This window comes from Nicotiana tabacum, chromosome 15 (assembly GCF_000715075.1).
Source record: "Nicotiana tabacum cultivar K326 chromosome 15, ASM71507v2, whole genome shotgun sequence".
In the NCBI taxonomy this organism is placed as follows: Eukaryota; Viridiplantae; Streptophyta; class Magnoliopsida; order Solanales; family Solanaceae; genus Nicotiana; species Nicotiana tabacum.
In genome coordinates this window covers 100252067-100324155 of record NC_134094.1, presented here as the reverse complement: position 1 = coordinate 100324155, position 72089 = coordinate 100252067, and the positions used below count along the sequence as shown (strand labels likewise).

Sequence of the window (72089 nt, the reverse complement as noted above, 5' to 3'; positions counted from 1 at the left end):
TGAGAAGTAGCACGTTGTATTTAAATGTCAGAGCTAAGTAGGTTGACAAATGATTGCCGCCCTTCGTTTAATAAACTGTAATCCACTAGACTATTAATACACCGACCTATTTGCCAAGAAAATTGCAGTTTATGCTGGCAACTGAATGGTCCAATACGATGCCGCCTATGTAAAGAGTATACCCTTGCCAGCCTAATTTGTTTGATCATTTTTCTCCGAGGAACAGTCAAAATAGAATTAACTTGAATTCGGGAATTCGAACTGCTATGCGAACTCTTGAATTTCTTACCGTCATGTCTAATTTTCGTGAACAAATATAATTGAAGTGGTGGATTCTTCAAACAAGGGACTGATGGTGTGGAGTATTTTCCATCTCTTCTCGATAAAGAAGTGGGCTATAATTGTGCTCGATTTTATATGCCCTAATTCCGGCATCTCTTCATTAGTAGGGGCAAGAATCCACCCGAATTGGATTTTTTAAGAACGTTTCAAAGGAAATTGAATTTGGTTAGATAATGAGCCTGTTTGGTCAAACTTTTAGGAGGCTAAAAGTATTTTTTTTTTGTCAAAAAAATATTTTTTTGAAAATTAAAGATGTTTGGCCAAAACAAAGAAGTGATTTCGAGCACCAGCGGTTTTTTTTACTTTTTAGAAGAAGTTACAAATTATAGTTTCTTTCAAGAATCAGAAGCAGAAAACTAACTTTCAAGATAAAAGTATCCTTGCCAAAAAATTATATTTCTCAAATTATCCTTCATTAATTTAATTTTTTTTTCTTTTTTTAATTTCTACCATGCATTTCTTTATTTTTCTTATTTTTTATCATTTTTTATTCTTCTTTGAAATAATCTATCTACTATTAATAGATCTCTTTTTTATGTAGGATTTAAAGAGTAGATTTTTAGTTTATACTAAACGAAGTATATCAATATATTAGAATCTCCATGTAAAGAATAAGTAATATCATATACCAATATTATTTATTTGGATAACTATATTTTATATTGACTAAAATCTTTAATATATATTTTTACTTTATGTTTTATAAACTCAATTCTCTTTTATAAATAATACTAATAGTAAATTGAATATTTACTGTCCTTTTTCGTAATTTGATACTCAAAAGTACTTTTTAGAAAGATTGGCCAAACACAATTTGCTTATCAAATACTACAAAAAACACTTCTAAAATATTATTCTCCAAATATTCTTTCGAAAAGTATTTTTGAACAAAAATACTTTTCAAAATAAACATTATCTTTTGGCCAAACTGGCTCTATATGTGGTTGGGAAACAAGGATGAACTAACTTCATTTACTTTAGCATTTAATTGGTCACATAACTCCTTGTGGAGAACGAGATTAATTTGAAACAAGCATGAAGCATCTCATCCTTGTCCAAATGGAGAAACAAAAGCACGAGCAAATTTCTAAATTCTCGCAACTAGAATTCTCTTATGCATGCATGTGTATACCACCTGACAAGAAACATAGTCACCAATTTCATATCACAGATAATATGATCGACGCCAACCCCCCAGCACATCTCAAAGTGAATACATCAGCATTACTTTAGGTACAGAAGCTAGAATTTTTAAGGGGTCAAAATATAAAAACTAAACACATAAAAAAATCTAGAGAATTCAACCTATATATAGTATGCCTAACAATATTTGCGTAGCTATTGAAGACCATCTATAAAGCTATTGAAGACCAAGGAGGCTCCGCCACTGCAACTACCACTATAAAGCTATTGAAGACCATCTATAGTAACCAACCGATCGAGGTAAGCTTGCAACTAGTAAATATATAAAAAGACTGAACATATTCACAACAAGTTTCATGTGTACTCTCTATTCTAAAATTTTAGTTAGTCGAATGATTTATGTTGCCAACTGTTTACCCGAAAAACGGATAGAGTTGAATTTATGCGTAGTCCTAAGGATACGTGATATGAATTGATACAAATCGGGAAAGATAAATAAATGTAAGTTGAAATTAGTTACTAAAAGAAATGAATGTAAACCATATGAACTAATTAGCCTAAGCCTTCAAGTTTAATCACCTCCAAATCGGGTGAAGAACGATTGATAGAGGAAACAATTTGACTAAAATACCAAAAGCCACCCAAAAAATAGTATTAGCTCTGTTTACTGTATATCTTAGAATGAATGTGTGTGTCAATCAATATGCTCTTACAAATGATAATCACTCTTAATATAGTGAGAGAATCTCATTTTGGGTATAATTAAAAATACATAGTGGGGATCCCATGATGAACTAATTAATTAACTTTTCCTTAATTTTCGCCGAGATTCTCTCCCCAAATACGGCTATAACGGCTCTTTTGTCCCTTGGCTCGATTTCGATCTCGGCCGGTCTCGGTATGGGTCGGTCTCTGGGTCTCGAGCTCGATATTGACTCGGGCTCGATATTGATCGATTTCTGGGTCTCGAACTCGATATTGACTCGAGCTCGATATTGATCGGTCTCTGGGTCTCGAGCTCGATATTATGGTAACGAACCTCGGTCCATTATGCTCCAATCTTGATTAATCACATGAGGGGCAAACTCGGCTTTGACCGTATACAGATAGTCCCTTCGTTTCTCGAAAAGAAGATGGCGAGAAACGATATGATTTTTCAACCTCCGACTACATGAATGCTGACGTCTGCGACGAGCTCGATTGTGATATATGTGACAAACGTCCCATCGGTCCAGTTACCAAGGCATTAAATGCTTGTCAGTCGATGGTCGGCCACTGGCAATTTTGAACCGTCATTGTGAAATCTATAAATAGCCCTTTTCTTCACTATTTCAAAATTTTACCTTTAAACCTTCTTCATTCCAATCTTTACAGTCCATCGCCTTCTCCAAAGTTTCCTATTTTCAGGTTTTGAAATTTCTTTGCTTGTTCTTCTCAAAACACCAAATACTTCAATCTCCCTTCTTCCTTGTTCACAAATATTTAGATGGCCAAAACATCTAAAATCGTTCCGCAAAAAGAGGTCGCTTCTTCATCACGGTCTGCTGGCGGTAAGGATGCGGCGGAGCCTCGCCCTGAGAAATTCATTCTGGTAGGGTGTTCAACTATCATTGATTTTAAGGTTGAAAAACCTTCATCGGTACCAGGCCGATGTAAGACGATGTCGAGGTACCAGTGTACAATCACCGATAAAATTCTCGAGAAAGTCAAACAAGAATGCAATTGGGGCGATAAGTACGTGGTAGTACCATCACCTGATGAATCAATTACTACCCACGTGGAAGGGTTCCTAAGTATTTATACTTATTCTTTCACGTTGGGTCCTTTAGACCCTGTCATCGTCGCCTTTTGCAAGAGATACGACGCGACCCTTGACCAGATCCATCCTTCTTTTTGGAGAATAGTAATTCTTCTCCAAATTTCTCGAGCAAAATCGAGGGGTGTCTTTTCACCCTCGACCACCCTATGCGCCTTTATAGCCCTCGACTTTATCGAGGAGGGTTAATCAAGCTTGCTCGCCGAGCCACCAAAGCGTCGTTCTCGAGCATAGACGAGACTCGTGATCGAGGTTGGATGGGACGATTTGTTTGAGTCAAAATCTCGGACCTGATCCCTGTCGATGACCTGCCATTTCCTGAGAAATGGAATATGAACCGTGAGCACTTATTTCCATTCATTTGTTTTAATTTTGTAATTGCCTTTCCTTTTCTTGATCCATTTTTTCTTGCTTGTCACAGTTGTGGCTCGGATGCCTGAGCCAATTTCAGATCTTAAACAATGGGTTGAAGGTTTGGTGCTGTTGAGACTATACTCTGAGCGCGCTTGGGTGGAATTATCAAAGGGTCGATGGGAGGCCCATAGTCATGGTAAGTCTCTTTCTTAATTTGTTTGCCATTTGCTCTTCTTTACTTGCTTAACCCTCTTTTCCAGTTTTGTAGGACTTGGGAAGGACATTAGGTGATGAGGAGGTTTCTATCCCTAAGCAGGTTAAAGAAAAGAAGAGAAAAGATGCACCGAGTTCCCCTGTCTCGGAAAAGAAAACACCGGCGAATAAATATCGCAAGCTAAAGGAGGGCCTTGGTGTTATGCTTCCGGAATCGATCTGCCGATTAAGGGAAGAACCCGAAGAAGGAGAAGAGGAATTAGCCGGTGTACGGGCTAATGTTGTGATACAACAATCTTCCGAATCGGCAAAAAAGAATAAGGGAACACTGGCCATAATTTTGGAACAAGAAAAAGCAAAGACTATTCGGTCTCGAGCTTGGATGGTTGAAAGGGAGACCGAGGGTAGGACTTCTCGAGCAGTAGAAGATATCTCGAGGGATGAGCTCGGGATAGTTGATATCAGTGGATCCACTCAGATTTCTGATGCTATGATCCGTAAGGCCAGCATGATGGAAGGTCGATCCTACCAGGGCATTTAGGAGCCGACTGATATCCACAGTTTTCTGGATGGGTTCGAGTCAGCTTCTTCGGAGGAGGTTATCGGGTTCGGTGGATTACCGATACCAAAGAAAACATCATGGTCGGGCTCTACCAGGTCTTCATCAGTTTCAAAACTGGTGGACCGATTCCTGGCTCCGAGTATTGATCCTGATCGTAGGCGGAAGGTGGTGCTCTCTGTCATGGAAGATACCCGAATGTTTTCTCCCCCGTGGGGATTGCTAGTTACCTTCGGTCCCTAGTGACCAAAGAGGATCAAACAGTGATGAATGCAGTAGGACCCGCCTGCCTTTTCAATGAGGCCCAGCATGCTCTGAATCGGGTAACTTCGATAGCATTTATGCTGTTTCTTTTATACTTGTTGTAGATAATTCTAAAATGTTTTCCATGTTTATAGGCTTTGGTGTTGCATCACGAGGCTTTCCTCCGAATCCGAGAGGAGCATGAGACCGAGATTCGGGACCTCACTGAGAAGAGTGACTCCTATAAACTCCTTAGAGAGAAACTTCGAGCAGATTTGGCAATGGATCGGGATGAGCACGAGGAGATGGCCGAGCAGGTATTCCGAATTCTTCACGATAATGAAGCCGAATTGGAGATAAACACTGACAATCTAATTCTGCAGGTTCGGGAGAGGCTTGAACAGATCGGACGGCTCAATTCGCAGGTAGATGAGCTAATGGCCAAAGGGGGAAAATTCAAAGAAAATATGGATATCCTCGCCTCCAAAAAGGAGACCGTTCAAGCGCAATTGGAGTCGGATGAGGCCTAGCTTCGGGCTGCAAAAGAAAATACCCCGGTGCAGATCGAGAGGGTTAAATAGATTCATAGTCGGTTAGATTTGGCCACTTCCGATAAGGAAAGCTTGGCTAATAAACTTGAAGTGGTCAGATCTGAGGTGACCGAGGCTAATAAAAGAGCTGATGCTAAAGTGGCCCAGTTCAGGATCGATGTTGAGGTTAATCAGGCCAAGGCCAAGAGCATGGTCGAACATGCTAAATGGTAGGCTCGGAGAGAAGCTCTCGAGGAGGTCAGTGCTCAGGGCTTAGATTTTGAGGCCGAAATTGAAAATGCTAAGGCGGAGGAAAACAGGGCTCGAAGGCTGGCCTTTCCTGAGGAAGACTCCAATAGCTCGAACGAATCTGAAGGTGAGGAAGATCCCGAGGACGTGGTCTGCGATGAAGACCAAGCCATTTAGGATCTTAACTAGTTTTTGTTATTTCTATCGAGGCTACTTCGGCCTTTGTAAATAACTTCTTTCGGGCTGTGTTGCCTTTGTAAAAGATTTTGATGTATATATATAACTTTTTCCCTTCCATGGCTTCTGAATCTGTTGTCTTTTGTTGATTTATACAAAGGTCAAAGCGCCTTAGCATAAAACTATGAAGTTGTATTCAAAGGTCCAAGGTTGAGATGGTAAGGATTGATAGTAAGTACTGCCCTCGACCGCTTTTGGTCGGTAAGCCTTGAGTGAATGTTCGAAGTCGAATTAAGGTAGCCCTTAGGCTTGATACGTAGTCCCAGATTCAGGGTAATAATTCGATCTTGAATCGAGGTGGCCCTTGGGCTTGATAGATAGTCTCTGAGTGGGAATGGTTGCTCGAACTCGAGTTAGGGTAGCCCTTAGGATTTATGGTAGAGTGATGCTCGAACTCGAAATAAGGTAGCCCTTGGGATTTAGCAGTCGAGTGAGGATTTACTCGAACTCGAAGTATTGCAGCCCGTAGGCTTTGTAGTCGAGTGAGAAAGATTTCTCGAAATCGAAGTAATGGCAGCCCTTGGGCTTGATAGATAGTCCCCGAGTTGCTCGAACTCGAGTTAGGGTGGCCCTTGAGCTTTATACTAGAGTGAGGATTTGTTCGAACTAGAAATAAGAGTATCCCTTAGGTTTAGTGGTCGAGTGAGGACCTGCTCAAACTCTAAATAAGGTATCCCTTAGGCTTTAAGGTCGAGTGAGGACTTGCTCGAACTCGAGATAAAGGTAGCCCTTAGGCTTTGTAGTCGAGTGAGAATGGTTGCTCGAACTCGAAGTAATAGTAGCCCTTGGGCTCGATAGATAGTCCCCGAGTGAGAATGGTTGCTCGAACTCGAGTTAGGGTAGCCCTTAGGCTTTGTGGGCGAGTGAGGATTTGTTCGAACTCGAAATAAGAGTATCAGGCTTAGTGGCTGAGTGAGGACTTGCTCGAACTCGAAATAAGGTAGCCCTTAGGCTTTAAGGTCGAGTGAGGACTTGCTCGAACTCGAGATAAAGGTAGCCCTTGGGCTTTGTAGTCGAGTGAGAATGGTTGCTCGAACTCGAAGTAATGGTAGCCCTTGGGCTTGATAGATAGTCCCTGAGTGAGAATGGTCGCTCGTACTCGAGTTAGGGTAGCCCTTAGGCTCTATGGTCGAGTGAGGATTTGCTCGAACTCGAAATAAGGTAACCCTTAGGCTTTAAGGTCGAGTGAGGACTTGCTCGAACTCGAGATAAAGGTAGCCCTTGGGATTTGTATCATTTTATCTCGTTGTTTTTTCGGATGGCAGTCCCCGATTTATGGGGTAATCATTTTGAACTTCGGTCATGGTCGGCTCTTAAGCCTATTTGCATAACATATCGAGAATATGAAGTAGGAGAACCTTTCTGAGGTTTGAGATATTGGTAAAGATGAAATTTCTCTTTTATTGGTCATTATACATGCGTACATGTTTTGTGCCAGAGCTCGAGCAAACTATGTGGGCATGGTTCGTTTGACCATTTGGCCCTTACAAATTTTCCGTATCGAGACCTTGTTGCCATGAAGTAACGATCTTGCCCGAACTTGATAAACTTGATATTCGAGGGCAATGCCCCTCAGTATTTGAGGTTGATTGTAAATAGGTCTCGGATACTGTTGAATTGTTCTAAGTTAGCACGATCAATGGTTGCCTTATTAAAAACCTTGTCGGAAAACCTATTTGGGACAAAACCGGTCTAAGGGAAAAAGAGTGCAATGCGCGCTTTCAGACCTAAAGGCTCCATGTTGAAGAATACATCCCTGTTTCTGCTCGAACACCTGCAAGGGTTAGTTTCGAAATACAAATGAACATGGGAGGGTTGTACATTTAGTAGTAGTATAGTTTTAGGTGCGATACGTTCCAATTGCTCGGTAGTTATTTGCCGTTTATCATACCGAGCTTATAGGATCCTTTTCTGACGATTTCAAGAACCTGATACGGTCCTTCCCAGTTCGGACCCAGTTTCCCTTCATTTGGATTTCGGGTATTGAGGGTGACTTTTCTTAGCACCAAGTCCCCGATGTTAAAATATCGAAGATTGGTTCTTCGATTGTAGTACCTTTCGGTTTGCTATTTTTGGGCGGCCAATCGGACGAGAGTGGCTTCTCGTCTTTCGTTCAACAATTCTAGGCTCGTATTCATGATCTCGTTATTTGACTCCTCTGTTGCATATCGAAACCTGATGCTAGGCTCTCCGACCTCGACCGGTATAAGAGTTTCTTCACCATAAACTAACGAGAATGGTGTTGCCCCGGTACTGGATTTCGATGTTGTGTGGTATGCCCATAGGACCTCGGGTAGTATTTCTCTCCATTTTCCTTTGGCGTTGGTCAATCTCTTCTTAAGATTTTGGATGATGGTTTTGTGGGTTGATTCAGCTTATCCGTTCTCGCTGGGATGATAAGGTGTTGATAGAATCCTTTTGATCTTGTGATCCTCGAGAAATTTAGTTACTTTGCTACCGATGAATTATTTTCCATTATCACATACAATCTTGGATGGCATCCCGAATCGACATATGATGTGGTCCCAAATGAAGTATATTACTTCCTTTTCCCTGACTTTCTTGAAAGCCTGTGCTTCAACCTATTTAGAGAAATAATCAGTCATAAACAAAATAAACTAAGCTTTACCTGGGGCCGATGGGAGGGGGCCGACGATGTCCATTTCCCATTTCATGAAAGGCAATGGAGATAGGACCGAGTGGAGTAGTTCCCCGGGTTGTTGAATCATGGGCGCATGCCCTTGGCATTTGTCGCATTTTCGAACAAACTCCCTTGCATCCTTGTCCATATCGGTCCAATAATTTCCTGCTCTGATTACTTTGTGGACCAGCAAATTGGCACCGGAATGATTTCCACAGGTGCCCTCGTGAATTTCACGTAGGATGTAATCGGTATCTCCCAGTCCCAAACATATTGCCAACGGTCCATCGAACATCCTCCTAAATAGCGTTCCGTCTTCGGACAAGGTGAACCATGCTGCCTTTGTGCACAGAGCTCTCGATTCCTTTGGATCTGATGGAAGTTTCCCGTTCTTGAAGTACTATATGTATTTATTTCTCCAATCCCAGGTTAAACTTGCGAAGTTTATCTCGGCGTGACTTTCTTCGATTATCGATCTCATGAGTTATACCACAGTCCCCGAGTTGAGTTCATCATCTTCGACCGATGAACCTAAGTTTGCAACGGCGTCGGCCTCGTTGTTTTGTTCTCAGGGTACATGTTGCAAGGTCCATTCCTTAAATCGATAGAGTCACCTGTAGTTTATCTAAGTACATCTGCATTCGATCTTCTCGGACTTCAAAAGTCCCGTTAACTTGGTTTACCACGAGGAGGGAATCACACTTAGCCTCTACGACTTCCGCTCCCAAGCTTCTAGCTAATTCGAGACCTTCAATTATGGACTCGTACTCAGCCTCATTGTTAGTCAATTTTGCAGTTTCGATAGATTGTCTAACTACGTTACCTGTGGGTGATTTTAGTACTATGCCTAGTCCGGACCCCTTCCCGTTCGAGGCATCGTCCGTAAAGAGGGTCTAGACTCCCGAATAGGTACCCGATTTTATAAGTAGTTCTTTTTCAATATCGGGTACGAAGTCCGACGTAAAGTTATCCATGAAGTCAGCCAATATTTGAGATTTGATGGTGGTTCGGGGTCGATACTCAATATCGTACCCATTGATTTTAATGGCACATTTGGCCAATCGACCCGAAAGCTCGGGTTTGCGCAAAATATTTTGAAGAGGATAAGTGTTTACCACACATATTGGATGACACTGAAAATATGGTTTTAGTTTCCTAGAGGCGCTTATTAAAGCAAGCGCTAATTTTTCTAAGTGTGGGTATCTAGTTTCGGTCTCGCCTAAGGTTCGACTAACATAATAAATAGGGAATTGCGTACCTTGTTCTTCTCGAACCAGGACTCCACTTACCGCTCTCTCCGAGACTGCCAAGTACAGGTAAAGATGTTCGTCCACTTTCGGGGTATGAAGCAGCGGCGGGCTCGATAAATACCGCTTTAGTTCCTCCAAAGCCTGCGAATCGTCCTAGGGCGGCTATCCATCCCGTTAGCCTCTGCACGGCCTTTACATTATCCACTACGGTGATATCCTCGATAGCTTTGACTTTTTTGGGATTGATCTCGATTCCCCGATTGAATACCATGAAACTAAGAAACTTGCCCGATCAAACTCCGAATGCACATTTTTCGGGGTTGAGCTTCATATTGTACTCCCTCAGTATATCGAAAGTTTCATGAAAATTTTTTAAATGGTCCTCTGCTCGCAAGGACTTAACTAACATGTCATCAATATAAACTTCCATTGATTTTCCTATTTGTTTTTCAAACATTCGGTTTACTAGGCGTTGATAAGTTGCACCAGCATTTTTCAGTCCGAATGGCATTATGTTATAACAGTAGGTACCGTACTTAGTAATAAACGAGGTCTTTTCTTGGTCCTCCGGGTTTATCTGTATCTGGTTGTACCTGGAGTAGGCATCGAGAAAACTGAGAGTCTCGTGGCCGGCTGTGGCATCGATCATACGATCGATATTAGGCAAAGGGAAAGAATCCTTAGGGCATGCTTTTTGCAGGTCTTTATAATCTATACACATTCTAAGTTTGTTTCCCTTCTTAGGGACTACCACCACGTTTGATAGCCATTCGGGGTATTTTACCTCTCTAATGGATCCAACTTTAAGAAGTTTGGTTACCTCGTCCTTGATGAAGGCATATTTGACCTCAGACTGGGGCCTTCTTTTTTGCTTCATCGGATGGAATTTCGGATCCAAACTTAGTCTATGAGTGGTTATTTTTGGTGGGATCCCTATCATGTCAATATGGGACCAAGCAAAACAGTTCATGTTAGCTATAAGAAACTGAATAAGCTTTTTCCTGAGCTCGGGATTTAACCCCGTGCCCAGGTATACCATTCGCTCGGACAGATATTCGATTAGCGTGATTTGCTCCAGTTCTTTGACCGTTGATTTGGTAGCGTTGGAATCATCTAGGATAATGAAGGATTGAGGGATCCCATAATCATCATCTCGGTCAGTCCTTTGATTCTCTAATTGGGTTGAGGCTGACATTTGTGATTGCTATTTGGTGTCCCATTTCTCGTTCGAATCTGATCCATTTGTCGATGATAGTGATGGTATCAGAATCACTTCATCGACAGCAAACATTTCCTTCGCAGTCGGTTGCTCCCCGTAGACCATTTTGATTCCCTCTTGTGTTGGGAATTTTAGAACCTAGTGAAGGGTTGAGGGTACTGCTCTCATGTTATGGATCCAAGGCCTCCCGAACAGGGCGTTATATCTCATATCGCCCTCGATCACGTGGAACTTCATTTCTTGGATGGTCCCGGCCACGTTTACTGGCAAAATTACCTCGCCCTTAGTAGTTTCACACACCATATTGAATCCGTTTAGTACCAGGGTTGCAGGCACGACCTGGTCCTGTAGACCGAGCTGCTCTACGACCCTTGATCGAATGATGTTGGACGAACTACCTGGATCAATTAACACACGTTTAACTTGAGTTTTATTCATAAGTACGGATATTACTAGTGCATCGTTATGGGGCTGCATGATTCCCTCCGCGTCTTCGTCACTAAAGGACAAGGTTCCTTTAGGTATGTAATCCTGAGTCCGAGATCGCTTCTCTCTTATAATCGATATCTTAGTGCATTTAAGAACCGGCCCCAGTTGTGGCTCTTCTTGTTCGTTTTGTCTGTTGAACTCTTTGTTTTTTAAATGGTTCTTGGCCCGGTCACTTAAAAACTCTCGAAGGTGCCCTTCATTGAATAACTGAGCTACCTCTTCTCTCAACTGCCTGCAATCTTCTGTTCTGTGGCGATGGGTGCCATGATACTTGCACATTCGATTGGGATTTCTATGGGGTGGATCGGACTTTAGAGGTCGGGGCCATTTAGTATCTTTGATGCGTCCAATAGCCGATACGATGGCGGATGCATCAATGTTGAAGTTATATTCTGATAACCGTGGTGCTTCCTTAGGTTTGGTATGCCTATCGAACCCACTTTTGTTCATCAGCCCTCGAGACCCTTGGCCTTGATCACTTCTCCTTTTGCCTCGTATGGGGTTGCGCCCCGGTTCGCTACCCCTACGATCTTCGTTATACGGCCGGTATCGGACCATGTTCGACCTTGCTTCTCGGTCGGTGTCCCTTTTAATAATGGACCCAAAACCCAACTGGTCGTCTTCGACTCTAATCTTTGATTGATATCGATTGTGTACGTCAGCCCAGGTAACAGTCGGCTACTCGATCAAGTTCTGCTTCGGCCATCATGAAGCCATCGAGCTTCGTTCGTTCAGTCCTTGGGTGAAAGCTTGAACGACCCAATCTTCTGTGATCGGTGGTAGATTCATTCATTCCATTTAAAAACGAGATACGAACTCTCTTAGCATCTCGATATCCTTTTGTCTTACCTTGAAAAGGTCCGACTTCCTGGTTTCGACTTTTATGGCTCCGGCATGTGCTTTAAAGAAAGAATCTACAAGCATAGCAAAAGAAGTCGATAGAGTTAGGCGGTAAATTATGATACCATATCATCGATCCCTTTGACAGGATTTCACCAAACTTCTTTAATAATACTTATTTGATCTCGTCATCTTCTAGATCGTTCCCTTTGATGGCACATGTGTAAGAGGTGACATGTTTGTTGGGGTCGGTCGTTTCATTTTATTTAGGAATTTCGGGCATGCGGAACTTTTTGGGGATCGGTTTTGGAGCCGCGCTTGGGAGGAAAGGCTTTTGCACAAATTTGTTGGAATCCAAGACCTTCAATATTAGTTATGCCCCCGGGATCTGATCAACCCTGGAGATATAAGTTTTCATTTTTTTGTCGTTTGCTTTAATCCTCCTTTCTCCTCACTCTATTCGTTTTGTCATCTCTTCGAGCATTTTAATAATTTCGGGCTTAGTCCCTGATTCTTGTTCATTTGACCTTACTGCAGTTGGCCCCGTTTTGTGGGTGACTTCTTGGGGTGGACCAGGCTAGAGCCTAATCGGTGCCTGGGTTTGGGTCTGCAACTGAGCTATCACTACTTGTTGAGCTTGCAATATTTCGAAAATCATATGCAGGCAGATCCCGTCTTCTCCAGCATTTTGGGTATTTCGAACTGATCGAGATCTACCATGAATGTTGTTTTCGAGGTCGGAACGTTGGTTTGCCTCAATGGCTACATGTGAATTAACATCAATTGTATCTACGACTTGAGTTCCAACTGGGTCGACGAGTGGCCTTTCATCCCCGGGCGTCAGGTTGTTATTCTTATCTTGAAGGCCAGCTTCGTTAACGATAGGTAGGGCCATTAATCGGGAGCTCGTCGTTTTTAACCTGAAATCAAAGACACTTCCAAGCGCAAGTGTAAAATAGTGTGTTTCATAGAGATTTGTACCAAATAACCACTATTGTCCTTAGCCCCATAGTGGGCGCCAAACTGTTTACCCGAAAAATGGATAGAGTTGAATTTATGCGTAGTTCTAAAGATACGTGGTATGAATTGGTACAAATCGGGAAAGATAAATAAATATATGTTGATATTAGTTATAAAAGAAATGAATGCAAACTAAATGAACTAATTAGCCTAAGCCTTCAAGTTTAATCACCTCCAAATCAGGTGAAGAACGATTGATAGAGGAAACAATTTGACTAAAATATCAAAAAGCCACCCAAAAAATAGTATTAGCTCTGTTTTGTGTATATCTTAGAATTAATGTGTGTGTCAATCAATATGCTCTTACAAATGATAACCACTCTTAATATAGTGGGAGAATTCCATTTTGGGTATAATTAAAAATACATACTGGAGATCCTATGATGGACTAATTAATTAACTTTTTCTTGATTTCCACTGAGATTCTCTCTCCAAATGCGACTAAAACGGCTCTTTTGTCCCTTGGCTCGATCTCGGTCTCGGCCGATCTCGGTATGGGTCGTTCTCTGGGTCTCGAGCTCGATATTGTCTCGGGCTCGATATTTGATCGGTTTCTAGGTCTCGAACTCGATATTGACTCGAGCTCGATATTGATCGGTCTCTGGGTCTCGATCTCAATATTATGGTGACGAACCTCGGTCCATTATGCTCCAATCTTGATTAATCACACGAAGGGCAGACTCGGTTTTGACCGTATACACCAACAATTTCTACCCCGTGTGTACTCTCTATTCTAAAAGTTTAGTTAGTCGAATGTTTTATGTTGCCAATAATTTCTTCTCTAATTACTTCTCCAATGTGAAAAAAAGGTGACAAAATAATAACGTTTCCCTCGTGATTCATGTTACAAACAATTTCAAAGATTAGTAATTGACTAGATGTGTGCGTGTGTCCTGTAAATCTCCTACAAAATCTTTCTAACTATAGTGCTATATTAGCCTTGTAGGAACTTTAGAGATATGATAGACACCCATAGGCCTTGCATGGTTACTTTACTTGAAACTAAGATGTACTCACACCTCCCTTCTTAATAATTTTAATTTTACGAATATGATCGAGGTCCCCGCAGAGGGAAGATCTGGAGGAATGATTATTCTGTGGGATCACAATATGGTCACTGTCCAAAACTCTATTAGGCGAGATCAGGAAATCCATGCTATGGTTGAGATACTTACTAAACGCTACTCTTGGATTTTTTTTCTTCCATTTATGCTAGTACTAGTAAGACTAACAGAAATCTACTTTAGAAGAAGTTGGAAAATAGTTATGACTCCTATAAAGGCTCGTGGTTAGTTGGGGGTGATTTTAACGATGTTTTAATGGCTGAGAAGAAATTTGGTGGTAAACCTGTTAGTCTCAATAGGTCATACAAACTATGGTCCAGCAAAAATTATTGTAACCTTTTTGACTTGGGATTTAAAGGGAGTAAATTCACTTGGTCAAATCATAGGAAAAGGAGAAAAAGTCTAATTATGGAACGATTAGATAGGGTGTTCTGTAATGATAAATGGGCTACTCGTTTTCCTGAAGCCTCACTTACCCACCTGCCCAAAACCCACTCAGACCATAGACCTTTGTTGATCAAGTTGAACTCTATGCCTAATAGGAACTACGAGAAACCTTTTAGGATAAAGACAATTTGGTGCTCACATCCTGATTTCATTAATGTGCCTAATTCTAGTTGGAAAGATAATGACTGGTGTAATGTTACTCGATCTTTTAGAAACGATATTTTGGAATGGAAAAGAAAAATATTTGATGACCTCTTTCACAGAAAAAAGAGACTTTTAGCTACACTTAACGATATCCAAAATTCTCCTAAATTTCCTACTAGTAGATTTTTTCAACAATTAGAACAAGATCTAATGTATGACTATAATAACATCCTTAAGTTAGAAGAAGACTACTGGAAACTTAGACCTAGAATTCTGTAGTTTAATGAAGGTGAAGCTAATACTAAATTTTTTCATATCACTGCCACTAATAGGAGACGAAGAAATCATATTACTTGTTTTAAAAATGACGAAGGTCAATGGATTGATGATCACAATTCCTTGAGGGATCACACTTTGAATTACTTTTCAGAAATATTCACAACCTCTCATCTTCAAACAAATTGGTCCAAAATCCTTAATGACCTAGTCTCTTTCAATAATCTAAATCTGTCCTCATTAGACTATCCCATATTGAGTAATGAAGTCATTAGAGCTATTTTTTTCCTTTAAACTTTTTAAAGCTCCAGGGCCTGATGGCTTACACCCATTCTTCTTTCAAAAATATTGGAAAGTGGTGGGGCAATCAGCTCTACAATTTTGCCACAATATTTTCTCTACACAATCCTTTCCTGAATCTATCAATAATACCTACTTATGTCTTGTTCCTAAAATTTCTAATGCTAACAACCTAAAAAACTTTAGACCCATAGGCTTATGTAATACTATTTATAAAATTATTACTAAGATCATTTCTAACAGGATCAAGCCTTTTCTAGATAATATCATTAAACCCATCCAATCAAAATTTTTGAAAAATAGAAGGGCTTGTGACAATGCTATCATTATTCAGGAAATCCTTTCTAAATTCAATCACTTTAAGGGTTCCAAAGCTTTTATGATCCTTAAAATTGATTTAGAAAAAGCTTTTGATCGACTTGTGCGGTCTTTCGTTTATCGAACCCTTAGACATTTCAAATTCCCCCCTAAGATTACAAAGCTTATCATGACATGTATTACTTCAAGTAACATCTCTATCCTAGTAAATGGATCCAAGACTGACTTTTTAGTCCTAACAGAGGCATAAGACAAGGCGATCCTATGTCTCCGTATATCTTTATACTATGCATGAAAATGTTGTCTAGATACATTAGTCATCAAGTAGATATTAGGAATTGGGATTCTATATGCCTCAATAATAGAAGTCCTTCATTTTCACACCTCTTCTTTGCAGATGACCTCACTCTTATGGCTAAAGTCAATAATACCTCATGCACCACTATCCTTAGTTGTCTCAATATGTTCTATGACTTATCAGGCCATAAGATAAATTATTCCAAATCCAAAATTATTTTCTCAAAAAATTGTCCGAACGACACTGCCAAGCATATTTCTAAATTGTTCAATATGAGAATCAGTGATAACTTTGGTAAATATCTTGGCTTTCCTATTTTGCGACAGAAGCCAAAAGCCGTTGATTATCAAATCATTCTCGATAACATGCGCAACAAATTATCTAATTGGAAATCAAAGTGTTCTGGTAGAACTACTCTTGTCTCCTCGACTCTCAATACTATTCCCAATCATGCCATGCAATATACTCTTCTCTCACAAAAAGTTCTGAATGTTATTGATTAAATTCAAAGGAATTTTATATGGGGTAGCACTGAAAGTAATAAGAAACTGCACTTCCTTAGTTGGAAGGTAGTTACTAGTAGCCAATCCAATGGGGGTCTAGGAATCAAGAAGGCTAAGTCAAAAATTTATCCCTCCTTACAGGTCTTACATGGAGACTACTAAACTTTCCTCATTCTCCTTGGTCCAAGATCCTTATTGCTAATCATGCTACGAAGGCCAGGAAAGCTAACACCTCTTTCATTTGGAGTGTTGTCGTAAAAGGTTGGTACTATTGTAATAAAGGGACCCTTTAGACTATCAATGAAAGGTCTGTTATTGATATTTGGAATTCCAGATGGATTCCTAACACTCCTTGTCTAAGAAATTCCATTCAAGGTCCTCTCAACAAGAGTGATAACAATCTAAAAATTAGAGATCTAAGGAAGAAGAATTTATGGAATTTTTCTAAGTTGTCTTTTGACCTCCTCAATTGTATTACTGATAACATTATGACCTTAAATCTCCCCCAATATGATAATACTCTTGACATTCCTATTTGGTCACTTAGTAGCAATGGCAGGTTTACTATAAAATCATGTTACACTTTCATTGATGATCATGAGAAAACTGACAAGGATTTCACTTGGATTTGGTATCTCAACTGTCCTAACAAGATAAAATTTCTCTTGTGGAGGTGTTTTCATGATTAAACTACCATGTAGATCTTATCTTAGGCATATTGGTATGAATATTGACGCTACTTGTCCAATGTGTAAGATTGAGGATGAGATCATTATGCACATTTTTCTTAATTGTCCTATAACTAATGCATTCTAGAAGAATTTAGGCATTACTCACATCTCAGTCAATGGTATAACTCACTGGCTTCTTGTAATAAAAAACTTGAATCTTATGTTAAAGCATAAATACCTTGACTGGGAGGATTTCTTTCCTTTGGTTATCTGGAATATCTGGATAAATAGAAACAATAACAATCATAACAATACTAACCATGCTCCGTCCTCTAAGATCATTTTTCAACAGGCTATAGAATACAAACTCCTCATAGTCAAGGAGTCAAACCCAAATTTAAAGAAGGCCATCAGCATAATATGGCATATGCCCCCTGATGGTTGGTACAAACTTAACATAGATGGGGCTTCAAATCTAAGAAGTTGTGTTGTAGTCTAAGTGGAGTAATTCGCAACAGCTTGGGAGATTTAGTTGTTGGTTTCTGTAATTACACACATGCAGCAACCCCTCTCAACGCAGAACTAGTGGCTCTGAAGCATGGACTTCAACTCGCATGGTATTTTGAAACGGATGTGCTCAAATGCTTTGATCATGGTTATCCAACGTATAATACCATTATTTGTGATTGCAGGTGATTGATGCTCCAACTAGAGAAGGTAACAGTCAGGCATAATTTCAGGGAAGCAAACCAAGTGTCGCACCTTTTAGCAAAGGAAGCTTCCAAGCAGTCCAACCTAAACCAAGTCAAGAATTTTGCTCTTCCTCCTCCCTTTGTTGAAACTCAGTTTTTGGCAGATAGAGGAGGAACTTCCTATGTCAGACTACTTTCGGATAATATATGTACTAAGTTGGTTGAACTTGGCAATTATAATGTCGTAAGTGGCATATCTATGGCATGTAATGTGACTAGTTCTTAGTATTAATAATAAGTATTCCAATTCCTCAAAAAACAACTATAGTGCTATAAGCATAATTGATGTTCGACTAAAAAATACATATATTTAACCACTATTGCTTCACATTTTGGTACTTTTAATCATCTTTTGAGTATTAATTATATTATTTATGCTTAATATTATATTTTAACTATATAGGAATAAAACAATGTGAAGATGAAGCGATTTGGAGAAAAATTGAATAAAACGCAGAAAGAAAATAACGAAAATAAACAAATAAAAAAAAGGAGAAAAAGGGAGGACACCCTTTGGTGTTTGTTCCCCCAAGTTGAAGACAAGATAAAAAGAGAAATACAATTCAAAGAAAAATATAAAAGAAGGCAAAAATGTACCTGGGAGGAAGGATTGAAAGAGGAGGCGGAAACTCAATGCTTCCAGCGCTAGGCCAACGCCTCGCACTGGTCTGGATGCTGTGTTGCGAGTTTTCCTATTTCGTTCAGGATAATGTTATTTCGGTCCTACACGATCTCAACTCGTATAAAAGGGGCCTTAAACCAAATTTGTAGGGGATCTAACATATTTTTAGGAGGAGAAGACGCCACTTTGAAAGGAAAACACAAGCACGGAACACTCGGGAGCGAGGATTCCCAGTCTTTATTCATCTTTTTTAGTATTTTTAACTATTCAAACACTTGTGAAATTATTTAACTTTATCATGAGTGGCTAAAACCTATAAGTTCTGGGGTTGATATTTAGCCATGAATATTGTTGTTTGGAATTGACTTTACCTTGATTATAATTTGTTAATATATGGTTGTTTCTTCAATATTGTGATTAAATGCTTAATTGTCTGGCCAACAGTTAGGTTCTATTTACTATACATGTTATGCTTAGGAAAAATACGTCTAGATTAGAGAATAATTGAAGAGGGCATGATCTTAATTCTGAGTGGGGGGCAGATTTGTGGTTTGGATAGGAATATACCTAGTCACCATGCTTAATTGAATATTGTTATCTTAATGTGTTCTTAATAGATTGATTCCATAGGAATATAGGCGTTAATCTATTTTAAATAAGCGAGTAGTAATTTGGGAGAATGCTACGAGAGCAATTACTCGATTAATTAGCAACTATGAGCGAATTGTATGAAAGAGAGAGTTAATAAGAACGCAATAGGATTGGTATATCGATCATCACCCTGGAATGTGCATCTCTACTGAATTCTCAACAACCATTTTCTGCTTGATTAATTAGTTACTTGTTACAGTCATAGCTTAGTTATAACCACACCATTAAACTCTGATTGACTCGACTGAATAACAATTTTGGTGAAATTAGTAGGTAGTTAACACAAGTCGTTATGGGTTCGATACTCTTTTATCATTATATTACTTGCACTGTCACATATACTTGCGTATGCGATTGGGAGCAACAAGTTTTTGGCATTGTTGTCGGGGATTTAGAAATTAACTATTTTACTAGATTAAACTTTTACTTTTATCTATTCAAGTTTTTAATTTTAGTTTCGTGTAGTTAGTATTACATTTTTTTAAATGGCATCTTTAAACGTAAAGTGGTGGAATGGTGAGTATTCTTGTTTTTGTGATCCTTATCCATATTGTAAAGGACCCCTTATGCAACAATACAAAAATATTTTGAGGACCGAGTTGTGTGCACCATCTCAATCATGTACTAATTGTGATGGTAATATGCATAATTGTTCTAAGTGTTATTATTCTACTCCATTCCCTTCTTAGGATGATTCTAATAATGCTTGTGAGTTTGACAGGAGTAACGAATTGGATGATATGAATATGATGTTCGCATTCTTGATATGCACAGAAAATTATTAGAGGAATATGGAGGTCTTCCTGAGATATTTATGAATGAGATGAGACACTTTATAAATGAAATAGCTGAACTTAGACAAGAGATCGACCAATTTGGTAGTTCTATTCGTGACTTGGATGTTGATTTGAGTACAGGGGTTGATGCATGTAATGTCCAACAATTTAGTGATGAGTTATGTGAAGCTGAAAAAGATCTTCTAGACTAAATTGAAGAGCTAAAACGAGAATACCAATCATTAGATCATGTTCTTGTTGATGATGCCGAGGTTGAGGGAGTATATATTATTGAGGATGTAAAAAATAATGCAGTTTTGGAGTTGGGGCGTATTGGTCCTCATTCTAAATATCGAGCCTTTGCAGAGATGTATAAATGAAGAATAATACCCTTACATTCTAAAATTTGTCACACCAAAAAGACAAAACGACATATCTTACTTAAGGGCCAAGAAGTGCAAGATACAATATCTATTGCTTGGTTCCTTTATTTTCACACCACCGCCCCAGGAACGTAACAAAAAAATTGATGTAAAATTGGCGGCACAATTCATATCCTCAAGATGGAGGAAAAAGTGGTGAACATGATCGTGTCGTGTCGCGACGTTAAATAAGAGGTTTCTTGGGAGGCAACCCAATTATATCGTTTCTTTTTATTTTGTTTATTTTTTTATTTTTTTATTTTTTGTAGTATTATTTTTGTGTTTATGTAGGAGTAAGAGCATAGAGTCAAAGCTAATAGGAAGTATGTTAAAGCGAGCATATAGTTAAAACTAAGTGAGAGGTGCCCGCACAAAGGACCATCATTGGGGGAAGCCTGAGTATCGCGTGAGCTGCTAATGCTTCGAACTTGGGCCTACTAGGGAGTCTCTTTTACTCTCTTGTTATTTTTTGTATGCATTGAGAACATTGCACAATTTTAAATGTGGGATGAGGAGATTGTCGGAATTATTTTCTGTGCTATCTTAGCTTAGTTGTAGAACTTTTTCTTAGTGTAGCGGTTTGTGTAAACAAAATTGAGAAAAAAAGTTAGAAAATTTGGACTTGTACCGACGATGAATTTTGTGGACAGCTTTCTTGAGGGATTAAGGTCCAATAAAAAATACAAAAAGATTTTTTTTTTGTTTCTAGTTAGTTTTAGTTAGGTAATAATCACCTTTGATTTTTCTTTTTGTATCGGTTCTTTTTCAGGGGATGTAACTTGAATCGAGTAAGTTTTTTTATTTTTAGGATTAGATTTTTTTTAAGAGTAGTATAAGATGGAGAAGAAAAACACTTTGTGGCTTGTTTGATACTATCGTATTTAGGCATGAGCTTGGGTAGTCCTTTCCTCTGAGTGCTTGAGTAATGAATAAAATGGCAGATTTTCTGACATCTAAGCTTAGGGTTGTGACTCTGTATATAGTTTATTCTTATTTTGTCGTTCGCTATGATATTTTCTGTCTTAGAATAGAATTAATCCATTTTGATTGATATTTTTGCCATGTGGGGTGAGAATTTCTTACATATATTCCATATTTTGCATCTTAGTCCAAAACTTGTCCTGCATGTTATTGAAGTGAAATAAAAATGTTGCTCTGTTTAGAAGATGATAATAGACTTTCTTTGTTATGTCTTGTGAATTTTAGCCTTTTCAGATATTGTACCATTAGTTAGTCTTTTGAGCCTGTAGCCTTATGTTTGGAAGACATATTTTTGCCTTGATTCTTTTGTTGAATCCCTAATTTTTGCATCCTGCTTCCTTGAGCACTATTGCTTAGACTGTGATATTAATTGATAAATTTGAAGAAATAGATGATTAAGTAAAAAATGGTGACCAACAACAACTGAAAAGTGATGAAAAGCCTTCTTGAAAAGAATGTGACATGAAAAAAAGAGAATAAAAAATATTGCTTTGAAAAAATGAATCGTTCTTGATATGAGGGAAATACTTGTGAAACAATTAATGAAGAGAGGGAAGAAAAATAAAATTAAGAGATAAAAATAATGGGTGATGAAGTCTAAAAGTGCAAAGCGCTTAGAGAAGTATAAGTCACTATTATATAGTTCTCCTACCCATCCCATAGCCAACATTATAATCCATTAAAGTCCTATTTGATTTTATTCGAGCACACTTAATTAGTAAATATGTACATAATTGGCAAGCCTATGGTTCATTGTGCATACATATGGATTTCTTTTTGAGTGCGAGAGTTTTGCTTTGATGCTAAGTCCTTAATTTTTATCCGATTCTTTGATTTGAGTGTAGACTATTTCTTCTTGTGAGGCACTTATTTCATGATAGATAGGTGATGTTATTAGCTTCTTTGACATAGTAGGTGAGCAAGCTTAAATTTGATAAGTTAGAGTCCGTCTCTGAGGTTAGGAGGTTAGAAGTTAGTTATTTGTTTGTGACTTGTATATCTTGCACGATGATTAGAAAGTGTATAAATGATGGTTTGAGTTGCTATAGGGCCTAATTGTTAGTATCAACCAAAGTGATGATGTTTCTAGGTTTGATGTTTCAGAGTAGTTTTAATGCTTACTCGAGGACGAACAAGAGTTTAAGTGTGGGGTGGTGATGTTCGGTAAAAAAATGCATATATATATATATATATATATATATATATATATATATATATATATATATATATATATATATATATATATATATATATATATATAAGGAAAAATTTCACATAAGAACAACTAGGCTCCGTACTTTTTAATTTTATAGCTCACATTTCAATTTACAACCAACTAGCCCAAAAATAATAGGCTAATATTCAATATCCAACTCCAATATGTTCTCGAAATTATTATTTAATTTTTTAAAAAGATTGCTCAAGTTTTAAAGTTAATTTTCGAATCAGTAATTGTGACTCAAATATTAGTTCAACAAACCAAATCCATTTGGATGGTAAAAATTAGATTTTTAAGCTTAAATATGTGGGTTTAAATTTCGAATTTGATTTTGTGAGAAATTTGGAGTGTGTGTTATTTAGAGTTGTTAGAAATAGTATAAGGAGGTTGTATATAAAATTTGAAGTCATTTAATGGAGATTTGGACTGGTTTTGAACAAGAATTGCAATTGAAAATCGTGGAAGAAGTTCGTCTACAGACGCTTGTATAAAGGTGTATAAAAATGCATAATAGTGTATAAGATGTGTTTATACACTCATATACACTATTATACAAGATTATACATAATTATACAAAAAACTGACTCCGTCTTCTTCCTTGCTTCTTTTTTGAAATTTAGCTCAAATCTTGCTCAAATCTACTTCAAATCACTTCAAATTTAAATTTTGAACTCCTTTTGATATTTTCAATCAATTGGAACAACACCCAATCCAAATAACTAACAAACTCAAAAATCCTATTTTCGAAAGCAAAGCTTTGAATGGCCTTCAATGGTGGACTTCTACTCTTCAATTTTCTTACATTGCAACCAGGTAACACAAGGGGGGAAGCAAAAAATACACGGCCCCTTGAAGCATATGTAGAAGATGTGAGAAGAAGAGAGAGTGAAAGCAATGGTTGTGAGAACACAGATTTAACTCCATAGCTTTTAGAAGCAATGGTTGTAAGAACACAGATTTTAAATTTGCTAGTGCTTTCAAAATATGTACAATATGGGCTAGGTCAGGTAAAACTTAAATACGTGGGCCATTTTTTGTTATGTTGTGAAGTCACGTGTATTTTCTTGTAATTCTTTCTATATTGAACTATTGTTGCCTCACATTCTGGTACTTTTAATCATCTTTTGAGTATTAATTATATTATTTATATTTAATATTATATTTTAACTGCGTAGGAATAAAGCGATGTGAAAAAGAAGAGATTTGGAGAAAAATTGAATAAAACACGAAAGAAAAAATGAAGGAAAATAAACAAATCAAAAAAGGAGAAAAAGGGAGCAACCTTTGGTATTTGTCCCCCAAAGTTGAAGACAAGATAAAAAGAGAAACACACAAGAAGGCAAAAACGTACATGGGAGGAAGGATTGAAAGAGGAGGCGGAAACTCACTGCTTCCAGCGACAGCGCTTTGGCTGGTCTAGACGATATGTTGCAGGTTTTTCTATTTCGCCCGGACAATGTTATTTCGGCCCTACACAATCCCTACTCGTATAAAAGGGGTCCTTAACCTAATTTGGAGGGAATCTAACATATTTTTGGGAGAAGAAGACGCTACTTTGAGAGGAAAACACAAGCACATAACACTCGAGAGCGAGAATTTTCATTCTTTCTTCATCTTTTTTAGTATCTTCAACTATTCAAACACTTGTGAAATTGTTTAACTTTATCATGAGTGGCTAAAACCCATAAGTTCTGGGATTATGGTTTAGCCATGAATATTGTTGTTCGGGATTGACTTTACCTTGATTATAATTAGCTATTATATGGTTGTTTCTTCAATTCTGCGATTAATCACTTAATTGTATGGCCAACAGTTTGGTTCTATTTACTATCTATGCTATGCTTGGGAAAGCTACGTCTATATTAGAGAAGAATTGAAGAGGGCATGATCTTAACTCTGAGTGGGGGCTGATTTGTGGTTAGGATAGGAATATACTTAGTCACCATGCTTAATTGAATATTGTAATCTTAATGTGTTCTTAATAGATTGATTCCATAAGAATATAGGGGTTAATCTATTTTGAATAGGCGAATAGTAATTCGAGAGAATGCTACGAGAGCAATTACTCGATTAATTAGCAATCATGAGTGAATTGTATGAAAGGTAGAGTTAATTAGAATGCAGTAGGATTGGTAAATCGATCACAATCCTGGAATGTGCATCTCTACTGAATTCTCAACAACCATTTTCTGCTTGATTAATTAGTTGTTACAGTCATAGCGTAGTTATAATCACACCATTAAACTCTGATTGACTCGACTAGATAATAATTTTGGTGAAATTAGTAGATAGTTAACATAAGTCTTTATGGGTTCGACGCTCTTCTTATTATTATATTACTTGTACGACCATGTATACTTGTGTGTGTGTTTGTGAGCAACAATAACTAAACACCTTTCTCAACCCAAAGAAAAAAAAAAGAATAAATAAATGAGTCTATTCGGCCGAAAGAAACCATTGTGTTAACATGAGCCTTATTTGATCAGAATTAGAGTTCTTCCAAAAACTGACAAAAAATAATTTAGAAGAGTAGCACAAATTCTAAACTCAACAATGGAACACATAGTTCACTTGGTTCTTCAGTTGTTCCATAACTTACAGTATTCTGATCACAAGCTAACATCAGTTGGACCTACGTCGTCACATACAAAACCTACATAACTCAATACAATCTTTTAATAAGTTGGCATCTCATAGCGACAAATAGGACAGCTGCCCCTTCTCTCAAGCCAAGTCCATAGGCAGCGAAGATGAAAGTAATGCGAACAAGGCGTGCGAACAACTTGAGTACCCACTGGTAAATCTCCCAAACAAATCACACAACAATTCTCAGTACTATCACCATTCTTCTTCTTCTTCTTCTTCTTCTTCTTCTTCTTCTTCTTCTTCTTCTTCTTCTTCTTCTTCTTCTTCTTCTTCTTCTTCTTCTTCTTCTTCTTCTTCTTCTTCTTCTTCTTCTTCTTCTTCTTCTTCTTCTTCTTCTTCTTCTTCTTCTTCTTCTTCTTCTTCTTCTTCTTCTTCTTCTTCTTCTTCTTCTTCTTCTTCTTCTTCCTTCTTCTTCTTCTTCTTCTTCTTCTTCTTCTTCTTCTTCTTCTTCTTCTTCTTCTTCTTCTTCTTCTTCTTCTTCTTCTTCTTCTTCTTCTTCTTCTTCTTCTTCTTCTTCTTCTTCTTCTTCTTCTTCTTCTTCTTCTTCTTCTTCTTCTTCTTCTTCTTCTTCTTCTTCTTCTTCTTCTTCTTCTTCTTCAGTGTAGGCCAACTTCTTGGCCTCGGCCTCGAGCCCCTTGTCCTGTCACAGACATGATATTGGTACAAAAAGACATCACCTGACACACGAATTATCTCTTTGTTGTGTCCTATTAAACGATACTTAGCGTTTTCTTGAAAGTCAAGAGAACTAATTATATTGTAGGCCAGTTGTTAATGACCTCCGACACCATTATTTCTTTATATTTTTCCTGGGACTTGACGGACATCATAAACTCTTCGTAGCTTAGCCATAGACTAAAAGCTTCTTCTAATTCTTCCTCTTCTTGGTAAGGGACGACCTTTTGTGTTCCATTGCTGTCAATTCCAACCCATCGGTGTATGGTTTTGCTGGCAAATCGGATATATGAAATGTGTAGCAGGACAAGAGTGAGTTGCTCTAGTGGTGAACACTCTCCACTTCCAACCAAGAGGTTGTGAGTTCGAGTCACCCCAAGAGCAAGGTGGGAGTTCTTGGAGGGAAGGATGCCGATGGTCTATTGGAAACAGCCTCTCTACCCAGGGTAGGGGTAAGGTCTGCGTACACACTACCCTCCCCAAACCCCACTAGTGGTATTATACTGGGTTGTTATTGTTGTTGTTGTTGAACAAAATATGAAGATAGGGATAAGTGTTTACTCGAGCATAAGCCTTTAATTTGCCCTTCTGTAGCGTATTCCTTCTTTCCTTTTTATTTGCTTGATGATAGTTTAGGAATCCTGGAAGAAGTTATATATATATAGCTTGACTAGTATCCAAAGTTATTCAGATTCCTACTTCAACTATGAAAAAGAATATCCACTCTAAAGTTATAGCGATAATCCATATTCAAGTAGGAGATGGACAAGTTTCTACTTTAATATATTGTCTATTTCAAGTAGTATTCCGTTAAATATATTTTTCTATTTCAAATGCTGTTTGTATACTTCACAACTAGCTTACCACTAAGATATTTATTGTTGAAATTTGAAAAGGTAATTACTTTACAAATAAATTATTAAATAATCAAATAATTTTCCCTCCAATTTATGGCTTTTTCTTTTTTATCTACTAGTTGGGATATGTTTTAGACTTTATAAGAGAATTGGAATCACATTCGAGCCCTCGGAAACAAAAGCATACTTAGCAATTTCAATGCTACGTTTAAACCACTGGGCTACCTCTCCTACATAATAATTATGAGCGATCCTGCCCTATTTTCATTTCTGTTCCTGCAGGAGATGTATCGTTAGTTATTACCTAATGCCAAAAACTCATGGATGGGGTGACCAACTCAATGTAAAGTAGTTCAAAGTCAACGAGAAATTCGTGCTTCTTCCCCTTTCCTTCGATTTTTTATTCAGAACCCTGCCGTGCTGAGTGTACTTGGCACCACAAAGCCAGCATACTAGGAAACAGATTCAACACAACTTATCCAATAACAAGTTTAATTCACATAAAGTTCTTTAAGGTTAAAAATAAAAAATAAAAAAGAAGAGCAATATCTTAAGTGCCAAAAAGACTAACTGTCAGGTAAACCATAATTGACTTATCTACACTAGATGGGACTTTGAGGCATTGGTTAATCATGGATGCATTCTTAAGAAGAAATAAAGTGTCATGATTATCAAATCATATGGCTTAAAATGAGGCATCTCTATAATTAAACTTCATGTAGGCGTGAAACATATAACTGCACACTAAATAGGTGCAAGGAGTGGCATAATATTCACTACTGCTCTTGCAATATCTAGCTAAGAACTACACCAGTTATGTTATTCAAAAACTGAAATATCTAATAATTTATGCAAGTATCGCCTAGAGGCATACGTATTATAAATAACGTGTCATAGTAATATACAAGGTTTCGACAAAAATTTTACAAGGAAAACACAAAATAGTAGAGACAAGGCTTCTTTGAAGTTTCTACATTCGTCCAACTTCTTCTTTTTTCCTCAACTTGTAGCACATCAGTGGAAGTGGAATAAAGATGAGCTTACGGGAGCCCATAATTGGTGCTAATAGGAGGAGGTGAAGGCTTGGGAATATAAGGCATAAGAGGAGTACCATGCTCAACTGGTCCTGGTCTTATAGAAGCTTTTGTGCTAGGAACTGGATCTATCGGGCGATAATCTTCCAGATCTAAGTTGCTTGGACCGAAGCCATTGCCCTGAGAGTGGGAAATAGTGGAGAAAAAGATGTTTTTAGTAAGAATTTAACTTTTATACAGGTGACTACCGATAAAAATGGAATTAGTAACCTGAAAAATATGGCAAGTAATCTTCTATAGTAGGTTAAACGGCACTGATAGTGTAAATTTTCATTACAATGTTAGTGGATTATAAGTTAAATCCTTTTAGTGATACATCAAACACAACTGGAATAGTTACGAGTAAACACTATTTCTGCATTTACCTTATACTAGGTTGCAATGAAACAACTAACAAGCCAAAGATGGTTGATCAAGTGAAAGTACCTGCAGCTTTCTGCTTCTTATAGTCATCACCATATCATTACTTTGCCATTTGACGGACATTCCTGTGGTTCATTTATGAGAAGGCTAAGTCAATACCCTTGTGTGAATACAGCTATCCGCTTAATTCTGTTGTTTTAGCCTCAGTATCTCGCTAGGTACATGTCTCATATGATTCCTCTAACAGCAGCAGAGTGCATATTAACAAACTGAAATGAATTTACCACAGAGAAGAAGCTGAGCGCAAAAGGGACTGCTATTGGCTTCGTCAATAATCCTCGGATAACAACTTTGATGAATAACTTAAGTAGCTGAATAACAGTAAGATGCCTCAACACGTGCAAGCATAAACACAGAAAGAATTAAATAGGCAGGCTTCTCTTCTAACTGTAACTGTTAGTTTACTGCTTCCATTGATATCAAATCTGATCCTCAATCAATTGAATCTTTTGGAAAGAGAAAGATATATTACAAAGTTTAAGTTTCTACAACATTCATTATTCAGATTAACCACTCATATACCTTCTTTTCCTTCTCATTCAGCAAATTTAGGCACACATTCTAAAAGAGAGATGCAATATACAAAGAACTTTAATAAATAAACAACGTTAAAAGCGAATGAATATATAGAGTATAGAAGTCATTTCTAGCGTTATATTTCCCAACCTGATCATTTAGCAAATCCTTAGACTTCAAATGTCATGTCAGGACCAAATAACATATAGTATAAAGTACCAATCACTTTTGTTTGTGGAGTTCTAGCTTAAATATGTTCACTTTTATGTGTATCATATATATATAGTACAAGACTTGTGACAAGAGAGAACCATTCGTGGTCCAATCCATTTGTCAAAGATTAGAGTGAACTAGAAGTATAAGGAATATAAAACCACTTAGGAAAAGAAGTAGAATAAATTGTTGGCGAGTGAAAGTCTTTTATGGAGAGCAACCAAGAAGGTTAATTTGCACGGACGAGTAGTGGTGACAAGGTGAACAATCATAAGCTATATAAGGGATTATTCCCAGGTGATACCAACTACAAATGAGTGAAAGTTTGATTATATCTCAAAGGTAGGGAAAATGAAGTTAAAATATAAACTACCGGTGAAAATACTTTCAAATCCCTCCATTTGAGAAAAAATCCTTCGTTAGATTAATAAAATTCTCCGACAAGTCAATCAATCAACTATTCCTCAGTCTGAAACTAGTTTGGGTCGGTTATATCAAACCTCTGTATAAGTTCACTCTATAAGGAACCATTCTTTCAAATACTCAATAATTTCTCTTTAAGGGGTTCTTTAAGTAAGACTAGCCCTTACATGTTTCCATCTTTTACAATTACACAATACAAAAGGAATTGAATAAACTGAAGTAACAAACTAAAGCATATTATAAGAACTTAAGTTCAATAATGGAAAAATTCAATGTCACAGAAAAAATAGCATGAGTCCAAGGCCAAAATAAGAGGTACCTCCAGTGCTGAAGCAATTAAAGGACACAAAAGCTGTCCCCATCACCAAGAACAGAACAAAGAAACCAAAAGCCTTCATACTGCAAGTACAAATATTCACCAACTGACAAAGTAAGATTGATATTTGATTTTTTTCTTCACACCCTTTTCAAGAAAAGTGAAGTTTTTGAATAAAATCAACCCATTTGAAACGTTTGTTCAGAACCCGCCTTTCGTAGATGAAAAAGAAGAAGAACAATGACTCATTCAAGCCCATGTTGGAGTATATAATAAAGAGAAGCATTAGAATAATAAAGAAATGATATAGTGAGGATGAGTCATGGAGAAGATAATGTGGGGTGGCATTGTAGTAACAATGCAATGTGTATAGGGGACAGTAAATGAAAGAGAGTTATTAATGCACTTTGTTAGAGTAGTTTTGTTTTTGAGTTGCAGAAACAGTGGGGAATGAAGCCAATTGAATGCTTAACATGGTGGAAAACGAGCCTTTGCAGCCTTTCATCTTAGAACATTGGTTTCCCGATCACCGCAAAAGAGAGCTTTTTGGCTTCTTGTAAGTTGTAACATGTGGGAATATTATGATAAAAAAGAATTAATACCGGATTTAGAATTTAAATGTCACGAATTCTAAATTGGAAATTGAGAGTGTAAATTCTAAAATATATATGGTATAAATTTCATTAATATAGTCAAACCTCTCTGTAACTGTTTACCCGTAAAACGTTATGATATTTGGCTATAATTATATAATTTTAGTGCATTACTTACCTTACATTTAGGTGCTTTAATGGTAAATTGTATTATATGTGTGTTTAATTGGGTTTATTTTATATGTAGGTACGTTGGAAATAAATTGGGAGCAACTAAAAATTTTATGTGTATTTTATACATTACAAGAATGAATTTATGATTATTTAATTATGGAATATATAAGGATTAAAGTTAACAAATAAAGGAAGAGAAAATAAACAAATGCAAAGAATTGAAAAGAAAGGAAAAGAAGAGAAAACGTGAAATGCAGAAGTTAGGCACAAATTGGTAAATGAAGCAGCAGCAGGCGACGCGAGGGTATAAGCTCGCGTTAGAGCAGGCGAAGCGAGACCATTTCCTGGAGTTTTGCCTCGCGACGCGAGGGGTGCAGCGAGGTTCACCGCGCGTTTTGCCTCGCGACGCGCGGTCTATCGCGAGGGTGTTCCTGATTTCAGGCCTATTTTGTCAACTATTTAGTTTTGGACTTGGTTATTTCGTCTAGGTTTTTCTCTACACATATAAATAGTCATTAAACATCATTTTGAGAGGGTATTTGACCTAAGGAGGCAAGAACACACTACGAGCAAGGCGGAGAATTCTTCTACGAGTTTTTCACTTCCTTCTTCCTATTTCCACTATTGGTTATGAATTCTAGTATTGTAGTTTTGCATACTATTATGAATAGCTAATTTGTTATCTAGAGTTTTGATAGAACCTTTTGTAGGATAAATTCTCGTTATGTTTCTATATAATTGAGTCGTTGGATTTCTCTACTTGTTCAACTACGTGTTTATTGTTATTGATTGAATGGTCATCAATTGACTGTGCCTATTTAGTATGTATTGCTTGGAAAATGGTATATATTTAGATAGTTGTTGAACAACATCACTCCTGATGTATGTGAGGAATCAATACGAAGGGTTTAAAGGTGGGATTAGGAATAACGAAACCTTGGTGCGATCTTAGTGAGCAGTAAACTAGTCCCAGCTAGCGTAGTTCGGAAGAATATGTCTAGCAAATTGTGGTAGTTTTTCGGAAGAGAATTATGACACCCGAAGTACTCACAATTGGTAGAAAATACTTAGGTGAAATTATAGAAGGCATGGCGGGAAGGATTCCGACAATTGAAAAAATCATAACTCTAGATCTCCTTAGTCTTGTCTCAAATTTCATCCTTGTTAGTTGATAATTTTACTGCTTTATAATAGTTGTTAGTAAATTAGTTAGAAATAAATATTATAATCTCTATAATTAGGAAATTGTTTGGACTTGTGTTTCTTAGCAATATTGAACAGCTGTAGCTAAGCCTTAGTTCTCTTTGGGATTCGACTCCGGACTTGTAAATCGAATTATATTTGCAACGACCGCTTAGTCCTTTTTATAAGGCATAGTTGGGCGTGATCAAATTTTGGTGCCGTTGCCGGGGAACTAACGGTATAGCTGTAGGTGTAGGTTTCAAGTTTGAACTTTATTTTGTTTTATTTTATTCTACTTGTTGATTTGAGAAACATGACATCTTGGAATTTTGGGAGTTTAGGTGTTGGTAATTCTACTATTGATCTTTATGCATATTGTGGAGAAAACCACCAATTGCAAAATTATCAAAATATTTTCGAGAGCGAATTTTGTGCACCAATTCAATCTTATGTGTGGAATGTGTGTGATATGTGTGGTGGTCAAGATGGTCACTTTCATGGTCGTGTTTATATGTCTTATCCTCCCCTAACCCCTTACTTTGATGGTTCGTCGTTTTCTTGTGAAGTTAATAGGAACAAAGAACCCAGGGATGATGACCTGAAAGAGATCAAGGATATGCTAAAGTGCCTTGTGGAACAAAATAATGAGAAACAACTGCACATACAAAAGCAAGATACTGCTATTCGCAACCTGGAGGCACAAGTGAGTCAACTAGTTGAAGCATGTAATGCTCAACAAGCTAATATTGTGGATAGTAGCCAAGAGAAGCATGCATTAGATAACGAAATTGAGGTTCTAATGGAGGAGGTCAAAGTAGAACACCAACAATCTATCCAATTAGATGTTGAAGATGCCGTTGTTGTAGAAAAGATACTAGAGTCAACCAAGGATATTGAGGATACATATTTAGTTGACTCTAGTGTCATTGGTATTGAGGGTGTAGACAGTCCCAATGTTCATGTAGTTGAGCGCATTGGTCCACACTCCAAGTATTTTTTCACATTGTGTTTGGATGATGATATAGAAATAGAGTCATTCGAGCCACTTGAGGAGTCAAGGAATGAGGAACAAGGTGCCTACATTCTGGAATTCTTCTTGCCAGAAAGTCGAAATTACACACCTCATCTAAAAGGCCAAGAAGTGCATAATACTACATTGTTTCCTTGGGCCAGTTAGATTCGTTCCACCACCCCAGGAGCATAATCATACGCTTGAATCAAAACTTGGGGTTCAATTCATAAGCTCGGAGTGGAGGCAAAAAGTGGTTCATGTCGTGCCGCGACGTTAAATCAAGCGCTTGTTGGGATGCAACCCAGCTTTTTTTTTTATTATTATTATTATTTTATTTATTATTGTATTATTCTTGTAGTGTCGATTTTTAATTTTCTAGGAGCATGGAAAGCAAATCCATTGGAAGGATGCAATAGCAAACCAGATGGTTGAAACTAAGTGTGAGGTACCCGCACGAAGGACCAAGCCTGAGAGAAGTCTGAGTACCCCATGAGCTGCTAGTGCTTGGGTCTTTGGCCTACCAGGGAGTTTCTGTTAACCTCTTATATTTATGAGTGTGCATTGGGGACAATACACAATTTTAAGTGTGGGGTGAGGAGATTGTCTGGGTGACTTTCTATGCTATTTTAGTTGTGTTAGTTTAATTCATTAAAAAAAAATCAAAAAATAGAAAAGATTGAACTTTTCCCGACGATGGATCTCCTAGACAACTTTCTTGAGGTATTTAAGTCTAAAAAAAAGAATTTTGTTGTAGGTAGCGTAATAATCCCCCGTGGTTTTTCTTTGTGCCTCGGTTCTTTTCCATGGGATGTAGTTTGAACCGGGTCATAGTTTTTTATTTTTAGAGTAGAATAGGATTTAGAGAATAAAAGAAGGAAGATGAAATTCCTAGGCGCTTTTTGACTTGTTTGATAGTAGCATATTTAGGCTCTAGCATGTGTATTGCCTTCCCTATAGCTTGAAACTGCTTATGATGCCTTATTGAGTCGGATAGCAGGTCTATTAATGCCTATGTCTCATTTTCTTGGCTCGTATTCACTTTGTGCTTAATACTTAATATTTTGTGGCTCCGTGAATACTTATAATTATTTAAGAATCGGAATGGAACCGTACTTAATGAGTCATGTGCCATGTGTGGTGAGAAATTATATAGTCCGTGTCATTGCATTAGAGTCTAGAACTTTTCCGGCATGTGAGTTGAAGCGAAATTTTAGGTTTTGCTCGATTTGAAAAATGATTTTAGGCTTTATTTGATTCTTTTGAACTTAATGCTTACCACGAATAAAAATTATCCATAGTCAATCCTTTTGAGCTTATAGACTTTTATTTGGCAACCACATTACAATCATATACCCCTTTGTTCTAAATTTTTATTATTTTGATCTTTTTACCTCTTAAAGCACTTTAATTGTGAAATGAGCGCTAGAAGAAGTAAGGGCTAAGTGTGGGGTGGCTTTCGAATGGAACCAATTAAAGAAAGAATGGTGCACTTATTTTTTTAAAGTAATACACCACTAGCGGAAACTGAAAAAGGAAAAACAAGAGTAGAAAAGAAAAGAGAAGAAAAGAAGGAAAAATATAGATGAATAAATTATTGTCTTGTTCTTGCTAGTAGGATATAAAGTAAAGTGCTTAAAGAAAGAGGGAATATTTTTTGGGTGTGATCTTGTTTGTGAAATTGAAGTGGATTAAGGAATTTGCGCTTAAAGTTATTATGTGATGTGTTAAAGTGCTTGGGAGGATGAACCACTAATCCAACATATATCTTAACATTCCCTTAGCCCACATTACAACTATGAAAAAGTCCTAACTGATTTTAGATTGAGCAAGCCTACATTAGTGGAGGTTTACATAATGGGCAAGCCTATGGTACTTTTTGCATGCATGTGACTTCTTTGTGAGAGTGGGGAATTTATTTAATTTATCTGAATCCTTAAAATATATTTGAGCATTTGATTCGAATGTGTGGATTCAATTTACTCATTTGTTCTTGTTGTGAGGGCACATGATTTCGCGAGGGATAGGTGACGTTATTAGACTTCTCTAAATGATATTGGGTGTTCAAGCCATGAGTGCATTGTGACTTTTGAGCCGATTTTTGAGGCTAGGATTGTTATGAGCATGTTGTCTTTATTTTGAATATTTGTGAAGTATGGTATAAGAAAAGTGAAGTGTATGTGATTACATATGCTAAAGTTGAATTGGTGCAATTAACCATGGTCATTGGTGTAGTCTGCCTCAATTGTGTAAAAACAAAGTGCTCAAGGATAGTGTGAATTGTTAGTTGACTCGAGGACGAGCAACGTTTAAGTGTGGGGTAGAGATATTTGGTTATAATTATATAATTTTAGTGCATTACTTACCTTACATTTAGGTGCTTTAATGCTAATTTGTATTAAATGTGTGCTTAATTGAGTTTATTTTATATGTAAGTACGTTGGAAATGAAATTGGGAGCAACTAAAGATTTTATGTGTATTTTATACATTACAAGAATATATTTATGATTATTTAATTATGAAATATATAAGGATTAAAGTTATCAAATAAAGGAAGAGAAAATAAACAAATGCAAAGAAAGTAAAAGAAGAGAAAACGTGAAATGCAGAAGTTAGGCAGCAAATTGGTAAATGAAGCAGCAGCAGGCGACCCCAGGGTATAAGCTCGCGTTAGAGCAGGCGAAGCGAGACCATTTCCTGGAGTTTTGCCTCACGACGCGAGGGGTGCAGCGAGGTTCTCCGCGCATTTTGCCTCGCGACGCGCGGTCTATCGCGAGGGTGTTCCGGATTTCAGGCCTATTTTGTCAACTATTTAGTTTTGGACTTGGTTATTTCGTCTAGATTTTTTCCTACACATATAAATAGTCTTTAAACACCATTTTGAAAGGGGATTTGACCTAAGGAGGCAAGAACACACTAGGAGCAAGGCGGGGAATTCTTCTATGAGTTTTTCACTTCCTTCTTCCTATTTCCATTGTTGGTTATGAATTCTAGTATAATAGTTTTGCATACTATTATGAATAGCTAATTTGTTATCTAGAGTTTTGATAGAACCTTTTGTAGGATAAATTCTTGTTATGTTTCTATATAATTGAGTCGTTGGATTTCTCTACTTATTCAACTATGTGTTTATTATTGTTGATTGAATGGCCATCAATTGATTGTGCCTATTTAATATGTATTTCTTGAAAAAGGATACATATTTAGGTAGTTGTTGAACAACATCACTCCTGACGTATGTGAGGAATCAATACGAAGGATTTAAAGGTGGGATTAGGAATAACGAAACCTTGGTGCGATCTTAGTGAGCAGTAAACTAGTGCCAGCTAGCTTAGTTCGAAAGAATATGTCTAGTAAATTGTGGTAGTTTTTCGGAAGAGAATTATGACACCCGAAGTACTCACAATTGGTAGAAAATACTTAGGCGAAATTATAGAAGGCATAGCGGGAAGGATTCCGACAATTGGGATAATCATAACTCTAGACCTCCTTAGTCTCGTCTCAAATTTCATCTTTGTTAGTTGATAATTTTACTGCTTTATAATAGTTGTTAGTTAATTAGTTAGAAATAAATATTATAATCTCTATAATTAGGAAATTGTTTGGACTTGTATTTCTTAGAAATATTGAACAGCTGTAGCTAAGACTTAGTTCTCTGTGGGATTCAACTCCGGACTTGTAAACCGGATTATATTTGCAACGACCGCTTAGTCCTTTTTATAAGGTATAGTTGGGCGTGATCACGGTACAGTTAAATTTATAACGTGATTTATAAACACTTGAATTAGTTTGATCCAAAAATATGAAATCAACAAGAACATAAATAAGATTATAAAATAAACTTAAAGGAAATACAAGCCCGGCTATGAACTTAATTAGCCTCTCTGGAAGCAGAAGCGAGAACAATATTAGTAATAAAGTCAAAGAATAGTGTTATATAATGAGAGTTGATTCAAACTTTTGTGTACAGAATATTTCGTATCCTACAATAGATATCAATACTCATATTTATAGCTTTATTTTAGGAGACAAGATCCCTAAATCAAACTCCTCTTGAATGAGAATAAAACTGACACTGGTGACTGCATAACGGTTGGGTATAAATGCAGATATTCTCTATAATGGTTGTTCATTGAATGTTATCCGATATCAGTTCTTCAAATATTTATTATTGGTTACCCTGCCTTCGAAATTTATCAGGCACCAATCGCATGCCTCCAACCGGTATTAACTACTTGCAGACTCACATTTTACCTGTCTTCAGCTCCACGTGTCATCTCCTCATTCGTCCAACTGTCACTAACCAATTTTACCGCATACAGATAGTCCCCTTACTTTTCGGTGGCAATACTTTAGTGTTACCGAGAAGTAGATAAAACCCTCTTTCCTTAGCGGGAAACAGTTTCTGACACTTGAAAGGATGCACGTCTCTTCGCATTTAATGACCCAAACACGTGTTACCCCACGATTTGGTAAATAATTTCGTCAGCTTTTGAAGTAATCATGACTATGATTTTGCCGTCTATAAACTTCTCCACTACTCATCATTTTTACTTTCTACCGTTACAACTTCTTCTTCTTCGATTTATTTTAGAACCCTACTTGCAAAATTCAACTTTCGCAATAAAAGCTTTCTTCATAAATTTCTTACCATCATGTCTTCTAACATTTCTGCCCTAGGAAACTATGGCCTTCTCTTTGGTGGAGGCCCAAAAAATAACAAAACAAATGAGGTTGGTGTCGAGTCTAAACCTCCTACCGTGAACTCCAGCATACCCCTTCATCTTAACACTAAATCTTACCTTCAAGAACAAAAAGAACTCATTAATCCCAAAAGTGACAGACACTGACCCGTTCGAAGATACCCTTCTTCCATTCGTCTTTCTACCATCCCTATTGTGAAGGAAGACTGTGAATGGAACAATATTGAAATCTTCGCCCCTAATGAAGTATAAAGGGTCACCTTCTCCAAACCAGGGTTCGTGTATGTTTATACACACCCTTTCACTTTGAAAGTGGGTAAAGAAATCGACCCAATAATTTTGAATTTTGCCACCGGTACCAAATATGTTTGGCACAAGCTGGCCCGTCAGTTTGACGTACAATGGCCTGCCTCCACCAATTGTGCTCTGAGACCGAAAAAATCCTAACTCTTACTCACATGATGAATCTTTACTCCCTAAAGGTCTTCCGTGAGGGCGTGCTAAAACTTAGCAAATGCGGTCATCATGTCCTCCTTACCAACGTTGACGATGATAACGACCGTGAATAGATTGAACAGTTCGTTGTTATTGCCACTAGGGACATCCTCCCGACCACAACACCTTCTTTTCCTGAATCAGGGAATCTTCTTTATAAGTCTTCCGATATTTTTCCTTTCCATGTTTGAAAAAGAATTTCCTCATTTGTTAACTTTGCATTTTTCTTATTTTAGTTGCTCATTCGGAACCACCACTGGTTCAGAACCTGGCCCAATGGATACATAAAAGTTTGGACATTACTATGCCGGAATCCCAAAAGTGAAAAGAAATGGCTCCCATCTATGGGTGGAAAACCAAAAATTATAGTAAACAAAAGTTCTTTCTTCCTTCTTTCAATCTTTCAATATAACTTATAAACAATTTGTTAACTTTTTTTTTGCACCACACAGGACTTCCGAAGGGATCCGTTATTTGCCCCGACATCAAGGCTCTAGATGACCTGGAGGAAGCTCAACAGGTGTTATAAAGTGCCCTTAACCGGAGGAGAGCGCGTGAATCTACTCTTACTTCCGGTGAAGGCGCCTCTTCATGGAGTCCCCAGCCCAAAAAATAAGAAACCAAAGAGAAAATGTACCTCTTCGGCTGGGACTCGGGAGAAGAAATTGAAAAGAACACCAACCGGACCAGCCATAGTGATCCTCGATGACGAAGAGACCGATGATGAAGTGGTTGCCCTTCAGAAAAGAAAAATACCTTCATCAACTCAACCGGATGCTTAACCGAGAGAGCTTCGAATACCACCACTGGGGGAAGTTTAGAGATTCTTTAAGGAAATGAATTTGGGTTAAAATGACGATTCCCATTTTTGGGCTCCTGTCGATGCCTACGGTCAAAGGAGTTCAAGCCCTGACCTTCCTCCACCACTAACTTCTGAGCTGATAACAACCGTTTCTACTTCTACACCAGCTGCCACCTCTCCACCGGTATCATCCGAATAGATGGAAGATGCTCCTTCCCACGGTTACCCGACCATGGAAATTAAGAAATACTTACTCGGCACCCACTCAAGACCCTAATGGAAAATGAAGCGTCATCCTTACGGTTTCGAATGAGTACCATATACTTTCCAAGCTGGTAGAGCTTGCTAATTATCTAAAGTCGCTGGCAACAGAAAATGATTGGAGAAAAATGGACTCTCTTTCTGCGGAGTGTCTATTAAACAATATTATGCACTGCTCGGCGCATGTATCAATATGATCATCTCCCATCACTCTTCATTTGTTATATTTTGAATCAATAACCTAAGATTTAACCACTTCAATCCAACCTTCTTGCTTCTGAAGGCCTGTAAAGGTTAATTTTGGATAAATAGGCCCCTACTACAGAACGAGATTAACTTTTGGCTAAACGGAATAAGCTTGTCGTGCGCCTCCCGATGCTAGAAGAAAAAATTGCTCAAATGGATGATCTTGAGGCTCAGTTAGAGCAATATGAGCAAGATAGAATTGCTCACAGGCAGGAAGCCGCTCAGTTACAAGAAGACCTTAAAGATGCAAAGGCTAAGTGGGCTGAACGGCATGATACCGTAATTACTGTTGCCGAGCGCGAGTCTGCCTTCATGGATCAAGTCAATAACTTGAAGGCTAGCTTACATTCCAAAATTGAGAAAGCCAATGTTGTCAATGAGAAGAGAACAAAGATGGAGGAAAGGCTAAAGAGGGTCATGGAGCATAATCAACTTCATTCAACCACCAATATTGAGCTTGATTCCAAAATCAGCATTATGAAAGCTGAAAATGATAAGCTCAAATCTAAGATTGAAAACTCCAAGTTAAACTCCAAGACCAGGAAGATTTTATCCTCTTGGAGAAGACTTATGCCATATATCACACGAACAGGAAGACTTTGAAGGATGCCAAGGAAGGCATTGCTAACATCGGTGAATGCATTGCCAAAGCTCGGTAGCTGGAGACAACTGCTCTCAAAAACCTCCTTGCTCGGTCCACTGCCTCTGACTCCTCGAATACTAACTTTGAGTATTCAGTAACTGAAGAGAAAAACAAAGAGGAAACTGAAGAAGATGGAGATAAAGATGAAGGCCCCGAACCGGAAGCGGGACCGCCTTCTCCTGATAAAGAAAACAAAGACTTTTCTCTCCCTTCGGGTTCTAGTAAGCAAGAATTAATGTATATATTTTTCTTTTCTTTTGTAACTATGCCAAAACTTCTTTAAGTTTGGCATTTTAATGAAAGAAATTCTTTGCTTAAGTATTGTACAAAAATACTCTTTTTCATTTAACTGATAAAGCTTCGGAAATTCTTTTCACATTCGATAGCTTTTGATTTCGGGCATCAATACTTTCGGAATCTACCCTTTGACTATGAGGGTTTCATAAGAGAGAGACTTTAGGACGTCTCGTGTTCATTTCGGCACAAGCATTTGAAGCTTTTGTTAACTTTCAAACGAAAAAATTAACTTATCATTCAGATAAGAAATAAGATAAAAATAAAAGGACTTTGATTTATTTTCTCTATCTTTAAAAGTGCATTTACATAAACATTCTTTTGCTTAAGTAAATAAAGTTGTCAATTCATGTGGCTAACTTGTATCACTTATTTCTACAGGGCTGATCATGCAGTGCCTGGTCCTAATAAGACATTGATCCCGGTTCTTACCGTCCACGATCTTCTTAACATATTTAGTGCCTTCATACATAATGGTTCCCCCACCCCCAGTGTTCGGATGGTAAGTAAGAGAATTCGAACACTGAAAGTCTTATTTTTGTTGATGATCCTTTCTTCATACTATTCTTTACATTGTTGCCTCATTAAAAACCATGCCAGAAAAACCCAATTAGGACAAAAACTAGACGAAGGGAAAAAGAGTACAGCATATACTTTTAGTACCAGCAAGGATCTTTAGCAATAATACCTTTTGAGGTGAGTCACATTCCAATTGCTTGTCAATTTAACTCCATCTTGATTTTTCAACTGATATGAGCCTTTACCAGTTATAGCTGAAACCCGGTAAGGTCCTTCATGTGTTGGTCCCAGCTTCCCGAGTATTTTGAGTTACCTTCCTCAAAACCAAATCCCCGACTTTGAAGTATCGAAGATTTGCTCTACGGTTGTAATACCTTTCCATTCTTTACTGTTGTGCCACCATCCTTACATATGCCAGATTCCGGTGCTTTTCAAGCAAATCTAGTTTAACCAGCAATGCTTCATTACTTGTCTCCTCGTTTGCTCGGGAAGACCTTAGGGTTGGTTCCCCCACTTTTACCGAAATCAAAGCCTCTGAACTGTATGGAAGTGAGAAAGGTGCTTCACCCATAATCGACTTCATTGTGGTCTGATATGCCCACAATACACCCAGTAACTCATCTGGCCACTTGCCTTTAGCATCTTCTAACTTCTTTTTAAGGTTTTGAATTATTACCTTGTTTGTTGACTCTGCATGTCCATTAGCACTTGGATGGTATGGTGATGATATAATTTGTTTGATCTTCAATCCTTCCAAAAACTTTGCGACTTTGGAACCTATAAACGGTGGCCTATTGTCATAAGCGATTCTTTTGGTATTCCAAACCGACAAACGATGTGATCCCATATAAAGTCAATCACTTCTCGTTCTCCGATCTTTTGGTAAGAACTTACTTCAACGCATTTAGTAAAATAGTTAGTTAAAACAAAAAGAAATTTTACCTTTCCGGGACCTTGTGGTAAGGGACTGACTATGTCCATCACTCATTTCATGAATGGCCAAGGTGACACCACCAAATGTAAAAGTTCTGCCGGTTGATGCACTAAATGTGCATGACGCTGATATTTATCACATTTTTATACAAATTCCTTTGAGTCTTGCTCAATCAGGGACCAATAGTAGCCAGCCCTTATTAGCTTAAGAACTAATATATCTGCACCAGAATGGTTCCCGCATACTCCTTCGTGGACTTCCCCCATCACCTAGTCAGACACCGATGCCCCTAAACACCAAACTAATGGTCCTTGGAACGACCTCCTGTACAATTTACCGTCAACAAGACAATAACGAGATGCCTTAGTCCGAAGTGCCCGGGATGCTTTTGGGTCTTCGGGAAGTTTTCCATGACTTAGATAGTCTATGAACCCTTTCTCCAATCCCAAATTTAGTTGGTTGAGTTAACTTTACTATAATCGTCCACATCCAACACCAAATGTAACAATTGAACTACCGCACCGGAATCGGACCATTTCATTTCTGTGGACGAGCCCAAATTGGCAAATGCGTATGCCTACACATTTTCCTCCCTTGGAATGTGAATGCTTGACCACTCCCTAAACGGGGAAAATAATACTTGAACCTTGTTCAAGAACTGTTGCATGGGCTCCTCCTTGGTGTCGAAAATTCCATATACTTGGTTTAGCACCAATTGGGAGTCACACTTTATTTCGATGACCTCGGAACCTAGTCCCCGAGCTAGTTCAAGTCCTACCACCAAAGCCTCATACTCGGTTTCATTGTTAGTTATTGGTACGGTTCTAATGGCTTGCCTCAAAGTTTTCCCGAATGAGTGATTAATACTACCCCGAGATCAGACCCTTTTACGTTAGAGGCTCCATACGTAAACAAGGTCCAAACACCTGATTCAATTCACGATACCAACATTGCTTCTTTAGCAGCTAAAGGCATTAATCCCGGGCTAAAGTCAGCCACGAAGTCGGCCAAAACTTATGACTTGATTGCAGTCCTGGGCTTGTACTCAATGTCAAATTCACTAACTTTGACTACCCATTTAGACAAACGACCCGATAACTCAATCTTATGAATAATATTCCTCAAGGAAAAGGTTGTCACAACGGCTATAAGATGACATTGAAAATAGGTCCTAAGCTTTCGAGAGGCGACTACGATATCTAGGGCCAATTTTTCAAGGTGCAGATAACGTGTCTCCGCTCCTGATAGAACTTTACTAACATAATAAATAGGAAATTGCGTACTTTATTCCTCCCGGACCAGAACAACACTTACCGCTACCTCCGAGACTGCTAAATAGATTAAAAATTTCTCACTTTCTACCAGTTTTGATAGCAACGAAGGGCTAGACAGGTACCTTTTTAGATCTTTCAATTCCTGCTGGCATTCCGGAGTCCATATGAAATCGTTCTTCTTTTCTAAAGTGAAAAAAAGTGATTGCACTTTTCTAAAGACCTCGAGATGAACCTGCTTAGAGCCGCCAATCTACTGGTCAACCTCTATACTTCTTTCACACTTGTTAACTGGTTCGGGATATCCTCGATGGCTTTGATTTTATCGGAGTTGACTTTGGTTTCCCTTTGAGAGACCAGAAACCCCAAAAACTTACCGGAACCAACTCCGAAGGCGCACTTCTACGGGTTGACCTTCATGTTGTATTTCCTCAGAATGTCAAATGTTTTTTGAAGATGTTTCAAATGGTCTCCTGTATTAAGAGACTTAACTAACATGTCGTCAATATAAACTTCCATTGTTACCTATCTGTTTTTCAAATATTTTGTTAACAAGCCTCTGATAAGTGGCTCTGCATTCTTAAGCCCAAAAGGCATCACATTATAGCAGTATGTGCCAAAATTTGTGATAAAAGAAGTCTTCTCTTGATCTTCCGGGTCCATCCTAATTTGATTATACTCGGAATAAGCATCAAGAAAATTCATTAACTCATGCCCGACCGTAGCGTCAATCATTTGATCGATGTTTGGCAACGGGAAAGAGTCTTTAGGGCATGTATTATTTAAATCTTTATAATCTACACACATTATAAATTTATTATTATTTTTAGGCACTAGCACTATTTTAGCTAGCCAATCGGGGTAATTTACCTCTCGAATTGAACCTATATTTAGTAATCGGGTTACCTTTTTCTTTACAAACCTGTTTCTGACCTTTGCAATCACCTTACCGGAGGAAAGTTAGGATCCAAACTCAGCTTGTGGACAACTACTTCCAATGGAATACTTGTCATATCTAAATATGACCATGCAAAAAATCAACGTTAGATTTTAGAAAATCCATAATTTTTAACTTGAGTTTGGGACTCAGACCCGTTCCTAAGTGAAATTTTCATTCTAAGAACTCCTCGAACAAAGCCACTTGTTCGAGCTCTTCTGCGGTTAATTTAGTCGCATTTGTTTCCTCTAGTGCCTGGAAAGACCTCGGTACCTGATAAAATTATGATGACTCGTCTTCTTTATCATCTACAGTCGAGGTGGAAGAAGACATCGGTTCCTGTAATTGCTATTTGCTCGTTTCTTTGCCCTTGCTACTGGAAACGGTCACTATGTTCAGCTACCTTGCAACCGGTTGATCTCTTTTGATATGCTTGATCCCTTCTGGTGTGGGAAATTTCAACAGTTGATGGTATGTTGAAGGTACAACCTTCATTTCATGTATCCATGTCCTTCCAAGGATTACATTATATCTCATGACGCCATCTACCACTTCGAACAAGGTGGTCTTCATTACTCATTCGGCATGTGTGGGCACTAAAATTTCTCCTCGGGTTGTAACACTTGTTAAGCTGAACCCAGCTAAAAGCTTTGTTAACGGAACTATGTTTCCGATTAACTTCGCTTGCTCCAAAACACTCCCTTGTATAATGTTGGTTGAACTTCTTGGATCAACCAAAACATGCTTAATTTTGAAATCTAAAACATTAAGAGAAATTACCAAAGCATCGTTGTGTGGTAGAAAAAGTCCATCAGCATCCTCTTCTGTAAAGGTAATGTTATCTTTTGAGAATTCTCGGATTCTCTTGCCATGGGTTTCCAATATCTTAGTCTTCTTTGCTACCAAAAATGTCACCCCATTTACTTCGTCTCCACCGAAGATCATGTTTATTGTCATACGAGGTGACCCTATAGCTGGTTTTTATGGTTCTGTGACATTTTAATTTTTTCCATAGTTTCTCTTAGCCCGGTCGCTTAAAAACTCTTTGAGGTGACCATTCTTCAGCAAAGTTGCTACCTCTTCACGAAGGTGTCGACAGTCCCTAGTCTTGCGGCCGTGAGTTTCATGGAACTCACACCATAGATTAGGATCCGATCATATTGGTTTCGGGAACCTAGATTCTTTAATATTCCTCATAATCGACACCAGTTCTACCAAATTGATGTTAAAGTTGTAGTCGGATAACCTTGGATATGTTAAATCTCGGGACCTCATCGCCTCTTTCTCCTACAATGATCTACTACTTCGACCACGATTCGCCCTTCTATCAGAAGTGAACCTATCAGATGACTTAAAACCTTTATTTCCACACCCATCGGCCCTCTCGTAAGGTTGAAAATGACTCTGAGGACCACCGATCTGCATCAAAATCATTTTTGAACTTATCTTGATTCCGATCACAATTTTGTCCTTTGGGAGATATCAAAGAACCCAATTGATCATCTTCTATTCTGATCTTTGACTCGTAGCGATTGTGAACGTCTGCTCATGTGGTTGCCTAAAATTCAAGCAAGACTTTCTTCAATTTTGGGGAGGCATCGAAACTCAACGGGTTGAGACACTTTACAAATACCTTCGCTGCCCACTCATTCGGTACTGCCGGTAACAACATCCTTTCCTTTTTTGAAACCGGATCATGAACTCTCGCAATAGTTCGGATTCTCCTTAAGATATTCTGAATTTATCTACCTTCCTTGATTGGACCTTTCTTGCTCCAGTATGAGCTTTGATAGACGAATCTACAAGCATTTCAAAAGAATCAATAGAATACTCAGGTAAAAGGGAATACCAAGTTAAGGCACCCTTCTTCCGGGTTTCGCCAAACTTCTTCAATAAGAAAGATTCAATATCATGCTGGGCCATGTCATTTCCTTTACAATCATAGTGTAGGTTGTGATATGTTCATGTGGATCCAAAGTCCCATCATACTTCGAAATATCTGGCATCTTAAATCTTTTTCAAAATTAACTCTAGAGACGCACTTGGTTTGAACGGCAACTGCGTATACTTTTGGAATTCGGTCCCTTTAACACCGGCAGCGCTCCCGGGATCTGATCCATCCGAGCATGAAATTCCTTTGTATTTTGGTCCATTCGTTCGTTCATTTTCCTCATGAATCTAATGAGCTCGATTTTGAAATAGTCGTTTGCGTTGTTGTCATTCCCAAATCCACTACCTATACCTCCTGCCTCGTTAAAACCAAACTCCTTCCTTGGAGCGTCGTTACCAGTTCTTTGAACTATTTGATTTACAGGGACGCCGAGTGGAATGTGAGCTCTTCCGTTAGAAGTATTGGAAGCACCCGATAACGCCTGTTTCAACTCTGTCATCACCTGATCTTGTCTTGAGAGGTGATCTATAATTGAACTTTGTTTCTCTCTCATGATTTTGACCGTTTCAACAACGTGTTCATCATCCGCATCATCAGGAGTTGGACTCCTTACATATGAGGATTTTGACCTTCGCGAATTGGAGTTGTATCATCTCCTTCATTACGGATTTCGCTGGTTGAATCATCACGTTGAAATACATCATCACATTTATCATGTGCTCCGACATTATTGGAATTGTTGACACTATTAGCTGCCATATATTAATTTTTTTTTCTAACAAGGGAATCAAAATTTATTAGTAACAGATGAATGGATCAACGCAATTACACAATTGTCTATGCCCCACGGTGGGCGCCAAACTATTTAACTATAAAACGGCACAATTGAATTTATAGCGTGGTTTATAGCCACGTGAATTAGTTTGATCTTAAAATATGAAATCAATAAGAACAGAAATAAGATTATAAAATAAACTTAAAGGAAATACAAACCTGGCTATGAACTTAGCCTCTCTGGTAACAGAAGCGAGAACAATATTAGGAATAAAGTCAAAGAATAGTGTTATAGAATAAGAGCTGATTCAAGCTTTTGTGTACAGAATATTTTATGTCCTACAATGGATACTAATACTCTTATTTATAGCTCTATTTAAGGAGACAAGATCCCAAAATCAAGCTCCTCTTGAATGAGAATAAAACTCACATTGGTGGCTGCATAACGGTTGGCTATAAATGCAGATATTCTCTGTAACGGTTGTTTCATTAAATGCTATCCGATATCAGTTCTTCAAATCTTTATTATCGGTTACCCTGCCTATGAAATTTACCCAGCACTGATCACATGCTTGCAACCGGTAATAACTACTTGCTGACTCACATCTTGCCTGTCTTCAGCTCTACGTGTCATCTCCTCATTCGTCCAACTACCACTAACCAATTTTACCGCATACAATAACAGCTTCATTTGTTCTGATACTTTTTAGCTTTTATAGTGAATGGTTGTTATACACCTATACATAATTTGCCGTTCAAATATATTTTGGTTGTTATAAACAAAAATTATCCAAAAATCATAGTATTTTTTAATATTACATTTAAAAGATAAAAAATTATTTAAATATAAATACTCAAAAAGATATGTAAATTTTACTAATTAAATATTAAAAAAGCCAACACATTATTAATAAATTCGTGACTAAATGTATAAAGATTTAGACTCTAAAGCATATATTTTAAAGTACTAGAAGATTAAATTATTTCAAGATTGATGAAAAACTCTGTAATTGTAGCTTGTTCCATAGATTTCAGTCTCTTACTAGCGATATAACGCTTGAATTAGCGAAAATTTGTGTCCAAACTTTAAGCAAAAGGATATCTAATAGTTTTCCCTTGAAAGAAATCTAAGAGGTTAACAATTGAATCATCTATCTCGGTTCAAGTAGCAGTAGGTTGAGGTCAAAATTCTACATGGATGGAATAGAGGGTAATTTTGCAAAGAGCGTACTGCTATAAAGATGGATATTACTTTTATAGGTAAAAAGCTGTTATAGAGAGGTAAAATAAGAGTATAACATAAAAAAAATTGGTTTCGAGAAAAACTTGTTTCAAACGTTTAATAATTTATTAATGGTTAGTGATGTTTCTCAAATCCAAATCTCTGTTTACCCTAATACTACTTATTGAATGTAAAAGGCATTACGTATAAGTTTAAACCGTTAGAGATTATACTTTTATGTTTTTGTTGTAGTCTACAACAAAATAAAGTGTTATACTTTATCTGTGTAGGTGAGAGGTAAGAGGTATCTCAAGAGATTAGTCTATCATTAGTGATCAAATTGAGGAATACCTTAAATTGAATTCATGGTAAAATAGTCTATTGCTAGTCATTTTGGTCACAGGCTTCTCCTGACATTTGAAATTAGAAAAAAAAAAGACAACTATGTCAAGTTAGCATGGCTAATAGACGACATGAAAATGTATACTCAATAGATATCAACAGTACTACAAACTGCTGAGTCCATAAATGCACCCAGACCTGAATAGAAGCATGATGCTTCTCTACAGCATTCTCGAATTTGTTTTACTTTATTTGATGTATAGAAAATCTAAGGAAAAAAAATTATTTTTGAAACATATGGTCATAAAAGTTTAAATGATAAAAGTTTTGTGGAGTCATAATATTTATGTAGCTATAAAAACTTCTCATTAAAGGTAAAATAGGTAAAATTAAAAAGTTTAAAGTCAAATTGTTTTCAAATATAGAAATATGTCCTTTGCTGAACGGACTAATAAGGAAAGTGTGTCGCATAAATTGAAACGGATCGAGTACAAAAGGAGGAAGTGAAGACCTAGAACTGGAAGTCCGGAAGTGCCATAAGCGGAAGACGAACAAGCAGTATGCATGCTTGCAACTCCTCATACTTTGCTCGATTAAAAACATCACGTCAAATTACAAATGTTTACTAATGAAAAGTTCAAAAAAAAAATTGAAAAAGTTATGTAAAATGACATACAGTGTAATGCAAAGACTATGAAATGCAACTTTTTATAAGTAACAGACGTGGAATATTCTTAACGACTCTCCTTCATCAATACAGTGCAAATTTAAAATAACGGAAATAAATGTAAGAATGAATCAAAATCTACTCTAGACCCTGTTTTTTTCCTTCTGCTATCATTGCTGAGAATCAAAATCCACTCTAGACCCTGTTTTTTTTCCTTCTGCTATCATTGTTTTTTTCCTCAATATGCAGCGCTTATCGGCAATCATTTTCTCTTAAATTCTATCCTTGCGCGCTTCGAGACTTCCAGAGCAGAGCAGGGCTTACAAACTAAACAGCAACAGCTTTCTTTAAACTTGCCACATACGTCAAATATATCGACCATGCATATGCGAATGCACTATTGGCCAATGGCTGCCAAAGAGCATTACCAAAAACATTAAACCTCATAAATGTTTAAAATACCAGGTTCAGAATAGTTGAAGCTGTGAATTGAGCAATTTAGATGAATGTGAAATTGATGAAAAACGCAGAGTAATATATGCTACCCATAAGGACAGGTAGTCAGACCCCAGAAACTGTGGATCATCTCATTAAAGATAATGCACTAGCTGTCACTAGAAAAAACGAGTACAATATAGTACCTGCAAATGGACAGGGATTACTTTATATGTCAAGAAATCACAAAACGGCCAGTACATTAGGCCATTCATCATTGTTGGGAGCAGGTCACGCTTCAACCTTGCAGCGATTTCCTCCCCATTCTCACCTGAATGTGACAAATGAGAATAGTCAAAGTTGTACATCATCAAATAAAAATCGAGTAAATCATGTTGAGCCAATGAGACAGTAAGCGAAAAGGCATATGCAATAATCAGACTTGGTGAAGCGGACAAATAATCCTATATCACATATGCAGATTTCCTACAGAGAACTTCTAACTCTATGAGGCAAAAAAAAATAGCTTCCTATATAATTGATAGTATAGTCATGAAACTCTCCGGGTTCGAGCCGTGGAATCAGCCTCTTGCAGAAATACAGGGTAAGGCTGCGTACAATAGAACCCTTGTGGTCCGGCCCTTCTCAAGACCCAGCTCATAGCGGGAGCTTAGTGCACTGGGCTGCCCTTTTTTAATAGTCATGAAACTCTCATAAAGTTTCGTTAGTGATGGATCCTTAGCTTCACATCTATAGCACTGCCAACAGCTAAGAATGATGCCAAAGCTCTGTTTGATGGTAGAAAGCAGAAGCTAACCATCTTATCCTCTTTAATCATATTTACAAATATGTATTGGCAGAGATTCAAAAGAGATGATACCTTAAGAACAAACAGATCCATTAGTGTAATATTCAGAAGCTCAGCCGTGTACGTGGTAAATTTAGATGATACCATTCAACTAGTCCCACAACTTAAACATCTTGATAGAATAATATGCATGCAGTTAAGAAGATTGTTGCAACAATGCTACATGCATCAGCGGGCAAAAATATGTTTCCTTAGTTCAGGTGGAAAGACGCACCAAGAATAGCAAAAAAGAAATCACAACTAGAATATAACATCCCTATTGTGCCAATCAAGTTTTAGGCCCAGATCAATGTATCTTCTTAAGTTTCTCAAGAGATCAAATCTGATGATTGATAATCAGAGTCTACTTATATTGAATGGATAAGAGCTGAATGTCCAGCCAACCCTTTAGTATTAGTAACTCAATGGCAAGAAATAGATATACTCCAGTCAAAGGTCCTTCCATTTTTAATTGGGAAAAAGGCCAAATTTACCCCCATCATATCTGATTGGTCTTATAGATACCCTCTGTTAACCTACTGGGTTATCAGAGCCTATACGTTTTCGTTTGACTTAAAATTGCCCCTACGCTGTATTTGTAATAACTAGTCTTGAATTTTAAATGGTGATGGAAAAGAACCATAACTATGTAACCCAATTCCTAACACATTGACCCCTTTGTTCGAGTATGTAAATAAATTGCAAATACGATCCAAGTAATAAATGCCCAAGTCTCTTTTGTGTCCCAATTCCAATATGATCTCTTGCTACATTAGCAAATACCACTCATGAAAGGATTCCTATGGTTAAAAGAGTAAATCCTAAACTAATAAACCATTACTCCAATAATTCAATTGTTGAATCGATTTAGACCTGTAAAAAGTTTAGCAGGAAAAAAAGTATTTTGTAAAACATTTTCACCCAAGAAAAATCACTCGTTTAAAAAAACCATTGCTCTTATAAAAAGGTTTTCTGAGGAATTTTTTTTTAATCTTTTCCCTCTTCAAAATTATTCTCCAATGAATGACTTTTAGAGTGATTCGGATATAGCTTTTGTCCATTTACAATTTACTTAATTGGCTGTTCACACTTCAACCAACCCTCCATGAATCAAGATTGAGAACCACAAGATACAGAATGAACATTTTCCTCCTCAACCTCTCACGAACCCACTCCCCTAGCCCCAATCATTAGCAACTTCTTTCTGGCCACAGAACTCTCTTGCAGTCATGCTTCAACTTCCTGCCTGTGTTTACCCATGACAATTGTCTCTAAGCCCCCTCAATCTTCTACAAGACCCCACCCCCTTCACCTCCACCCTCACCCGGTTTCCTTTTTAGCGATCTCAAGATTTCAGTTAAGATGGCAGAAGATTGCCTTTACTATGTTTAGATGAAGAATATTACGGCTTTTCTTTCAATAATTAGAAAGAGTTACAATAGGTATAATTGCACTTTTGATCCCTCAAATTCCGAGTTTGTTCTTGTGATGTCAAAAATAAGGACATTTAACCTTCAATTAATCTAAGTGTTTGCTTTGGTCCTTTGACCTAATGCACATCCACAACTTTAACGAACTAGCCACTAAACAATGTGACTGCCCGTATACAATTTTTAGTAAGAATTAAATTGGTACTTTTACCTTTTATTTTAAAGGGGTTATTTGTATTATGATAATTTTTTAAACTATATCATCCACAAAATATGGAGTAAATGTACTAGAATAAGCTCCATTTAGAAACACAGAGATAGTCACCATACTTCCGGAAAAGGCAAGTTTGAAGCACCCACATAGAGGTGTAGTATTTATCAATGGTCTAATCGTCCTAATGCTGCTTTCTGGACTCTGAACTGCTATTCTGAACAATTCCCCACATGTTTTCCTGACTATCAGTACATTAAATTCCCCTCTTTTAGCTTTTTCAACCAACATTCTCTTATCCAATTCCTCATTGATGACCCCAGATATTGTCGCATACTCGTATGACATTTCTACTACAATTGCTTTGGCAGTCATCCACTTTCCCAATTTGAGGTGCATATTCATACTCAAGATGTATAATTATATGCCTATTAGTATGAAAAAATGCATAATCGAGAAACAAATTACCTACTTCACTACCAGAAAGCAAGAGTTAGGCAGAAAGTGAATTTAACAGAAAAGAACTTAGTGTGTACCTTGTAGGGCAGCATTGAAAGAGAAGAAAACAGAGTTAATCACAGGCCCAAAAGCAAGCTGTCCCATCAACAGTTTCTTCAACGTACTAACGATATCCCGATTTGGCAATACCCTCCCCATAAAGTTAAACCAATGATGTTGAGCTGTTCCTAAAATTAATAGTCCAAAGCCAGCCATACGCAGAGTCCTGATTATATCTAAAGAATCTGAAGGTGACATCGTAATCATCTGGCAAAATGCAAACCATATAACTCATGAGTCATGTTTAACCAATTTCATTGCATCAAAAATTCAAACTTGCCAGTTCTTTTACCTAATTAAATTAAAAATCACACTATATAGTGTGTTTGGTATGGTAAAAAAATGTTTTCTGGGAAACTGCTTTCCATGATGAAAACACTGGCAGAGCCAGGAGTTCAAATAAAAAATGCCACACCTGGAATTGAACATGCATTTCTCTTATGTTAAGGGGATTCAAAATTCCATTTAAGTAGAAAAAGATTTATTTTTACCCTATTTACGCAATATAACTTTCCGATGAAGGTGATTCAACTTGCATGTGGCTCCCCGCACGAGATGAAATGATTATCTAGTTTGGTCACTTTGAATTGTTTAAAATACTCTCTCTCAAAAGACAGGAAAATGCAAGTCCTTCTTTACATATATACCTCTCTCTTACTCTATCTCACTTGCTTCAATCATTGCTTAGACATTATCCTCAACATACAACACAAAATATCACCAAATAGACTATCTTGATATCATAACTTCCAATTTGTACCATTATCATGTATTACCTGCTTAGATATCCAATCAAACAAATATGGTCCAGAATATAGCTTCATAATCTAAAACATTTTCCACTGAATAATTTTTGTATGACGGTGGTGTTCGGGCCACCCTGTGTGCCCAGGTACATGCTACCTCCCACCGGTACCGTGTAACTCTTCCCACCGAGGCTTAAGGGAAAAGATCACTTAGTGTTTTTTGCTTCTGAGGGGATTAGTTTCCGCTGTAAAAATATTCTCTCTGGAAAACGTTTTATGTATACTATGCATTACTTAAGTCAAAAATTAGACAAAGAAAAGTGAAAAATACCTGGGAAGTTAGGTCAGCAGCAGCATAAATAATAGCAGAGGATACGCTTTTTGTAATAATTGGACGAGACTCTAAAGCTCCTAAATACCATCTCAAAAATCCCAGTTGGGTTTTTGAAGAGGCAGATGAATAGGATTTTCGAAGAATAAACAAAGATGAGAAAGAAGAAGGGGTTGTAGGAATTGTAGTTGTTTTGAAATTGTTAGTACAAGAATGAGAATCAGTCCATATTCTGGAAACTGAATTCTTGGAAGTGAAGCAGCGTTTTGAATGTTGAATTATGGTGCGTTTAGCTAAGCTTGTTAGAAAATTAAGTCCCATTTTTGGGTTTGAATGAATTGTATGATTTTGAGGTTTTGCGGATCAAATTAGTGACAAAAGTAGTGGGGTTTTAAGGGTATCGGGTATTTGGGTGAAAGGAGGGGTTTTGAGTACTTTTGATTAATGAGGCAATTGGCCCCCCAAAAGATTATGGATAGTACACATAGGTCACCGGTTTACTTCCTTCTTCTTCCTTTTTTTTTTCTCCTTTTTATTCTTTTTAAATTCCTCACATAATCTATTTTATGATTTTGAATCCACTCCTAAGGATTTATATTTATTCAAATACCAGATATTTTGTCTTTAAGACATGCCGTAGAATAGAAATGAGATCAGGTAGCCGCTTTGAGCATCCTTATTTAAAATATATTTAGTTATTAATAATTATTTAAAGTTTAACTAATTTCGGCCCTTCTTCTTCTTCGTTCAAATCTTAAGTCAATTACACAACTTCGAGTATGAAGTTAGACTTTAGTGGAGCCTAACTTCAGACCTGCAATTTCAACTTCACACTCAACGATCTAAAGTTAATTTTGAGATGACTAATATAAAAAACTTATAAATTTCGATTATTTTTTAAATAAGGGTCCTAAAAACGGCCATTTATGCACTTCCCCCAACTAAAAATTCTTTTAATCGAAGGGAAGAATTATTTTTGTAGTTGATCACGTCCAACTCTAGTTCTAAAAAGGATAAGCGGTTGCTACAAATATAATCCGGTCTAAAAGTTTGGAGTTGAATCCCACAGAGAACTAAGGTTTAGCTACGACTGTTTACTATCACTAAGAAAACAAGTTCGAACAATTCCTAAGTTATAAATATTAAGGTTCTTGTATCTAATTAACTAACAAATTAAATTAGTAGATCAACAACTATGGATACTAAGGGTTGGAGACAAGATTAAGTAGGTCTAGAGTTATGATTTTTTCAATTGTCGGAATTCTTCCCGCTACGTCTTCTATAATTTCGCCTAAGTATTCTCTACCGATCGTGACTACTTCGGGTGTCATAATTCTCTTTCGAGCAACTACCACAATTTGCTAGACATATTCTTCCGAACTACGCTAGTTGGCACTAATTCACCGCTCACTAAGATCGCACCAAGATTTCGTTATTCCTAATCCCACCTTTAAACCCTCCGTATTAATTTCTCATATACGTTAGGAGTGATGTTGTTCAACAATTATCTAAATATGTACCCTTTTTCAAGCAATACATACTAAATAGGCACAGTCAATTGAGGGCTCTTCAATTAACTAAGATAATCACATAGTTGAACAAGAAGAGAAAATCCAATGGCAAAATCATATTAAACACAAGAGAAAATCATCCTTCAAAAGGTTCTATCAAACCCTAGATAAAAGAGTTTAGCTACTCATAACCATACTAATAATCATGATAATAATTAAAAGCATTAAAATACATATTAAGAAAGAACGGAAGAGAAAACTCTTGTGATTCGTTGCTTTCAAGTGTTCTCGTAGCCTTCTTGCCTCTCCAATAATGCCCAACCCTTTCTCAACTCGTTTGGGGAGTATTTATATGTTAGGGCCGAAATTCCTCAGTCCAAATCCGGGTTGGAGTCTTTTAACCCCGCGACTTTTAATTACCTGGCTATAGACCTCGCGAGGCCAGGCTTATAGCACGGTCAGCCTGGCTACGCCTGGCCTGTAGCGTGGTCAAGCTGGCTATAGAGCAGGATTTACTTGGACTGTAGCACGGTTTGGGTACTTGATGATTTTATGCTCTTTTCTTGCATTTTTGTCTTTTTTTTGTGCAACTTTCATTCGACTCTTTCTCCTGATACTCCTACACATAAAACAACACAATTTAGATCAAATGTCGCATAATTAATCACTAAACCAATAAAATATAGGGTGAGTAATGTACTAAAAGTATAGCATTTTGGCCGAACATCACCACCCCACACTTAAACGTTGCTCGTCCTCGAGTCAACCACCAATTCAGATTAACCTAGAGCACTTTATTTTCTTTTAGCACATCCGAAGTACACCATACCTATGACTATGGTTGATAGCAATAATTAAGCTTTAGCATATGCTTTAACACATACTTCCCTTTACTCTATGTCATACTTCAAAAATTTATTCAACAACAAGACAACATGCTTATAACAATCCTAGCCTCACAAACCGACTCTATATCACAATGCATTAATGGCTTGAACACTTAATATCATAGAGACATCTAATAACGTCACATATCCCTTGCGAAATCATGTTCCCTCACAACAAGAACAAAAGAGTAAGTTGAATCCACACATTCGAATCAAATGCTCAAATATATTTTAAGGACTCACATATATCAATGAAATTCCTCACTCTCGCAAAGAAGTCACATGCATGCATAAAAAACCATATGCTTGCCCATTATGTAAACCTCCACTAATGTAGGTTTGCTCAATCTAAAATCAATTAAGACTTTTTCATGGTTGTAATGTGGGCTAAGAGAAGGGTAAGATATATTTTGGATTAGTGGTTCATCATCCCAAGCACTTTAACACATCACATAATAAACTTCAAGCGCAAATTCTTCAATCCACTTCAATTTCACAAAGAAGATCACCCCAAAAATATTCCTTCTTTCTTTAAGCACTACTATACTTTATACTCCACTAGCAAGAACAAGACAATAATTTATATTCATCTATATTTTGCTTTCTTTTCTTCTCTCTTTTTTTATCTACTATTATTTTTTCCTTTTCAGTTTTCGCTAGTGGTATATTATTTTACAAAATAAGTGCACCCTTTTTTCTTTTATTGATTCCACTCGAAAGCCACCCCACACTTAGTTCGTACTTCTTCTAGCGCTCATTTCACAATTAAAGTGCTTTAAGAGGTAAAAGGATCATAATAATATTGAATAAGAACAAAAGGGATCAAAATAATGTCAAATAAGAACAAAAAGGTATAGGCTCGTAATGTGGGTGTCAAATAAAAGTCTATAGACACAAAAGGGTTTAGGGATAGATTTTATTTGTGGTAGACATTAAGTTCAAAAATATCAAAGAAAGCCTAAAATCATTTTTCAAACCAAGCACGCCTAGGATTTTGCTTCAACTCACATGCCGTCCAAGTTCTAGACTTAGTTACAATGATATGGACTACACAAGAAGATCTCACCACACATGGTACATAATTCACTAAGGACGGTTCCATTTCGATTCTTAAATAATTGCAAGTATTCACGGAGCCACAAAATATTAAGCATCAAGCACAAAGTAAACATGAGCCAAGAAAACGAGACATAGGCGCCAATAGACATACTATCTAACTCAACAAGGCATCATAAGCATTTTCAAACCATAGGGAATGTACTACACATGCCAGAGCTTAAATATGCTACTATCAAACTAATCAAAGGCGACTAGCAAATCTCATTCTTCCTATCCCTTTATTTCCTAAATCCTACTCTATCTAAAGATAAAAAAAAACTACTACCCGATTCAACTACATCCCATGAAAAAGAACCAAGGCACAAAGAAAAACTACGAGGGATTATTACTACCTAAAAGATTAAAAAGACATATTTTTGGATTTTTCTATTTTTTTATTTTTTTTGTGTGTGTTTTTAGTTAGACTTTAGACCCTCAAGAAAATTGTCTAGGATATCCATCGTCGGAAAAAGTCCAATCTTTTTCTATTTATCTAAAAAAAAGATTCTTCACTTAAACTAACACAACTACAGTAGCATAGAAAGTCACCCAGACAATCTCCTCACCCACACTTAAAATTATGCATTGTCCCTAGTGCACACTAAAAATAACATGAGGGTGAAAGAAACGCCCTGATAGGCCAAAGACTGAAGCATCGGCAACTCATGGGATACTTAGACTTCTTTCAGGCCTGGTCCTTTGTGCGGGTACCTCACACTTAATTCCAACCATCTAGTTTGTTTTTGCTTCCTTCCACTAGCTTTTTGTTCCATGCTCCTACAACATAACAAAAAAATACACTACAAAAATAACATAATTTAAAAAATAGTAAACAAATAATAAAAAAAACAGTAAAGTTGGGTTGCCTCCCAACAAGCGCCTAATTTAATGTCGCAGCACGACGTGAATCACTTTCTGCCTCCACTTCGAACTTATGAATTGGACCCCAAGTTTTGATTCTGCTCTATGATCATGCTCTTGGAGGCGATACAAATTGTTGCAAGCCAATAATTAAGTGATTCTTTATGCACCTTTTGGCTTTCAATCGAGGAGTGTCACCTTGCCTAGACGGCCTTGAAAATTTCAGAATATAGGGCTCATCTACCTCTTCCTTTGACTCTTGCATTGGCTCATACAGATCAATTTTCATACATCCTTCCGAACACAATGTCAAAAAATGATTAGAGTGAGGACCAATGCGCTCAAACTGAAAATTCAACTTGTTATCGACCTCCTCTTCTTGCCACAAACTAGAATCAATTAAAATTGTATCTGTAAAGTCCTCAGTTGACTTCAATACCACTTCTTCAACATCGACATCATCAAATTCTAGTTGGTTGGTTTGGTCATATTCTACTCTCAACTCCTCCATTATAATGGCAATTTCTGCAGCCAATTCATGCTCTTCTTGGCTACTATCCACAATGTAAGCTTGTTGTGCTTTACAAGGTTCAATTAGTTTATTCGCTAGAGCCTCCAAGTTGTGAATAGTTGCCTCTTGCCTTTGTATCTGCAGTGATTTCTTATCATATTATTCCACAAGGCACTTCAACTTATCTTTGATCTCCTTCAAGTCAGCTTCCCCGGGTTCTTTGTTCCTATTAACTTCACATGAAAATGTAGAACCATCATAATAAGGGGTTGTGGGAGGATAATAAATACAAGCACAATCATAAAAGTGACCATCTTGACCACCACAAATATCATATATATTCCACACATAAGATTGAGTTGGTGTACAAAACTCGCTCTCGAAAATATTTTGATAATTTTGCCAAAGGTGATTTTCTTCACAATATATATAAGGATCAATAGTAGAATTACTCCCATAATTCCAAGATGTCATGTTTCTCAAATCAACAAGTAAAATAAAATAAAATAAAAAATAAAAGAAAACAAAACAAAATAAAGTTCAAACTTGAAACTTAGCAACATGTACTCCTACAGCTACACTGTTAGTTCCCCGGCAACGGCGCCATAATTTTATCACGTCCAACTCTAGTTCTAAAAAATATAAGTGGTCGCTGCAAATATAATTCTTAAATCCCACAAAGAACTAAGGTTTAGCTACAGCTGTTTACTATCACTAAGAAGACAAGTTTGAATAATTCATAAGTTATAAATATTAAGATTCTTGTATCTAATTAACTAACAAATTAAATTAGTAGATTAATAACTAGGGATACTAAGGGTTAGAAACAAGATTAAGGAGGTCCAAAGTTATGATTTTCCCAGTTGTCAGAATCCTTCCTGCTACGTCTTCTATAATTTCGCCTAAGTATTCTCTACTGATCGTGAGTACTTCCAGTGTCGTAATTCTCTTTCGGGCAATTACCATAATTTACTAGACATATTCTTCCGAACTACACTAGCTGACACTAATTCACCGCTCACTAAGATCGCACCAAGATTTCGTTATTCCTAATCTCACCTTTAAAACCTTCGTATTGATTTCTCACATACGTTAGGAGTGATATTGTTCAACAACTATTTAAATATGTACCCTTTTCCAAGCAATACACACTAAATAGGCACAATCAATTAAGGGTCCTTCAATTAACTACGATAATCACGTAGTTGAACAAGAAGAGAAAATCCAATGGCAAAATCATATTAAACGCAAGAGAAAATCATCCTTCAAAAGGTTCCATCAAACCCTAGATAAAAGAGTTTAGCTACTCGTAACCATACTAATAATCAGGATAATAATTGAAAGTATTTAAATACAGATTAAGAAATAATGGAAGAGAAAACTCTTGTAATTCATTTCTTCCAAGTGTTCTCGTAGCCTTCTTGCCTCTCCAATAATGTCCAACCCTTTCTCAACTCGTTTGGAGAGTATTTATATGTTAGGGCCAAAATCCCTCAGTCCAAATCCGGATTGGACTCTTTCAACCCGCGACTTTTAATTACCGGGTTATAGACCTCCCGTAAGGGTGGCAAGTGGGCCGGTCCCGAGCCTAAGTGGGCTAAGTGGGCCGGTCCAAACGGTCCCAGGCCGGTCCCAATTTAAACGGGCCAAACGGTCCCGGTCCTGACGATCTTTTTGTAAGAACAGGTCCGGGACCGGGCCCACGAACTAATGGTCCCGGGCTAAACGGTCCTGAACCGCGGGCAAAGTGGGCCCAATAGATACTTTTTAAAATTTTCTTTATAGAAATTAGAGAAAAATAGATGTTAATAAAAATATCTGAGGCAATCCTTGTAAATTTTATTATAGAAGTGTGACCTAAATTTTTAATTCAAATTTAAAGACAAAAATATTGTAAAGAGATATTCAAAATAATGCATTATAATTTTATTATAGCATTAAAAAAATATGACAATATCTTTCTTAGTCTTCCTCCCCCCTATGGAATGAGCACAACAAGGTGCTAATACCACCATTGAGAAGAAAAAGAAACTAATCAAGATGTGCCAAAATATAAGTTATATAATACATACTAATTTTTGTTCATACAAGTTATATGGTATCTCTTTCAAACTTCATAAATCCATCAAGGTCCGGAGGAATTTTCATTGGTGGTGGCGGAAAAGAAGCTTGGTCATCACCGCTTCCGGACGAAGCAGTATCCTCTGCAAGTTCAGCAGGTTCGTCTACCTCTGGTTGTGATTCAGCAAGTCCAAAATTTCTTCTTTCCGAACGGATCCAATCTCTGAAAAGTACTGATTTTTCCAACCTCTCCCTCATAGACGCTCTATAATCACCGAGTTGAAGTCTTGCTTGACTGAAAGCGCTCTCTGGTGCCACTGTTGAAGCTTGAATAGTTAAAATATCTCGGGCCATCCTTGAAAGAATCGGAAAGTATTTTTCTTTGTCCTTCCACCATTCCAAAAGATTAAAGGAGTCGTCGGGATTCACTTCCTTAATTCCCTGTGACAAATAAACTTCAAGCTTATTTAGTTGTGAAAAAACACTACTACTAGAACTTTGAGAATCCCTAAAACCTGCCCAAGCACTAAGTGCTCTTACTCCCGCAGTTCTTTTAGATGATTGAGAATCAGAAAAAGAACGAGTTATAACATTTGGTTTAGCATGATCTAATGCAACTTGATAAGCATTATAAATAGTTTGAGCATTTGTTCTAATTGAGGCTATTACTTCCGGAAGTTTAGACAACTCCTCATCTTCAAGTGTTAAACCTTTATAAACAGTTTCATACCAAAATTGAGGACCTCCTAATGTCATACAAGGATTTAACAAAGCAGCAACACCATAAATAGGAAAAATATGGAAAAAATATTTTTTAAACTTTTTTCTCATAGAATCAATAGCAAGTTTATAAATCTCTCCACCCTCTGAAAAATGAACAAACAAATTTGCAAGTTATGCAATATAAATTTAACAGTTAGAAATAGTAGGATAATATTGCCCAGAAAATTCATTTGTAGAAATATGAAATTTTTCTAAAAAATCTACAAGCATTTAACATTAGTCCAATCCGTATTTGTAAGGTGCTCATCATCATCACTTACATGAGCATTAAACGTTGAGTTTATGGGGTTTCTATATTCATATGCAACAACTAAACTTTCATACATGTAATTCCATCTAGTTGGACAAGGTTTAGGAACCTTTCTTTCTCTTAGGCCAAATTCATCGTATTTTTTAAAATATTCTCTAATTCTACTTCTACGGTTTGAATAAAAAAGCCAGTTAAAAGCCATTTTAACCTTTTTAATTTTAATATTTAAAATTCTCATACCATCATCCACAATTAAATGGTAAATATGACAAATACATCTAACATGAAAAATGTTACTAAATGCAGGACTTAGTGTAGTGGTAAGCAAGGCTATAACATTTGCGTTACTAGTAGCATTATACATTGAAACTGACATTATTTTATCACTAATGCAAAAATATCTACAAATATCACATGCTAGCAATAAATTGCCATGTGTGACATGAATTAATTATTCTATAAGCAATAATGCGCTTTTGCATTATCTAATCCTTATCAATCCAATGATTGGTAACAGTAAGGTAATCACAGTCGTTACCACTTCTACCAATATCAGTTGTAATAGCAACGATAATTTATATGAGTAAATAAATAGCACAAATATTATTCATATTCATGTTTATATTTATAAATATCGCTCTTTACGGTTGTGCGAGGAAAACCTTTATAAGTAGGATTAAAATAATTTCTAATATAATGCACAAAGTTAGGATCAGAAGGAAAAATATAGGGTAAGCACATAACGGTAACCATTTTTGCCAATTCTTCCCGATCTTTTTTGGATCATAATATAAAATACTACCGGTAACAGTGTTAATTTTCGGTTGAAATTGATTTGACATGGTACTAGGGTCAGCCTGACTAGGAGTAGGTACACTTGTCCCCTCGGCCAAAGCTTTGGCACGAAGATATTTGACTTTATCTTGAGGGTGTATCAATATGTGTCTAGCCAAAGTTCTCCCCCCCGTACCCTCCCCCCGACCATCAAAGTATTTAAAATCTATCTTTGCCATAAGTTTTACACTTAGCCTTATTTTGTGGAATTAGTTGAGTAAAAAATGGCCAAACAAGAGATGTTTCCGTCCGTTTCGTACGTTGTCTAGAAAAAGTAGGGGCATTAATAGGAGTATCAGACGGGGCATCATTTGGATTATCACTAGTTGGATTAACTTCTGGAGCAGGACTAGTGGGTGTATCGTCATCCGGTTGAGTTTCATCAAAATGTATTTCCTTCTCATCATTTTCATCAATAGTTGGATTAGAATAAAGAGTATTCATTAATTCATGCAATTGTTCACCAGCTCCAACATTATGGCAAAATTGACTCTTAGTAAATTATAATAAACTATTATCGCTATCAAGAATAGCAGGTGTAGGACGGATATGGGGTTTGGGTCGGGGAACCGGGGGAAGTGGAGGAGGAATAAATTGGCCACTAGATTCGCCACTCTTGGATTTTCTCTTATTTTTACCAAAAATTTTTTTTAAGGAAGCCATCTTAATTAATCAAATAATAGAAAATAAATAAAATAAATAAAACTATAATATTAAAAATTATGAGTTGGAAAGAGTTTACCGAATTGACGAATAACTTGTTAAAAATTGATTATCGTTGAAGACTTGAAGACTTCAATTCACCAACTTCACAATTTTTTCACAAATTGTAATAATAATGTAAGCAATAGTAAGCAATTATAGAAGAATATTAGAGAGAGATTGAGAGAGATTGATGATTTTGTGAGAAAAATAAAAGAATGAGGGGGTATTTATAGTTGAAAATAGGGAAAAAGTGTAATTATAAAAAGTTTGGGGTTAAAATAAAATTTGGGGGGTTAAATGGAATGACTATTTTGTAAATAGCCAACGACTATTTTTTAAAGGCCAACGGCCAGATTTATCAAAGCCCAATAGGCAAGTTTTATTTTTTGAATTTTGACTGTTGGGACCGTTTGGGACCGCCAAGGACCGGTCCGGTCCCAAATGGTCCCGGGCCTAGCGGTCCTAAAGTGAAGAATCGGCTCGGAAGACTAGACCAGGCCCACATACATGGTTCTAATCGGTTCAGGCCCGTTTAGGCCCAGAAGACTGTTTGGTCCGTGGTCCCGAGACTGGACCGCCCCACTTGCCACCCTTAACCTCGCGAGGCCAGGCTTATAGCGCGGTCAGCCTGGCTACAGAGCTGGCTACGCCTGACCTTTAGCGCGGTCAAGCTGGCTATAGAGTTGGCTTTACTTGGTCGGTAGCACGGTAAGGCAGGCTATAGAGCTGGCTTTACTTGGTGTGTAGCACGATTTGGGTACTTGATGCTTTTATGCTCTTTTCTTGTATTTTTGTCCTCTTTTTGTGCAACTTTCATTCGACTCTTTCTTCCGATGCTCCTATACATAAAACAACACAATTTAGCTCAAATGTCGCACAATTAATCACTAAACCAATAAAATATAGTGCGAGTAATATACTAAAAGTATAGTATTTTGACCGAACATCATTAGTCCACTATAAAGGTTATTTTAGTGATATAATCTTTCACAAGAGTTTAGGAAAAACAATAATAGAAGAAATTTCTAAATAAAATACATAAGATCTTTGCTGGATTATTTCTTTCGATTCAAATTATAAATGGATTATGAGTCATTTCCTCTCATCTCACACTTGTGCCTACATGTACATGTTCAATTACTTATACCATAGTAAAATTCAATGGGAAAATAACGCCCAGTCCCTATCGGTCGGCAAATTTCCAGGTAATTAGTAGCTGGTTAGTCGATCAATTCAGTATGTCATGTAATTTATTTCTGTAGCATGTTACTAGTTTAGAGTTTAAGACTTTGTGCCTTTATTTCCGTTAGTTACTTGTTACAAGCTAGAAAATCTTTGGACTTTTGACAGATGCATAGAAAAGTCCAGTATAAAGTGCAGTAAGGGACGGATTTGTTAAATTTATGATCGGTAATTCTATAGTCACATGATTTGAGTTATGTTTGTAGAACTTCTTTTTATTATGAAGTAGTAGTATATAGTGAATTATATCCTTTATTACAAAAAATCAACAAATGCAATCTTAAGTTGCTTTTTCATTTAACATTAACGCTCTAATATCAATCACCCTACATCCTGTATTTAAAAATGCTTGCGCTGGTCACATAACACATAAGGTTAGTCTCCAGAAGAAAAATATTTCTTCTAATTCGATGCATACATTATATCATACTAATTTATCATAATTATAAGTTAAATAGAGATAAATATACATATTAGTGAACTATGATTAAATAATAAACCATACTACTATATGTTTTCTTGTTTTGTTTTGGTGTTCCATCTTACTTCCGGTAATCGCATTGAAGTCTCGGTTAATTTGAGTTCGCATAGTATAAAATTCATTAAAGGGGTAGGATTTTTTTATTTTCAAAAAAAATATATAAAAATATATAGGTAGTGCATTTTGAAGAAACTTAGTAGGCGTTTGGACATAATAACTGTAAGTTTTGGAAAAAAAATAGTATTTGGAGTTAAGCTGAAAAATGGTATTTGGAAATTAAAAATTATGTTTGGACATGCATTTCACTTGAAAAAGTGTTGCAGTTTTGTGAGTGGGAAAAAAGAGTTTTCTGATTTTTTTTAAAAAGTGATTAAAGTTTTTTCAAAAACTTGCAAAATTTAATGGACAAACACATTTTGAAAAAAAATCGAAAAAAATGAACAAACGGGTCCTTATAATGTGGTCTTTACACAAATAGCCGGTCATATTTACTGTTTACTTTTTCAAGCCATATATATAGGTTATACATTGATTATACATAATTATACACATATAATATATAAATTATGCATATATTATACTATTACCGGGTAATTTAGTTTAAGCAATTGAGTAAGCGGCTATTTGGGTTAATTCTTCCCTTATAATCTCCAAAATACGAAAGTGCACGTCTTTATATTTTTGGACAGTCAAAATATGGGGAAAGTACATAAATAACCAATTTAAACTCAAACTTACCAACCTCTAGTCGAAAATTCGAGATACACGCAAGGAAGGATTCTTCCATTCGAGAATCACGCTAAAGATCTTCCTTCCTTCTTTGTTTTTCAAGCGTATCAATTTCATAGAGACATACATTTTGTAAATCACGACATTATCACCCAAAAAATTCTCAAAAGGAGTTCCAAATTTCACTCAAAAATCGATCAATTTCACTGTAGAAGCAACAATTTCCTTTCGTGAATTCTCTGTAGATACAGCTTTGATGAAGGAACTACGAACTACAATCAAAATCAATCAAGGAATTAGTGAGTTTTGACCTAATTTCAGCTACTTCAATGGCAAATTTACCAGTTTTTATTCAGTATGGTGGCCGATGGAATGTTGACAACAGTTTTGTAGATTACAATGTCGATGTTGTAATAGTTACTCCAAAAATATAAGTTTTGAAGATTTTATAGACGTGATTTTGAAACAACTTATGATAGATACTTCATTGAATGTTATTGAAATCAAATACACTGTCCAAAACGGTTCTCCACCAATAGTGATACATAATAATATGGGTGTATGTGTATATCTTGACCTGAAAAAAGCTTGGAATTTACAATGTATCCCCTTTGTATAATATCAAGTGAAAAGGATATGGATATGATCTGTTGCAATTCAAATTGTGTTGTGATTTCCTCAGAGTGTGCACAAAGCTCAATTATACAGGAGAGATAAAATGGCGATACAATTAATATGATTGAGTTTGGGGATGGAGAAGACTAGCAGGATACAGAATCTGATGAAAATACAATAATAACTGACCCTCAACACATAGATGTAGAAGAAGGTCAAACTTATAAAGACAAGGCTACGATAGTCAAAGTCATGAATCACTTGGCAATAAAGGAAAACTTCCAATTTAAGGTGCATAGATCAAGTGAAAGCAGGTATCAGAATATTTACTGTATAATTATGTATGTCAATGTATATCATAGTTGATGTTAAAAGCATAATTATGCAGAAAATAAGTTGTTGCTTGTAAGTTTGTGGCTGTACACTTTTAAGTTGTGGTTGTCACCATGTAGTACTGTATAATCGTTGTATTTTTTTCATCTAGTATTGCTGATGGCAGTGTGTATCACTATATATCATTATATTTTATGCCGCTCTGTTTATTGATGAAAAAGTTTATATCCTTGTCGTAGGTACTGCCTAGTGTGCATCAACAACAACTGTGATTGGTATTTTAAGTCTTCGAGCCTGAAAAAAGCAAAACTTTTCAAGGTCAGAAATTTCAGCAAGCTGCACTCATGCCCGCTGAAAGACAGATCTTACGCACAATGTCAAGCTACTGCAAAACTCATCGGCAGTCTTCTGATAGACAAGTATAAAGATCCAAAAATAATATATACTCCTAATGACATAATTGGAGACATGAACAAGCAGTATGGTATTTAAATGACATATATGCAAGCTTGAAGATCGAAGGAATATGCAGTTCAACTACTGAGAGGGAACCCGAGCAAATCATATGAAAAGCTGCCAAGCTACTTTTATATGTTGGTTCTTACAAATCCTATGTCGCTGGTAAGTTTGAAAAAAATAGAGGAAGACTTGTTCATGTATGCTTTCGTTGCACTATATCCGTTTATAAAATGATGGCAGTATTGCAAACCAGTTGTTGTTGTAGATGGAACCTTTCTTAAATCGACATACAGAAGAACATTATTGATAGCATCCACACAAGATCCAACAGGTAAAAATAAGAATAATATATATATATATATATATATATATATATATATATATATATATATATATATATGCTTATATGTGGGTTGTATGATTTAATTTATTAGGTAGTATCCTACCACTCGCATATGCCATAGTAGATTCAGAGAATAATGCTTCATGGGAATGGTTTTTCGCGAGGTTCAAGGATGAATTTGGGGAAAGGGAGGGAATGTGCATAGTCTCGGACAGGCATGAAGGCATAGAAAATGCAGCGGCAACATTGTATCCACAAGTATTTCACTGTGTCTGCATATGGCATCTATGAAATAATGTAAAAACAAATTATAAGAAGAACCATTTGCAGCTCAATGACATATTATTTGATATTGCCAAAGCATACACGGTTAAGAAGTTTGACTACCACATGGCAGAGGTGGAGAGAATTGATAAGAGGGTCAAATATTACTTAATCAACGTTGGGTATGAAAGATGGTCCAGAGCACATTCTACTGTCAACAGAACATTGACAATGACTTCAAACATAGCGGAGTCGATCAATGCAGTGCTCAAGGCTGCTAGGGAACTCCTAGTACTACCTTTGCTGGAGTACATAAGGCAATTGATCGGACGATGGAACATTACAAACCAAAAGAATGCAATAGAGTCATTTACTGATCTTGGGAAAAAATATGATACAATGCTGATGGACAATCTAGAATTGTCACATCGGATAAAGGTATGACTAGAATCTGTAGATACTTGTGCATATAATATGTAATCATGTCGAATTCACGGATCTGTTATATCTTGAACCCTTTATGTGATTATGTTAAACTAGTATCCACTTGCACGGCACAGGAAAACCAAATTGATTAAAGTTAATGTTTTCTAATATTCATTGTTTGCACAAAGGCAATATTATAGTGTTCAAGTAATAGAGGGTCTTATCTCTATTACTCGAGGCTTCAGGTTTTCTGTTTCTTTTCAAAGTTGGTTGGTCTAGCTCTATTCTCTGTTTCTTCTGGGGCATGCAAGAAATTAGTCATTATGTAAGCAGATTGTTCAACTTTTAGGCGACCACCAACATGTATATAAGGCTTTCAATTTAATGTAGCATCTATGCCTACCCTACTGCTGAAATATTAGTTAGTTTGACATGATATTAAGCTATTTTGAATCTTGTAGGCTCTCCAGTATATGTGTTCTGAGGGCATATTCTTTGTCACCACTAATGATAGTTGATAAATTTTGTAGGTGACCCCTTCGACGAGTTACTTATATTCAGTACTTGACAAGGGTAAGCAGAGAATGGTGTTCCTAAAAGATCGAACTTGCGGCTGTAGAAGGTTTCAGTTAGATGAGCTGCCACGTGCATATGCTTGGGAAGTGTTAAAAATACAAATACATTGATCACATTAAGTATTGCTCGGTGTACTACACTAGAAATTACCTATTGAAGACCTCTGAAATTCTAATTTATCCGATTCCTGATGAAAGCACAAGGAAAATTCCTGCAGAAGTTTTAGATGAAAAAGTCTTGGCACCAGACGTGACTAAATCAATAGGAAGGCCAAGGAAGGGGAGGTGCAAGCCAATATCTGAAAGGGAACGAAAAAGGTCGATCATGTGGACAGTGTGGAGAACAAGGTCAGAACAGGAAAACTTGTAGAAATAATCCAAAGAGAGGATGAAATATGTCAAACTTAGAATTACTTGTTATTTTACTTTACTGAATATCATAGAGATTTAGAAGAATCCAATATATCAAGAACTGTATCAATGCAGAATGTCATTTGAATTTTAGATATAAATAAATATTTGATCTATCATTTAAAATCGTGTTGCAAGTGTATTTTTTGAATTATACACCTGTTTGATTAAAAACGAAGTTGTATCAGCTATGTATCATATTTGTATCTCTTATGTATCACCTATGTATCATCTATATATCACATTTGTATCATCTATGTATCTCTTGTGTATCACTTATGTATCTTTGTGTATCGGCTCTTACTCATGTCTGTATTTATGTAATAACAAAGCTAACTAATGGAAATCAGTCGTAGCAGCTAGAAAACTGTGCAAATAGTTTTAGAAATTTGCATATAACAGTGTGGCTTCATCAATACATATTTCGAAACCAAACAAACTGCAGAACTCGTTGTGAAAAAACTAACTATGCAGCAATCCAAAACGACCGTATCATCTATGTATCATGTGTGTATCATGTCTGTATCATGCATGTATCTGGAAGAAATAATGTATCACAAACTGCCGTATATTTTTCATATCTTGAATTCACAACACAAAATCAAGGGAGGAAACACCAAAATAAACTAAACTACAACACTCCAATATTGCACTAAAACTCATTAAACCTTTATAACAGAGCAGGCATCTCATTTGTCGTACAAATCTTAAATGTATTCATAAAATTCAAACACAAACAAATCTGATCCGTCTTACAACAATGACAACATAACATAACACAATACAAAACGAAATTATTGAGTTCATCCTACTACAATGACAAAGGTAACTACTTCCGCTTCCGTGACTTATTCTGTCGACCAATAATCTCATCATCACTTTGTGCATTCAGTTCCATCTTCTTTCTAGCATAATCCCACAAGAGAGCACCAAATCTGCGCAGGTGTGCATAGGCATTGAATATTTAGGGAGGCGTCTTGCCCTCAATGAAATACTCGAAAAATGATGCCGCAAATACATCGCAATCACTACAAAAATAAAAATAACAACAATTATCAAACTGCAGAATATAAAAACAAAACAGATTGTGTTGAAAGAAATTCATACACTTCGACTTGTTGAGGCAGTCTTTCAACCAGTTTTACATCAAAAGGGACAATCAAATCCTTGATTTGTAGACACCAATGCGCTAATTGATATCTTTTTTGCTTAAATAGAAATGCGTGTGTACGAAAAAATGAGGCAGCAACACAGAATTCTTGCGCATTGTGTTATGAACTTTAGCTTGATGAGCAGCTCCACCGCGCATAGAGTCATACACATAAATGCACTTATCCTTGAAGGACATCACAACTATTATCCAATGCCATTGTTTTGCAACATTAATTGGCATTAAGACGTGCTCGACAGTGTACCATGGAACATTGGCAGCCAAGACACACCCCTGAATATACTCTGCAATGACATGTTTCGGATTGCACACTTCACTATCTCCATTTGTATCAATAAACGCCTGCCACAACTTATTAATTTTCGTCGAAGTACCAATTTGTGGTGGTGAATGTTGCAAGCAGGTCTTTGTCATACTTCCCCTTCTTCCTCAAATAATAGAACAAAATATCAATGTGCTGAAACAAAACATAACAAATAATTAATCACTGAAGTCTTGTAAGCTTTAAGCAGCTACACATTTTCAAACAAAATTCACAGAAAATAAAGGAAAATAAATGCTCACTACTTCTCTTGTGCCAGGCAAGATAGAAATTAATAATATGTTCTAACTTAAGAGTCCTGATCACGTGTACCCTGGCTAAAATTTAAAAAAAAACTGCAAAAGTAACTTCTTAGATACCGAGTCATCCAAAGGCTGGCCATTTTATGCCAAAGTGTAAAACTAATTTTTGTCTTCAACATGATATACCCCAAGATCATAAGCAGGATTGAGTTCACTAACATGGTTCAAGTAAATTTCATTCCTGGTAACAGCTATACACAAAAGAGATGCAGTGATTTGATATAAAATAATGCTACAAATGACAATATATTAAAATATAAAACTGAACAAAACTCAGAAGTTGGAAACATATTTCCTTATGGACTTCCCTTGTTTGACCCACGCAGCAAATACATTCAACAAAGAGTTGTTAACGTCAACTCCGATTTTGCTTCGAAAAGGATGGTTAACAGAATAATTTGCTTTTTTTTCTTTCGCTGCAACAACACCAGTACGGGATCCTAAATCAAATACAGTAATGAACGGAGACTGCATGACTTTTGCAGGACATCTCTTTCTTTTCTCCATTTGCGGCGAAACTTCAGGAAGTAATTCAGGCTAGTATAGAACAATCTGAGTGTAACGACCCAACCGGTCGTTTTGAGCATTTGCACTTTGCTCGATAGTTTACGGACGTGAGTAGTTCCGTATGATGTATTTTGATTGGTGTGAATCATCGGTTTAGATTTTCAGGTTATTCGGGACTGATTTGGAAGAATGACTCTCAACTAGGGAGCTTTAAATTTGAGAGAGTTGACCAAGTTTGATTTTTTAGCATTTGAACTCGGATTGGAATTTTGATGATTCTATTAGCTCATTTGGGTGATTTTGGACTTGGGAGCGCGTCCGGATTGTGATTTGGAGGTCCGTGGTTGAATTTGGCTCGAAATGGCGAAAGTTAAAATTTTGGAAAGTTTGGCCGGGAGTGGACTTTTTGATATCAGGGTCGGATTCTAATTCCGGATGTTATAGAAGGTCTGTAATGTTGAATGTGACGTGTGTGCAAAATTTGAGGTCAATCGGACGTGATTTGATAGGTTTCGGCATCGGTTGTGGAAGTTTGAAGTTCAAAGTTCATAGATTTCGATTTGAGGTGTAATTCATCGTTTTGATGTTGTTATGTGTGTTTTGAGGCCTCGAGTAGGTCTGTATTGTATTGTAGAACTTTTTGGTATGTTTGGACGGGGTTCCAAGGGGCTCGGGCATGTTTCAGATTGATTTCGGGTCATTTTCTTCAATGTTGTTATTGCTGGTTCTGGTGTGACCGCACCTGTGGCTGGTTTGCGCAGGTGCGATGGTCGCAGAAGCGACAAAGGGGTCGCAGGAGCGGAAACATTGTTGGGAGCAGGGTTCCGTAGAAGCGGAGATTGCTTCGCATCTGCGAAGGCGCGGATGCGGTGAGTTAAGCACATAAGCGATTGGCAGCGCAGAAGCGACATTTGGGCGCGCACCTGCGAGTGCGCAGATGCGGGTATTTTACCGCAGGTGCGAAAGAAGGCTCCAGTGCTTCTCTGCAGAAACGTGATTTTGGTCTCAAAAGCGACACTGCAGAAGCGACTAATGTGTCACAGGTGCGAAAGTGCTGGCAGAATGATAAATTCAAGGATTTGCGATTTTGGCTTCATTTTAACATTTCCAAGCTCGGATTGAGGCGATTTTTGAAGAA

The 72089-nt window shown here is 37.0% G+C and overlaps 4 protein-coding genes across 4 annotated transcripts; 1 reads left to right on the top strand and 3 right to left on the bottom strand.

Moving 5' to 3' along the window:
- Positions 1–27440: 27440 nt before the first annotated feature.
- Positions 27441–30108, bottom strand: LOC107789707 (uncharacterized). The gene is made up of 3 exons (XM_016611561.2): positions 29756–30108; positions 28288–28349; positions 27441–27981 (listed from the first exon to the last, which is right to left on the bottom strand). The coding sequence occupies exons 1-3, from the start codon at positions 29832–29834 to the stop codon at positions 27808–27810; spliced, it is 315 nt and encodes a 104-aa protein (XP_016467047.1). The 5' UTR covers positions 29835–30108; the 3' UTR covers positions 27441–27807.
- Positions 30109–41059: 10951 nt separating this feature from the next.
- LOC142169762 (uncharacterized) lies at positions 41060–41521 on the bottom strand. Its single transcript, XM_075231668.1, has one exon. It carries the CDS (start codon positions 41519–41521, stop codon positions 41060–41062), a length of 462 nt encoding a protein of 153 aa, XP_075087769.1.
- A 7216-nt stretch (positions 41522–48737) lies between these two features.
- On the bottom strand, positions 48738–53697 carry LOC107789708 (protein SYM1). Its single transcript, XM_016611563.2, has 4 exons — positions 53271–53697; positions 52172–52400; positions 49354–49478; positions 48738–49123 (listed from the first exon to the last, which is right to left on the bottom strand). Exons 1-4 carry the CDS (start codon positions 53589–53591, stop codon positions 49040–49042), a joined length of 759 nt encoding a protein of 252 aa, XP_016467049.1. The 5' UTR covers positions 53592–53697; the 3' UTR covers positions 48738–49039.
- Positions 53698–65552: 11855 nt separating this feature from the next.
- LOC142169761 (uncharacterized) lies at positions 65553–68181 on the top strand. Its single transcript, XM_075231667.1, has 5 exons — positions 65553–65633; positions 66871–66961; positions 67065–67231; positions 67304–67675; positions 68125–68181. Exons 1-5 carry the CDS (start codon positions 65553–65555, stop codon positions 68179–68181), a joined length of 768 nt encoding a protein of 255 aa, XP_075087768.1.
- Positions 68182–72089: the final 3908 nt, after the last annotated feature.

Excerpts from the sequence above, each read along its gene's own strand:
- LOC107789707 (XM_016611561.2), bottom strand. The coding sequence starts at position 29,834 with ATGAAGGCTTTTGGTTTCTTTGTTCTGTTCTTGGTGATGGGGACAGCT. Across the intron at positions 28,350-29,755 it reads TAATTGCTTCAGCACTGGAG|GAATGTCCGTCAAATGGCAA; the intron begins GTACCTCTTATT and ends AATGAACCACAG. Across the intron at positions 27,982-28,287 it reads TAAGAAGCAGAAAGCTGCAG|GGCAATGGCTTCGGTCCAAG; the intron begins GTACTTTCACTT and ends TCCCACTCTCAG.
- LOC107789708 (XM_016611563.2), bottom strand. The coding sequence starts at position 53,591 with ATGGGACTTAATTTTCTAACAAGCTTAGCTAAACGCACCATAATTCAA. Across the intron at positions 52,401-53,270 it reads CTGCTGACCTAACTTCCCAG|ATGATTACGATGTCACCTTC; the intron begins GTATTTTTCACT and ends GCATTTTGCCAG. Across the intron at positions 49,479-52,171 it reads TTTCAATGCTGCCCTACAAG|GTGAGAATGGGGAGGAAATC; the intron begins GTACACACTAAG and ends TGTCACATTCAG.
- LOC142169762 (XM_075231668.1), bottom strand. The coding sequence starts at position 41,521 with ATGGGATCACATCGTTTGTCGGTTTGGAATACCAAAAGAATCGCTTAT.
- LOC142169761 (XM_075231667.1), top strand. The coding sequence starts at position 65,553 with ATGGCAAATTTACCAGTTTTTATTCAGTATGGTGGCCGATGGAATGTT. Across the intron at positions 65,634-66,870 it reads TAGATTACAATGTCGATGTT|TATTGCAAACCAGTTGTTGT; the intron begins GTAATAGTTACT and ends AAATGATGGCAG. Across the intron at positions 67,232-67,303 it reads CGGCAACATTGTATCCACAA|CTCAATGACATATTATTTGA; the intron begins GTATTTCACTGT and ends AACCATTTGCAG.